Source organism: Miscanthus floridulus, chromosome 8 (genome assembly GCF_019320115.1).
Source record: "Miscanthus floridulus cultivar M001 chromosome 8, ASM1932011v1, whole genome shotgun sequence".
Classification (NCBI taxonomy): Eukaryota; Viridiplantae; Streptophyta; class Magnoliopsida; order Poales; family Poaceae; genus Miscanthus; species Miscanthus floridulus.
Window position 1 is genome coordinate 17,983,628 of NC_089587.1, and position 70,567 is coordinate 18,054,194.

Genomic DNA, 70,567 nt, shown 5'->3' on the forward strand with positions numbered 1-70,567 from the left:
AAGTACCAAGCAAGTACTTGCGGATCCGTTTATCAAAGGCTAACCACCCAGTGCGTTCAGAGAATACACAGTCGACTATGGGTTTACGGGAAAGCCTATAATTTATAGATACTAATGGCTTAGTTGAGAATCTGTTTCAAAACAGAGAGGTGCATTATAGCTATTTAATATAATGGCAACTGACCGTGACGATGAGGCACGCTCTATACACTGATTTACTGATGGAATAGAAAAAAGATAAAGTAAGTTAAGTTTAAGTCATAAGGTGAGATAAATGGGGAGAATGTTAGATTGATCTCCACCAATTGGCCCAACGCCCAATTGAGCCCTTGATCTGCGCCCTGATCGGGGGCGCCCAGTCGTTCTCCTGTCTGATTGCCCCTCGTCGCGTAGCGCTATAAAGAGAAAGGTGGGGGCTGGGGCGCAAGGTACGAGGTTCACTGTAGCCGCTAGCGCCCCACCGAGGTTCCTAGCCCTAGTTCGATCTAGAAGGACGCGCTGTAAGCGACGGGAAGTCCACACCGCCTTCACCTTCGCCACTGGTCCGCGCCTATGCTGCTGCTACCGTCGACGACCTAGCGGGCACCTGCATGGCTTCCCCTACACCGACACGTCGCTGCGGCGCCATAACCACGACTGCACTTTAGAAGATACATCAACAAATTCTTTATCTAACTTAAGTTTCACCCGCTAAATCTACACCTACATGTCCTATCAAGTCTATCAGCTCGAAGTACAATAATCATCTCAAACAACTGCACTGTTGAGCAAAGGCCTACCTACCTCTGACGAAACAAGGGCAGTACTTGGGAGACCAGCCGGTGGTGAGATCCACGACGACGACGATAGATGTGTGAGAAACAATCACACATCATCATCCCATGCATGATGCATCCAACTGGAATCAGGCAGCTTTAGCTCGTGGTTATGAAGGTGATCGAGTAGCCTTTCTGCAGGTTTTAGTGTGCTAGCTGCTGCTCTGATGCATGCCCGATCGAGACATGCGTGCGTGTCGCGCTCTGGTTCGCTTGTTCTACTGTATCTTGCTAGCTGCTTGGCCGTGGGCGCCACGACTATTGTCAGTTTGTCAATGGCTCTGTATCACGCACGCACTGTGTTACTCACTCTGTCCATAAAAACATATAACTATGGATTATATGGCAGAAAAAGTAGTTCACGTTTCACTAAGTTTCTAGTGAATAGTATTCATATTTATGATTTTAAATTAATTTATTATGAAAATACATTTCATAATTAATCTAATGATATTTATTTGATATCATAAATATTGATATTTTTTATTTATAATTAGTTAAACTTAAGATGCTAAGATGTGACACTGTGCTAGAATCGTAGGTTTTCGTGGACGGAGGGAGTAAGCAACCCAACGTGCTCAGTATTAGAGTTCAGGTCGAGCGGGCCAAACCGAGCCTGATCACGAGCTCGATTAGACGACTACGGCATCGTGCAGGTTTACCACGCGGTCGACTGCCCACCGGTCATATCCATTCTCTGTTCTAACTGTAAATCGCTTTAACTTTATTGATTTAATACTTAGCAATAACATTCTATTAGTATTACTACATCGTGCAGGTTTAATTACCATACCCACATAGTGGTGCCGCCCAACCCTAATCTTCCACGTATCATGGTCCGACTCAAATTGTTGTTGCCCCCAATCCCGACGAAATAAGTTCCTAAAGGTAAACCATCACGCATATCAAATTTCCCTAGTATTTGAGTCCTGCAGGTTATTGTTTTTTTTTAATTATTGAACGAAGGGAGGGGGGACGAAAAGTCCCCATCTGATGTATTAACCACATATGCTAGATAAACTAGTGGTGGTGGGCATAAGCTCTACATACAGGGCTTAGCCTGAGAGTCATTACATCATCCTGAGAGGGATAAGGAGCGATTACAAATTAAACATTTAGCACCATGTGTCAACAACATTTTTAAATTTTGGCGGCAACTGGCATCTCTAGTCCGCAGCCGACTCTGCATCTCAGGGCGCGAAAGGCTTGGTTGTTCATGGCGGAACACGACCTCATTCCTGTGGCTCCGTTCGGCTTACCTTAAAAGTCAGCTTGTTCGGCTTCTTTTTTCAGCCGAAACAATGTTTTTCTCTCCCAACAATTTAACTTTGACTTGTTTTTTCAGTCAATTTCAGTCAAGTGAACAGGGCCATGGCGCTGGCGTTTCAACAGCATAGGAGGAGGAAAATAGATGTCATGGCGCTGGCGTCGAATTCGGCAGCTCAGGGTTCCAAAGTTCAGCATCTAGCGCGGTATGGATTGCTCCTCCACCAATGTTTCTCCAGAATTTGATTGCGAGGGGGCAGCGGCTAATAATATGGTCAGCTGTTTTCTCTTCTCCAGTGCAGATCTCACATTGGGAGCTTTCAACAATGTTTTTCAGCAGCAGATTATCCCTGATCTGAATCCTTCCTTGTATTAGCAGCCATCCAAAGAATCTGACTCTTGGAGGGGCATAGTTCTTCCATACAAAACTTGTGCATATCACTTTGTTGGTCGTTCTGGATCGTCATCTTGAATGAATTTCGTGGTAGTGTTTGGGCCTTTCCTGACGTATTTTGCCTCCTCACGAAATCTCCGTTACCGGTGTGTACCTAGGCATACAAAGGCTCAATTTGGCTTACCTTATAATCCGGATTATTTAGCTTGTTTCAATCATAACAGTGTTTTCAGCCAATTCAGTTAAGTTTCAGCAAGTGGAACGAGACAAGTACTTAGGCCCTCCACAGCGTACTAGTAGTGCCTGAAATTTTTTTTTTTTGATACACTTAGGCTCATCGGAACTGGCATCATCAAGCCACAGTGTGCTAGCATCGCTCTTGGTCCCGCAAACGAAAAAAGCATCTATATAAAATACTACATCAATCCATCTGATGTACGGAGTACTAGACAAAAGCATCCGGCTTTGATTATTTAATTCACGACAGAAGTAGGCAGCGGAGCAACTACTTGATCCGCTCCAAAAATTTCAAGCACTGGCATCGACTGCTCAAATTTTCTCTCTCTTCTTTTGGCACTACTTAAGCTATACACTTCAGAGGGCCTTAGCTTGGGTGTCCTGCGTGGCGGGGCCTCGCAATGAATAGTGTGGACTGTGGAGTACGAGAGGCAGCGTGCACATTCTCCATCCCTCTTTGTGCACACATTTCCCTGTGAGACATCAAGTGCTCTGGTCAACAACAGCAGAACAGCTTAGCTAGTCCAATGAGCCATGCATCTACCTGCTGGGGGCGTGACTATCCGAGAGTCCCTATTCATGTCCTGATTTCACAAGGGCATGGATACATGCATCCACCCCTTGCGATTATTGCTTCTTGCATCGCAAGGTTTATCAATTCGTGAATTATCTTTTGTTGGTAACTTTTCACTGAAGATACGTTAAAGCTCAGAAATAAGAGCTCGGTTTTTTACTAGTCATTTCCATTGAAGTAAGGAATCAAATATCCTTGTCAGCCAAGCAAAGACAGTCACTGAAGTTACCGTTTTGCAGTGCTTCTTATGACCTTTTTTTTAATATATAAACGGATTCTAACGGAAAAGCCCCATTGGTGGGGTGGTGCAGCCGTGGGACTCCACCCATCAGTATATAGGCAAAACCACATTTAAACATCAGCCGAGCGGCTAAAGTTGTCCGGTTTAGATAGTTCCATTGCTAATAATATTCAGTTTGATGGCCAAAATCAGATTCGACCGGTGGTTTAAAGGCCAAAAATATACTTATCATCCTATGTTTAATGGCTGTATCTATAACCGCATTCATTCCCATCCCCACCACAGGGGCGCAAGGATAGCTTTAGATAGTAAAGAGGAAGGTTAGATGCTAGTTTTTTTTTAACAAAGTACATAGATCTGTGGATAAACTACTATGGATTTACATGTCTCAAATTATTTCAGAACCCCAAATAAAGCACATTTCTTATGAATACAATTTTCATTGTTTTCAACTTCTGTGGTGTTTCCAGCATATATCCCCCATAAGCATGCATAGGTAATTCTGAGCTCTAGCGTGTTTACGTAAGGGCGGGCTTCCCTTGTGCGTGAGATTTGTCGAGACAATGTGAATAATTCAACAAAGCCATGATCATGCTATGCCCATGCATGATGATGTACTTATTAATCACCGCGCACCCATACGATGGGTAAAATTTTCATAGCAGGGAGGGAAGCAACCAGCAGAGAGGCAGACAGCTCCATCTTTAACCGACACAAGCATCTGAATTTAGGCATGCGTGCGGTAATAGGCAAATTCCAAAGACAAGCAGCAAGACATCCACCGATCACTTGTACGGCTACGTACGCACACTATCTAGGTAGCTTGCTTAATCCTTCAATAGTTCAATAGCCCGTGTCTGTCTACTTAGCCATCTCCATCACACGTAGTAGATCATCATGTTGACATGGATGGATTAAAGGGGCACATGCGGTTACGATGGCCATCCTCTGTGCCAGCGCTGAAACTCAAAAATGACAGTACTCCCTCTGTGCCAAATTATCGCTTTTGATTTTCATGTCACGAGTTTGACTCGATTGATATAAAATGCGTGTAACATTTGTATCTCTAAATAAATTTATTAAAAAACTAGATTCAAAGATCTTTCCAATGATACCAATTATGTACTCTAAATATTAATATTTTTAATATATATTTTGTTAAAGTTGTTTCTCGAGCAGCGAAAACGACAGATATTTTGGAACGGATGGAGTAGGATAATGGATAAGCGAATCCATACTGCACAGTTGTTACAGGATAATCTGGAATCGCATCGGTCTAAGGGCCAGTTGATATCTCCGGCTAAGTATTAGCTACTAAAGTTTCGCTAGTGAGGTATCCAAACGGATGAACTAAAAGTAGGTGGCTAAACTTTAGTCAGGCAAGAGCTAACTTTTAGGTCCCATTTGGTTACTAGGAGATTTTTGGAATGCAGATAAAAGTAATAGATCGTAAGAGTCATAAATAGTAGATCATATATCAGAGTTTATAAAGTAATAGATCATAAGAGACATAAATAATTCATAAGACCATCATTCGATATTATTGTCGAATAATAACAACTCATCTATAAATTTAACTCAAATAGCGACCATTAAGTTTTAACTTGCTACATCTAGTCCACTACGCCAAAATAGTAACGGCAGGAGACCAGCTATTATACAGCCTGCTATAACTACCCCTACAATTGCTATCTAGTACCTTGGTCGTCACAAGGATATTCGCATATAGAGACTTAAGAAGCAAATTGACCCCAGTGGGAGGGTTGGAAACAGTGATTAATTAGCACATTAATTACATACATCACTCTATTTAGACCATGTGCTAGTTGTAAGTAGGCACATTTTTATTAGGATTAGTGGTAACAAATCACTTCCCATTTGATCTTTGCACAAATCACTCTCGTCTTACATCGAAGATTTGCCCTGCCTCGCATCGCAGTCGCAGCTGAATATGTAGCGTTTTGCGAATGCTGACATTGGCACGGCGCGGGGCCGGCAACCCAGGCATGCACGGTCAACCCAACGAATGATGGCACGGCGCGCGCCTTGGAGTACGTACTACGTCGCGAATTGTAGAGGGAAACAAAACAACGAGCGCCCCCTGTCTACGAGTGGCTCGAGCCTCCTTCCGTTTCCAAAATATCTATCATTTTTATTTTTTAAAAAACAACTTTAATAAAAATATATATTAAAAAATATTAATATTTATAATACATAATTGATATCGTTGGAAAGATCTTTGAAACTAGTTTTTTTAATAAATTTATTTATATATATAAATATTACACATATTTTCTATCAATCGAGTTAAACTTATGGAAAACTAAAAGCGATAGATAATTTATGACGGAGTGAGTACTTATATACTCCTCTCTGCCTGCCACGACGGGTCGACCGATCGAGTACAAATCATTAGGATGGTCCCGATTCGATCATCGAATCGAATGGATGGATCAGTGGCCATGATGCAGGCCGTGGTGCTTCACGGACTCGCTCACCTGTTGGCCTTTGCTATTGTGCACGCTTTTGTTCTTTTGCCTCTTTCTGGCACCCCGGTCCTGCCCCGCGCCGGCCGCGGAACGACCCAGTAGCAATAGCCGATGCCCAAACGCCCCAACCCCGACCAGCGGGGCCGGCCGGGTCGGAGACCAGGGGTGGATGCGTTGCGTCTACAGTCAAGATGGCAAACAACAGGGGCCTGCAACTTTTGTTTAAGGCGGCCTCGTGCATGCAGTGCCAAAGAGGAATGTTGAGTTAGCTGTGTTTAGTTGGGTGAAATTTAAAAATTTGGCTATGGTAGTATTTTTATTTTTATTTGGCAATTAGTATTCAATCATGGACTAATTAGGCTCAAAACGTTCGTCTCGCGATTTCTAACAAAACTGTGCAATTAGTTTTTTTTTCGTCTACATTTAATGCTCTATGCACGTATCGCAAGATTCGATGTGATGGCTACTATAGCACCTTTTGGGAAAACTTTTTGGAACTAAACAAAGCCTTAATAGAGAATACATAGATTGAGGCCATGTTTGGTTCTCTGGTTCATAGACTAAAAGTTTTAATTCATTTTAGTCCATGGACTAAAAGTGGATTAAAGTGGTGTTTGGTTCCTTAAACTAAAATGGACTAAAGTGGAGAGATGTGGCAATAAATAAGAGGCATGGGTGTCCCCAACACTTTTTAGTCCATTTTAGTCCAGTTTTGCGGACTAAAGAATTTTAATCTACTTTTAGTCCAAGTGTTTGGCTGTTTAGTCCAACTAAAGTGCAAATTTTAGTCCAAAATGTTTTAGTCCATGGAACCAAACACCCCCTGAATTTTGATTTTTGAGACCATCTTTCTCTTATATACTAGGGCCATGTTTAGGCCCTGTTTGGAATGCGGGATTTTTTCCCGTTCCTGTACTTTTTCCTGTGAAAATGAACTGATTCCTGTGAAATTCCTGCGCAATTCCTGTGAAATTCCTGCGTTCCAAACAGGCCCTTAGTTCCTCCCAATTCCAGAATTTGACACTATGCAAAAAGAAGATTCCCCGTCACATTAAACTTGTGGTACATACATGGAGTACTAAATGTTGACGAAATTAAAAACTAATTGCACAGTTTGGTTGTACTTTGCGAGACGAACGTTTTGAGCCTAATTAGTCAACGATTGGATAATTATTATCAAATAAAAACAAAACGGTACTGTGCGTGAACTAAACACGGCCTAGATGGTGCGAGGTTCTAGAAGCGCAAGACCGGTGCCGTAGCCTCGGCAGCATTGACTCTGGCTCCGTCCAGCCAGCCGTGCATGTATCAATTACGATCGAGATAAGATCATTTTTATCTCTAAAATTAGGATGGAAGAACCGTTATGGAAGATCATTTTAGGGCTCTCTCTCTCTCATAAATACGAGTAGTCTCCAACCCAATGGATGTAGCGAAAAGTCGTTGGCATCCCCCCTCTCTCCTGGTTCTCGTCTCGTTTCTCTCTCCCTCCGCGGGCGCGAAGTTAGCGCAGCTACGAGACAAGGCACACGTACTAGTACTACTGCGCCGTTGCCTGCCTGCCTGCCTTGCACCACCACCACCGCAGGTCCGGTCCGCTACTAAACAAACCAGCCCAGCGCCCCAGCGAGAGGGAGGGAGGAGGGGAGAGGGGGGGCCGGGGTCGGCACGGCGGGCAGAATTGCCTCCTGCTGCGTGCTGCCAGAGGGGTCGCACGGACATCGGAGGGAGTGATCAATCAAGCCCAGGTGGGAGGAGGGAGGAGGAGAGATCCGTCCCGTCCCGGAGGCGGCCTCCGGGAGATCGATCGATCTCGGTCTCGGTGGATGGGGATGGCGCCCGCCGGGTGGGTGTCCGGGCTGGTGGCGGAGAGCTTCTTCGTGGCGTGCCCCGCGCACGAGTCCCGCAAGAAGAACGAGCGCAACATCTTCTGCCTCGCCTGCTGCGCCAGCATCTGCCCGCACTGCGCCCCCGCGCACCGCCACCACCCGCTCCTCCAGGTCAGTCTCCTCTCGTCTCGTCTCGTCTCCCCTTCGTCTCCTCTTCCTCCTTCCCCTCTCCTGCCATGGCATGGCATGCACCTGCCTGGTGCCTGCTACCAGATACTTCTATCTGTCTTGCCACTGTACAGAGAGACGATCGTACTATACGAACTCCACTCCACTCGCTCCTTCGGATGATCGGTCGATCTGACATCCAAAAATTTCTACTCCTTCTCACTGCTGCGTGCTCTCCTCTGCTTGTTGTTGGATTAACACCGCCGGGGGCAGGCAGGAGGCAGCAGCTTTTGGGTTATTGCTGGAGGCCTCGGTTCTTGTGCATGGATGGGAACGGGAGTACCAATCAATCAATTTCTTTATTTATTCTCCTCCTCATGGATACTACTACAAGTAGAGGAGGTGCATGGCATGGATGTGTATCTCGCTTTTGTTTTGTCGTGTGCTGTCTTTTCACGCGCTGCTCCTTCCTTAGATTTGGTCCCGGTTTAGGGTGTGTTTAGATCCAAAAATTTTTGGGTTTTGAGTACTGTAGCACTTTCGTTTTTATTTGGTAATTAGTGTCTAATTATGGACTAATTAGGTTCAAAAGTTTGGTCTCGCGATTTCTCATCTAACTGTGCAATTAGTTTTTTTTTTTTTTTGTCTACATTTAGTACTCCATGCATGTGCCGCAAGATTTGATGTGACGGGTACTTTGCAAAATTTTTTGGGAACTAAACGGTGCCTTAGCCTAATTCCCCTACCATTTTCGTATGATTTGATTTGATGCGTGCTCTCGTCTCGTCTGTGTGGGGGAAAGGGAAACGAAAGGAAAGGAAATCCCAGCAGAGCAGAGGATACGCTGCTAATTGCTCATCTCCCTCGTACGAGTTGTTGCTAAACTGTACTTGCTCCCGGTCCTCTCCGTTGTCGCCTTGCGAGGTTTGGTTTGGTTGGGTTGGGTCATGCTCATCTCATCCATCACCATGCATGCATGCCGCTCCCTTGATTAATCTGGGTTTAGAGCGAGCGGCCGCTGATTGGGTCCTGCCATAACCGTCGCCTAATTTGCGCACCAACACCAATTCCATGCATGCTTCGCTTCGCAGCAGTACTACTTCTTCATCGTGGTAATTTCCTTCTCCTACCTACCTACCCGTGTAATAGATTTTGTGTGTATGTAAGGTAGTACTTAGTACAAATTCCACCCCGTTCGCTTGGACTTTTTCGACTAACAAGTACTTCCTCCATCCCAAATTGTAAGGCATTCCAAGAATCTTGGAGTCAAAGCATCTTAAGTTTGACTAAGTTTATATAATAAGATAATAACATTTATGATATCAACTAAGTACTAATAGATTTTTTGTTAATTATATTTTTATAGTATACCTATTTGATGTCATAAATCTTTGTAATTTTTTTTATAATTTTGGTTAAACTGAGAAGTTTTGACTCTCCAAAATTTTTAGAATGACTTACCATTTGGGACGGAGAGAGTAGTACTTTTTCAGAGCGAACGAACCCATTATTAGCCAAACGACCCCGAGCGAACATGGCACCTCGCCGGGCGTTAGTTATGCGTGGTAAAACTTTTTTTTTCGGGTGGGTGGAGCGTACAAATTCGAATTATTTCCCGTGCATGTAGTGAATCATTTCATCCGGTTCCCTCTCTCGGTCTCTCACGAGCTTGTCTTGTCGCTCCCATTTCTTCCCCCTTTCTCCTTTCTTGCAACTAATCCGGTCAGGAGTTGTTGGTGACTTGGTGCTGCTGCGAGTCGAACCCAAAAGACAAAAAGCTGTGGGGAGTTACCGCTGCCTCTTTCCTTGGCCTTTCGACGGAAATAGCCATGTGCCTGTGGCTGCCTGCGCGGTGAAAATTTCCACACCAGAGCATTCATGCTGTGTGTGCTTGTTTGATCTTATCCTCTTGGGTCGGGTCTTGTTTAGATCGAGCTCCTAAAGTTTTAGGAAGGTACGTCGGATGTTATACCAGAAACTCGCATGCTGTGTTTGAATACTAATAAATAAATAAATTACAGAAAGTCGTCAATAAACCCCGAGACGAATCTACTCAGCCTAATTAATCCATCATTAACATAATTTACGGTAGCACTTTATTGTTAAATTATGAATTAATTAGGTTTAAAATATTCATCAAGCAAATTAGTCGTAAACGGTGTAATTAGTTATTTTTTAAGTCTACGAGAGGTAGTCGCAGCAAGGTTCTGTCTCTGTGGCTTCTTTTTCACCCTCTGCAATGCATGGTGATCTCGTCTCGTCTCCTCGGATGCTACGCTAGTCGCAGCAAGAATTCGAATCCCCCCTCGGATCGGATTGGATTCTCTGCGTAATCGCCCTCCTGTTGTGTGCGAGCTTCCATTAATAGGCCTGGTTATCCAAACTGTTTTGCCATGTATAGCAACATTTCCTGCTCGTCCTGGCGCGGCCGCCTGCAGCGCCCCCGGTAAAAATCGAATCCCGCTTTCTACTTTTCATCTTCTTGGAAGGAGTTGTTACCGCCGGGGGGGCAGCAGGGCAAAGCAGATTTACCGTATGCGCCCGCGCGGTAACTACGCGCCTCCTCTTTTTTACCAAACAGAGGCATCAACACTATTCTTCCCTTGGGGGGCTCTCATCCTCTCTCTCTCTCTCCATGGTGGATATATACGCCCAATCCTGTGCGTTGGATTTTCCTGTTAGAGGACAGATCCTCTAAGGGCAGTTTCGTCACTGCGGGTGGGTTTTGGGGGTCTCCCATGATAAGATCACGACTGGAGGTGGTACTGCTGCCCGGCCGGTCAAAGCATGGGCCATTGTGGCCCAACCCAAGTTTGTACTGCTGCTGTACTACCTGCATTATCTTAAAATCCAGGATTATTGCCTGTCTAAACATGTCTAGCACGAACCTCGAGGCAGACTGGCTTCGTTTTAAGTATGTATCTTGTTTATTTTAGTTTTTTTTTTGCTGGTATGGAATTAGGTGCGGCGCTACGTGTACCATGACGTCGTCCGCCTCGACGACCTCGAGAAGCTCATCGACTGCTCCTGTGTTCAGGTGATTCCTTTCAAAAACCACTATTGTATTGTATCATCAGCCACCTTGCTTAAGGATTCTTGGTTCCATTTCTGAAATGATTTTAAGCATTGCAGACTTGCAGTATCACTGCTACTGTGGTGTGATAGTGCTTGCAGATTTGAATTTTTATTGTAGCTGATGATTTACTGTTAATGATTCCCTCTGTGACGTGACTGTGCAGACTTACACGATCAACAGTGCCAAGGTGATCTTCCTGAAGCCGAGGCCTCAGTCCAGGCCTTTCAAGGGCTCCGGCAACATCTGCCTCACATGTGACAGGATCCTACAGGAGCCCTTCCACTTCTGCTCCCTCTCTTGCAAGGTAACAAACCACCACAAAGGACTTGTTGTTTTCACAAGTGTTACATCATCGCCCATGGCCATGGTGCATCATCATATCATTCAGTGAGGATGCATGGCATGCTGAATTCCACGATGACGACTTATGGCAACACATGTCACATGATTTGCATATACGCAGGTGGATCATGTGATGATGCAGGGAGGGGACCTGTCCAACATCCTGCAGTACTACGGCTCCGGCGCCGCGGCGGCGGACCCGGATCGCCTCGCCTTCCCGAGGTTCGAGAACCTCCGCGTCGACAGCTCGGACCTCGACGACGACACCGACGGCGGGCAGGTCACCCCGAACTCGACCCTCGAGGACCCGACGCAGCACTATGGCAATGGCGGCGGCGGGGGATCAAGCGACAATGGCGGTGAGGCTAGGGTCTATGGCGGTGCGCGGCGCGGGGGCGAGGCGGCCAAGAGGAAGAAAGGGGGAGGGTTCTTCCCCCAGATCGTGCTGTCGCTCGGCGGTAGCGGCAACAGGAGGAAGGGTGCCCCCCACAGGTCCCCTCTGGCCTAAGCGCTTCGTAACTTCGTTCATGTCCCCCCCTTGCTGCTCGTTATCACTGGCTATATCTAGCTAGTAGTAGCGGTTGCAGTGATGGTTTCGGTGGCTATTAATTAGTACTAGCGTGTTATAATAGTCTTAATGATGATTAGCCTTGTAGAGATCAGACGAGAGCTGGTTGGTCGGTTGCTTGGGGAAGGGCCTGGCCTTTTGATCCGTCTAGCAGCTTTGCTAGGGCCATGGCCATCTCAAGGCAGTTGTGTGTGTTGATGTCTTGATGATGATGGAGGGAGACGGAGAGACGGTTGTAAAGCAGTTCCCTTGTTGCCGGCCTAGGTAGGCACTGGTAAGTGGGGCCCACACTTTGCAGCGGGGCCCATACGAGGTGGCTACCAATTTTGTATTTTGCTGTAACAAGGGTTACTTGCATACACTTCCACACCGATATATAAGTAATATATATAAATAGCCCCAGACTGAATATGTTATTAGCAATGCATATTGATTTTCAGCTGCCTGTTTGGTGTTTAGCAGCTGTTGAGACTTGAGAGTTTCCATGCATGGTTTGTTACATGCATGTAGCTGTAAACTGTGTGTGTGTCCCTGTCTTGCTTTTGAGTTTTGACCTGACCGGCATGTGATGCACACTCCCAGCTCCGGTCCAAACTCTCCAGTCGTGTTGCTGTGACCTGGTTGTTTGATGCAGTTGTGATTCACTTTGCAATGGACCACTGTCTTTGTCCCCTGCCTAGGGATTAAATATTTTCCGACCGTATTCGCTTAGAGGGGTTCAAATATGTCAGTATTCGAGTCCGGATATTTAACATTCGATATCGTATCCGTATTCGAATACTCAAATCGCATAGTTACGATGTCGATATCCAATCGTATCCTATCCGCGTGATTGACATTATCCGCATTCAAATCTGAATCCGGATAGAAATATAAAAATAAATGTAATATCAATGATATCTGTATCCGATTGGTTTTCATCCGTACCCCTGCTGGTGCGTGGAGACAGAGACTGAAAAAGACTAGAGAGAGAGAGACAGAGAGAGGTGGCAGGTGCAATGCAAATATGGAAAATACAATGCTTGTCCAACGTAGTGTCAATGGGCTTGATGCCTGTTTTTCCATGAGAATCTCCCTATTAGAGGACAGATGGGTCATTTTAGCCTCTAGAAAAGTCCTTCATGTGAGGTTACATTATCGTGTGAGACACTGAGACCGCAGAGGTTTGAATTTTTCTATTTTCTAAAAAAAATGTGAGGTTACATGGGGAGGACCGAGGACGATGGTTGTTCATCTCTGTCCAAAGGTGTAGAGCCAGGAATCTAGAATAGAGTTATTATCAACAACAAAAATTAGAGAATTATATATACATATATAAGATTAGCAAAGATAACAATACTTGTAGCATTCCATTACTCAAACATTATTCCAGGAATTTTGGTCCTTTTTTCTACTCCCTTCATTTCAAATTAAGACAATTCCAAAAAAAAATGATTTAGGGCGGCTCCAACAATGTTAAAACAACTAGCGCATAGTATACTAGCTATTTTATTCAATTAAAATGAGAGAGAATGGTAAGTTAGCTAGCTAATTAAGCTCACACCCTTTCTTATGATTCATGTGTCTATGTTCAAATATTTTTTCTATATTAATAACATGTTAGGTTACTGTATTTTTATTTTCTCAAGTTCACATAAGCTAGCAAGTTAAATTTATTACTCCCTTCATATTGGTAATTCAAGTCGTTTTGGACAGCGACACGGTCTCCAAAGCATAACTTTGACTTCTTATTTTAATAAAAATATTTTATTGGAAGTGATATATGTATATTTTTATAAAAATACTTTTCAAGACAAATCTATTCATATAGTTTTCACATTTCTAAACTCAACAACTTAAAAGTTATTCATGATTTAAATTCCTAATGTTTGATCCAAGCCTTGTAAAAAATGACTTGAATTACCAGTATGGAGGGAGTACTAAAAGTGCGAAGAGAATAGGGGTACTTCTGCCATGGGGCGCCTTTTTCGGAAGCATGGCTTTTTGAGTGACCAACAGCAGTGATATAGGGAGTCGGGACCAGGGAATTGTTTTGTTGTATCGAATGACACTACTATATAGGAATCTTTTGTGAGGCAGTCAGAAACGGTTTTCCGAGGTGGGCAAAACAAACGCCTCGGAGGAAAGGTCACGGTAAATGGTGGGTTTTCACAGGCGGGCAAACTGCCCGCCTCGGTAAATGAATTTCGCAAAAAAAACAAATCCAGCCCACAAGCCCAGTGGCCCACCAATCCCGCCCGTCGGGATCTACCGCCGCCGCCGGGAGCACCGCCATCGGATCTAGCCGGCCTCCCACAGCCGGATCCGGGCACACGCCACCTCATCGGGTCACCTCGCCGTCGGGATCTGGCCCGGAATCCACCACCGCTCGCTGGAGCCGCACCGCTGCCCCTACATGCCCGATCTGCCGCCGCCGCCGTCGAGGTGGCGGCTGAAAGCTCTAGTTTGGTTTTGGTTAATTGATGAAACCCTAAATGCCAACCTAGTATATCAAAGTGATTATGAGATAGATAGCACTACTCCAAGTAATGAAGCAATGATGAAGATCATGATGATGGTGATGGCATGGTGATGATCAAATGCTTGAACTTGGAAAAGAATAAAGAGAAAAACAAAAGGCTCAAGGTAAAGGTATAAATAGTAGGAGCCACTTTGTTTTAAGTGATCGAGACACTTAGCGAGTGTGATCACATTTAGGATCGATAGTCGTACTATTAAGAGGGGTGAAACTCGTATCGAAATGCGGTTATCAAAGTGCCACTAGATGCTCTAACTCATTGCATATGCATATAGGATCTAGTGGAGTGCTAACACCCTTAAAAATGTTTGTGAAAATATGCTAACACATGTGCACAAGGTGATACACTTGGTGGTTGGCACATTGGAGCAAGGGTTAGGAACTTCACTAGCAGAGAGAGTGCGGACAGTCCGACGGTGCCACCGGCGCCCTAGACAGAAAAGACGGAGGTTACTGTAAGTGATCGGACGCTGGTCTCGGTAGGACCGGCGTGTCCGGTCAGGTGAAGCATGAAGACGCTGGCGTCAGTCTCTGACCGGACGCTGGGTCACTTAGTGACCAGACGCTGGAAGGTTGCGTCCGGTCTTGCTGACGTGGCAGCGCACAGGGGAGTTGTCGTGTGACCGGACGCTGGGTGTGTCCGGTCGAGCATCGTCTCTGGATGCTTACTGGAAACGATCGGACGCTGGGGTTCAGTGTCCGGTCACTTTAAGCTGCTGCGTCCGGTCATCACTTGACCGTTGAGATCAGGCGATCAACATTTGAAGAGAGGGGACATGTGGCACGCATCGCGTGACCGGACGCTGAGGTCCAGCGTCCGGTCGATTTGACTGAAGCGTCCGGTCACCCCTGTTGTGCCCAGTGAAGAGGTACAACGGCTCTATTTCGTGGGGGCTTCTATTTAAGCCCCATAGCCGGCTCAAGCTCACTCTCTTGGCCATTTGCATTGACATAGCAACCTTGTGAGCTTAGCCAAAGCCCTCCCACTCATCTCCATCATTGATTCATCATCATTGTGAGATTGAGAGAGAATCCAAGTGCATTGCTTGAGTGATTGCATCTAGAGGCACTTGGTATTTGTGTTTCGCTGCGGGATTCACTTGTTTCTCTTGGTGGTTACCACCACCTAGATAGCTTGGAGCAACGGAGGAGGATTGACACGAGTTGGTGATTGTTCGTGGCCATCTTCGGCGATTGTGAGGGGATTTGTACCTTCCTCGGCGGAGTGCTGAAAGGTAACTCTAGTGGATTGCTTGTGTCATTGAGTTACCTCACTTGTGGGTAGGTTCTTGCGGTGTCCAATTATGTGGACGAGGTTCGTGCAACACCTCTTAGCCGCCGAACCACCAAGTGTTAGTCGACACAACGGGGACATAGCGTGTTGGCAAGCACGTGAACCTCGGGAGAAAATTGGTTGTCTCTTGCCCTTTGGTATTCTCCCGGTGATTGATAAAGTATTCATCTTGTGATTGGTTCACTCCTCTACGCGACGGTATAATCACCTCACTTACTCATTTATATTTCCGCAAACTAGATATAACAAGCTCTTTAGTGTAGCTAGAATTGAGAGCTTGCTTTGTGGATTAAGTTCATCTAGTGGAGCTCTTTAGTGTAGCAATTGTGAGAGCTCTTAGTGAGTAGTGACCTTGTAAATTATGTGCCTAGTGATCATAACAACTAGAATTGTTGGATAGGTGGCTTGCAACCCTTGTAGAGCTAGAGCAAGTTTGTATTTTGCTATTTGTTATACTAATCAAATTGCTCTAGTCGGTTTGTAGATTTTTAAATAGGCTATTCACCCTCCTCTAGCCTTATAGGACATTTCAGCGGCCGGATCCGCCGCCGGGGATGAGGTGGCGGCCGGATCCGCCGCCGGAGACGAGGTGGGGGCTGGATCCACCACCGGAGACAATGTGGCAGTCGGGTCCGCCACCAGAGATGAGGTGGGGGCCGGATCTGCCGCCGGGTAAGAGGTTGGAGCCGCGTGCGCCATGGTGAGAAGGAGAGGGAGGTGGTACGCCGGCGTGGTGGGAGGGAGGAAGGGCGTCGCTATGGTGGGAGGGAGGAGAGGGGGCGCCAGCGTGGTTGAGGGAGAGGGAGGAGGGGCCGGCGCCGGCGTGGTTGAGAGAGAGGGAGGAGGGGCCGGTGAGAGAGAGAGGCCGCGGTGCACATCGGGTGAGGGAGGAGGCTAAGTGGCTGAGAGAGAGTTTGGAATGAAACCCTAAGTGGCTAAGTGTGGTATATATACACTGAGCACGCTATCGGGCCGAGATGGCTTGTTTGGGCTCCGAGATGGGCCAGTATTATCCGAGGTGGGCCTTATAGTATGCCTACCTCGGTACGTTAATGTATTAACCAACCGCCTCGGTTAATTGATATTAATCGAGGCGGGCATTTTAAGCTGTCCGTCTCGGTTAATTAATTTTGTGAGGGATTGTTATAACCGCCTCGTTTTATAAAAAAATGACAGCCTCGGTTAATGCTAGGCCGAGGATGTTGAAAATCCTGCCCGCCTCACAGGCCTATTTCAAAACGCCTCACAAAAGATTTTTTTTTGTAGTAGTGTGACTTGTCATAGCCGATCAGACCCATAATGACAGATCAAAAGGCAATTTAAAAAGTCAAAGTTTTTAGCTAACTAACAATTAGCTGTTGTATCAAACAGTCTCTTATATATTGAATTTGACCTGAAATTCTAAATTAGACCAGATGAGAATTCCATGCATGCTGCCATGGATATCACCGTTGTGTGCTGTTAGACTGTCTCCAACAATACCACCTAAACCCAAAATAGGTGCTGCACAGTGTTTTTTGTAGAAAAAAACGACCTCCGACGGGGCACCCAAACAAAGAACGCATTTTGCGTACCAGCCACATCGAAAGGCAAAAAAGCGTCTCGCGAGGGAGACGACGCAAATGTCCGGCGCCGTTGTGGTGGGCCCGCGGCGAGGCGGTGTGGTGGCCGCGGAGGCACAGAGCACCACGGCGTTCCAGCTATAGGGGTAGGGCGACCAGGGGAGGCGGGGCAGGTCCGTGCGGCGGCCCGTGGCGGGGTCCCAGACAACGAGCTCGCAGTCCGCTGGTGCGTCGCGGCCGGAGTCTCGGCGCAGGAGTGCGCGACCGTGGTGGGCGTCGAGCGCAGAGCAGAGAGAAAGAGGCGCGCCGGCAGAGCAGCAACGCTCGGCGTCAGCCTGCTGAATAGCGGAGGGCGCAGAGGGAGAAGAGCAGAGGGGAAGAGACAGAGAAGAGGGGCGATGGCGATGGCCTTGGCCTAGGCGAGGGGCGGGGCTCCTGGTGACGCTCGGCTCCGGCGCGGCGAGCGGCGGGCCTCCATCTCTGAGCGGCGCGGCGGCCTTGGGACGGTGGCGCAAGGTGCCGGCGGTCAGCTCGCAGGCGGTTGGAGGGCTCCTGGGCGGCAACCATCAGACAGAGGAGGAAGGAAGCGCGGGAGCGCGCGGCGGCGCGGGCAACGCGCCGCGCGTGGGCGGGTGGGGCCAGTGCGGGCCCGGCGCCGAGCGAGGCCGTGGACGACGCCATTCCTCGCTCCATGGTCGTCGATGGGCGCGACGTAGAGGCCTTCTTGGCTGTTGGAGAAGGCAAGTTTTGCGTCCGTGACTTTTTCCTGTGCCGTGACCCAAACAATAGAATAGGTGCCGCGTTTAGGTTATGTCGTTGGAGACAGTTGAGTGACCGGGCAAGTCCACTATCCATGCATGCACAGATGCACTGCACCTGCACGAGCACGCACGAGTGACACAATCGATGCAACATGACAGCAGCCATGCAATTCTTGTTTTAGCTGGGTGGGCATTCCGAGGGGTGCTAATGATCCATGCAAGAGCATCCCGACAGTCACTTTGGAACTGCGGGTCATGTCGGTGGGAGGAAGGATGTTCGAGCAAGGCGCCAAAACAAGCTCGATCGAGCAGCATCACTATCAGGCAAAACGCTAGCTAGCTAGCAAATCTCTCGTTCCGCATTATAGGGACACATAGCCACTAACTTAATCATGTGTCCTCTATATAAATAATTAACTGGAGGCCGGAGTATATGTTGACCGCATGCCCTCCGTGCTAGTTATTCTTGTTCATCAATGATGAGGCATCTAAACTTGCCGGCCGGTTTCCAGCACTCTTGTTCGTTTCGCCATAAACGATCGTCGATTGTTTACTGCTGACTGATTTGGTTGGTTTGGTGTGAGAGAAAAATATTGTTCCAGCTTATAATCCACGATCGTATAAGCCTAGCCAAACAGGCTACTAATATACGTACGTAGTATATCTTTTTAACGACAGTGAAAAAGCCCTAGGAAGTGAACTCTGTTAGAAATTACTGTTGACTCCAAAACCTAGGCAGAAGGAGAGGCCCGGGAGTTCCATGGCGACGGAAGAGGGTTGTCACCGCCACCGGGGCCTAGCGGCGCCATGGGCGAGCACCCACCGGGAATGGGTAGGGGTAGTAGGCGGCGAGAGCGAGCGCAATATACAAAATGGTGACTTATAATTTAGAATAGAGGGAGTAGAAGACACAATATAAGAGATGGGGTGAAGTTGCTCTAAGTAGCCCAAGAGTCTGGGGGAATCGTGAGCTTGTGTTGGGGGTCAGATTGGAGCTAGTTTGTATGGGCCTGCTTGGCTGCATGCGCACGAGACCGACCAACTGACCGATCACTGTCGCCCTTGTTAGTAAATGCCCCGCCAAGATCTCCTCTGAGCAGTGGTGGATGAAGCCTGGGATGTCTTGCTTCTTTCTCGTTTCTTCTCCTCCCTTTTTGTTCCTTCCCTTCTTCTTCCTTCTTCCACACAAATTATAAAAGGGGGAGCTCAATGAGAGCTTGTTACGCGGGAGGCGGTAGGAGGGTTCAAGCCCCTGTCCGTCCCACCATTGGATCCGCACCTGCCTACGACTATGATGGGCCACCCCTCGCGTCCTCTCACTTCTCAATATGTCACCCACCAGATCGCCACCCCCAATGCATGACACATCAAATGCATGCTAAGCTTTTGTACTATGGTGGAAGCAACACGATGCATGCTAAAACATTATATATGCTTCATCCGTTTTAAATTGTAGGTTGTCTTAATCTTTTTAGATATATTGTTTTTAATTTGCATGTAAACATAATAATATATGAGATGCGTAACAAAAAGATAGTAAAAAAAAAACTCGGCCTACGGTGGGCAGACAGCCCTCGCAACTTTATACTTAAGGAAGAAGACCTTCTCACGCAGGCCGAGAAAACCCCCGAACACCGTGTCCCGCCCTTACACAGGGGCCCGTTACCCTGTGAGTGGACCGGTCCGTTGCCTGTGCTTTAGGAAAGTCGAGACAGACGAGAGAATTTTTTTTAGTGGGTACCGAGAATTTTGCCCACAGCGGGGCTCGAACTCCGGTCGGCAGGCGGAGGCCTTAAGCCTCACCTACTGGCCAGTCGAGCCGAAGCTCGTCTCCCAACAAAAAGATAGTACATTGGAGCCAATTTCGTATGTGGGGTCTCGTCACTCCTACATTGGCTGGCTGCTGATGTATACAGTGTACACTCTCGTGGTGGCCCAGCCTAGCCCAGCCCAACCCCTGACCCGTGGAATGGTCAAGTCACTCATGCATGCAATGCAATGCAAGGTGACCACACCTCACCTGTGCGGCTGTGCCCAAACAATCAAACATGCACGGCGCCCTGTTGGCATTGGCACCGGCAACTTTGAGAAGTGGCCCTCCTATGGCCGGCTTTATTACTTTTTTTTAGCCTAGGGCTTTATTTATTTTTATTATTTATTAATTCAGCGGACGATCGAATATACGAGTACAACAACAACACTTCTGTACGGAGTAGATCGTGTCTTGTGCGCTTTGCCATAACACGTGCTGCTAGCTACAGCGCTAGTGCAACCACAATCTAGTCTAGATCCGAGCAGAGCAGGGACCGCCACCACCACATTCTGCTTCTGCCGATCGGGGAACATGCATGGAGAGGCTCCCGTTGCCCGGCCGACACGTCCAACGTGCGGTGTGGACATGCTACTTGGGTTTGCTAGCTTAGCTCGCTCCCCTTTGTTGCACAGAAGATCGATCACCTGTTCGTCCGATGCGAGGTGGTGGTAGTAGTGGTATTTTTACCGTGAGGTACTGATGCGGTTCTTTTTGCCAATATCGGAGAAGCAGCGATAACCAAAAAATATACCCGCACTCTCCTGTGGTGTCAAAGCAACCTCGGGCCCCCCTCTTCCGCAACGATTGACGTGCATGTTGCTACACCTCACTCCTGCAGACCTGCAGTCCTGCTTGTAGCCTTGTTCACGTGTCCTTAAACCCAATTTAATCCGTTTTTTTTATTCGAAACAGTATTTTTCTCTCATAAATTCCTGTAGATTTCTCTAAACGAACCGGGCCAAAGGCAACCCACACCCACAGACAGACCCCTCCTCCAGTCCTCCTACCGTCCAGCGTCCTGTCCATTGTGTGTGTGTGGTGGTGGGGGAGGGGGAGGAGAGAGATGCGAGGCAAATTTCTAGGGATTTGCTTAAACTTGTTGGACCCTTCTGTGATGGAGCTGGCAAAGCGGCAATAATGGTGGATGGAGCGAAAGAGGCTGGGGCCTGGGGAGCAGGAGGGGCGGGGGTGGTCCAATCGCTGGCGCTGCGGCAGCTCTTGAAGCTGCAGGGGAAAGGGAGGCAGCGCCCGCCCCCATCTCACCTGTGCGCGCTTCAGGTTTCGCCATCCCCACGCCTCCATTATTGTACGGCCCTTTTGACCGTTGGTCTCCTCCTCCTGCCTCCAGCTCCCCCCACGGCCACCTCAGCAACACCACGGCCACGTGTGGCACCTACGTGGCGTCCACTTCGGTGTACTCGCGTGCTGCTTTGGTATTCATGTAAACATTCCTGTTAAAAACCTAACCTTCTCCAGACTCCAGCAAATTGGTTTCCAGGTTATATTATTATATTATGACAGATGAAATGCGTCTGCTTCACACTGAGGTCCAGGCAACGCTATTTCACCCAACTGAGTTGCAACATGCTCACTCCCAAGTCCCAACCAGTAACTTGGCCAACCAAAATCAGAAACTCTGGCCACCCTAGAATTCCTCTACAATTACAATTTGCCTGATGACAAACCTGAGATGAACACCACGGCACACAATCAATGGTATATCCAACAGTTTCCCCATGCAAACTGAAGGTCAAGGATCCTTTCAGCATCAGCACTCGCCAGCTTCCTCAGCCCGTCTGTCAGCTTCATGACGCCGCATAAGGGGAAGCACCAAGGAACGGCTCCAGCTCGGCCAGATGGTGTCTCAAGAAGCTGTACGCGAGCTCCGTGCTCACCGCGGCTACCCGAGCAACCATGCCTGTTCCCTGCGGCAAAAAACGATGACAGATGCAGTGTTCCGTTTTCATAAGCCCAAGGGGCCCAAAGCGCACACATAAGAATCAAATCTAGCACAACGATGAGATGGAACAGCGACAAACCGTGCGGCCGAACGGGCTGCAAGAGGCGACGAGCGGAGGCCTTTGTGGACGCTGGGGAGGTTTTGATCTCATAGTGTAGAGGCTACCGCCGGATGTGGGAGGGCGCAGTTGTCCGGACATCAGCTTCTTCATTTCGTCTTGCATCTTGTCTTGTATGTGCCTCAGCTTTGGCCTTCAGAGGAAAGTATGCCATGAATCATGAGCAATATAGTTTGGATTCTGTCAGCCAGGCTTTTCCGTCAGGCAAATGGTAGCTTACAACAACAACAAAGCCTTTAAGTCCCAAACAAGTTGGGGTAGGCAAATGGTAGCTTCAATTCCAAAAATGTATGTCCTAAACTCCTGATTTCTAACAATTTCATTTGTCGATTTGTTCCTAGTAGAAAAGACCAAATCCTAGATAGGCCCTTGCATATAACACTAGCTCTTCCTATGAATACAGCAGTGAACTGTTAGCTATATTGAGTTATTGACAGAAACAGAAATAGACAATCATAGCATATGGTACTGTTAACTTTGTGCCCTACAACAATAATTGCAAAACAAAAAAACATAAGCTTCTAGGCTGAAGCGAGTAATGCAAATTCATCGGTGTAGTGCTATTTGATACTTCATGTAATAACTTTCAAATGTTCAAACAGAGATGACCAGAGCATAAGGCAACATGTGTTTGAGATGATGATGTATTGACCTTACCCCAGTAACACGACCATCGCAATCACATTGTACTCCTGCATCCGTTCAGCAATGCTATAATTCGAGCTTTGTTCCAATAAAGTCTGCTCAAATATATATGGCGTGCTAAGAATGGTGAACAACATAAACAAAAATGGAAATGGATTAACAATTTAACATAACGAAAACATGCTAGGAGGAGAGGTCAATAGTGTTTACCGAGTCAATAAAGAGAGGCTGATCTCCCAAGAAAATATGGTTGACACTTTTGTAGAAGCTAAAATCCCATTTTTCTCCACTCTCATAACGGCCACTTGTAAACCAATCTACAACTACCAGGTTTGAATTGGCAGAGACTTGAAAAACTTGCTTTTGGTGGTACCGAGCGGTTGAGAAGCAGGTTACAGGGTCTGGAATAACAGCAAGCAGGGCATCTTCCCCAACTCTGGCCTACTGCATGTAATAAATGTTTAATCATGGACCTTTCTAGTTAGGAATGCAACTAAGAGCCTAGAGCCCTTTAATATAACAAATGCCTTGGAAGAAGAATTACCTCTAGCAACTGTTCAGAACATTTTGAACCCACAGCCTTGTACACCTACAATAGTACTTGCCGATCAGAAGTGTATAAATAAAGTCAGCAGATTTGAAGCAAACTAGTTTTGAAGTTGATAATTTCATCAACGGACTAGTTAAGCTTACACGAGTACTTGCCGACCATGAAAAATACAACAGATCTGATTGAAACAAATTTTCAGTTGACATGTAGACAAAAAACTTGAATGAAGGAAATCAGCAACTTTCAGTTGACATTTTTTATGAAGTTGTCAGTTCATGAAAGCTTAGGCATGGCAATAACTGAGCTGAATGATTTCCTGAAGCAGGAAACACTGGAGTAGTATTCCAAAGCTAGAAAGATCAGGGCTAAACAATCTTAGTAAGAGAACGTCATCAGCTAGCTAATTTCTTTGTTGAACTTTAAAAGGTTCACAGTAGAAAGACCCACCCACCCCACCCTACACACACACAGTTTGAATTTTGTTCAGCCAGTGGCAGAGCTCCCAGATTTGGAGAATTTAACGTGCTAGTCCTTGTGTTCAGCATTGTGATGAACTCATGAACAATCACTAGTTTCTACCATGAGCAGAGGAAGAAATTACCCAAGTAGGGATGCCTCCCACATTGTACTAATGCAGCCTAAACAGTGCAGCTGGAAGGCTCATAGACTCTTGTTTATCATACATTCCTACAGAGCCAGTATTTTGGAATCCAGACATCTTCTGGTCAAGGTTCTATACAGTACCATACGGCATTACACGGGTAAGCATCACAAGACCACACAAAACAGCCATAGTATAAGTATAGGCACGAAGCGCAGAGTCAAGCTTCGTTAAGCAACCAGCATACCTTGGTCGAGGCCTGCGTGGTGAACGCCGCCGTGCACCCGTCGCCGACGCTGACCGTGCACGATATGGTGTCCCCCTGCAAGGGCGCGCGCGGGCGCGGCAACCAGGAGCCCGTTACGCTACAGCAACCACCTCCGAACCGCGAGTACCCAGCAACGGCGCAGCGGGCAAGAACGGAGAGAACAGAGAGTGGAGGGAGGTCCTCGGGACTCACGGAGACGATGCCGCCGCCGTAGGTGAGGGCGTAGAGCCACACCGCGTCGCAGGAGTAGGGGCCCACCTTGGACGGGGCGATGAGCTTGAGCGGGTACCTGGCGAAGCAGCGGGTCAGCGCCGACCTCCCCCGCACCTTCTCCACCCGCACCGCCCCCGTCGCCGCCTCCGCCATCGCCGGCGCTGACCACCAGACCACCACCGAGCGCGTGGTGATTGGACGGTCGATCTGTCCGTCCGTTCCTAACCCCGATTGGGCGGCGGTCAACCAGATGTTCAGATCATCCGCATTTGCCTCGTTCGTAGATTGAAGCAGGCCCAGTCCGAGCATTACCTCTTGCTCGGCCCACCGCGTCACCGTGCCGTGCGAGGTCCTAATGGGCTCGCTTATCTGCGGACTGCGGATTACTTTGGGCCGCGAGCGGACACGTGCTGTGTTTCCCTCTGGATTTGAGACTGACAGTAAAACAGATTGCTCGTCTAAAGCTGTGTAGTTTGTCGCTTTCTGGTTCCTCCACGCTGCTGTGTGTTGAGCTTTCACTCGCAAAAAAAAAGTGTGTTGAGCTTTCTGGATGAACTGATGTCTTGTCGCTCTCTCTTTCTGTACAAAGCATGCACTTAACTGTTTGCTATTATTCCTAATAAAGTTTAAGTTTTCAATGCAACTATCACCGGAGGATTGGAGAGGAAGGGCAGGTGATTTGCCCACGAACGAGGCCGGTGATTTTCAAACAATTTCGATGAAAGGAAAGTAGAAAAACATAGTGATACTAGCACTAGCAGTGGAGTCGGAGTGGGCACTGGAGCACCGCTTCGACTCGGGCGCTCCACGTTTCGGGCCGGTGGCCGGACCAGACCAGCGCACCGCGCCGTCCAGGCCACGTTCCGTGGTCGGCGCGCAACCGGCCAGCCCACCGCACCACTCTCTCTCCGCCTCCACGACCCGATATTCCGATCGCGTCACCATTCAATTTCAGCGCGGCCACCTTATCTCTGTCCGTCCAGGTCCAGTGACCAGTCACCACGCTCCACCTCACTGCTCTGTGCTGCTGCCGGGCTCCAGCGCCATGGCCGCGGCCACGCTGCTCCCGGGGCCAGCCACCGCCGCCTCGCCGCGTCTCGGCACCGCGGCTTCCGCCCCATCCGCGTCCCACGGGAGGCGTCGTCTCACCTTCATCTTCAGGTACGCGCGCGTACGGGCCCTCACCCACCTCCTCGTTCGCTCCCGCCGCCGGTGGCCACGGTCAACGCGTGGCCGCCCGCCAGGTGCTCGACCTGTTTCCCGCACTGTTCCACCACGGGAACAATGGGCTGTTATCGGCTCCAGCCTGCAGTTGGGGGGTGCCGCCTGCTGAATTCGCACGAATTACTGTTGGTACCTGACAGAACAATCACTACTAGTCTGAGTGGCTGATCGATCGGCCCGTGGCAATTGGGCGTTGGTGCAGGTGCCAGTCGACCAGCGTCGACAAGCAGCAGCAGCCTCCGCCGCCTAAGCCGAAGCAGCGGAACCTGCTCGACAACGCCAGCAACCTGCTCACCAACTTCCTCAGCGGCGGCAACCTCGGGGCCATGCCCGTCGCCGAGGGCGCCGTCACTGACCTCTTCGGCAAGCCCCTCTTCTTCTCGCTCTATGATTGGTTCCTTGAGGTGAATGCGCAGCCCCTTCCTGTACCCCCGCGTCTCGTGCATTATCATCGTTTCGTTTCTTTAATATAACTCTGTTCTCCACTTAGTTTACCAGTTACCACATAGGAAAATTCGACTTAGAAACTATGAGGACATATCCTGCAACACTGACATGTTATGATGTCTTAAATTCGCAGCATGGCTCTGTCTACAAGCTTGCTTTTGGACCCAAATCGTTCGTTGTGGTTTCTGACCCTATTGTTGCTAGACACATCCTCCGGGAGAACGCTTTCTGTTATGATAAGGTTTGCTGTCTAGCATGTACCATACTAGTGTCAGATATTGATTGTTGAAAACTCGTTAAAAAAAGGATTGTTGAAAACTATGGAATATACAAGGATTTGGACCATGATCACCTTACACCCATGATGGCTGGAAGCTTATTTATAGCATGATTGCTTCACTACAGCTGCATTCTGCATATATTATTACTTGTCGTGGAGAGCTGACTTTGCTAATGAATAATAATTGGTGTAGTTTGGCGGGTTTCTTTCTTACATGGTATTTCTTACTTGAAATCAGGGAGTTCTCGCTGAAATTTTAAAACCCATAATGGGGAAGGGTCTTATACCTGCTGACCTTGATACCTGGAAGCAAAGGAGAAAAGGTTAGAAAGGTTGGATATTCAATCATATTTTCTGTGTTTTCTAGTTTGGACTGACTACAATACTGCAGATTGCTCTGCATTAATCTATGGGCATAGCCCATACTGTTAGTCAAAAGTAGCAGGTTGATCATTGGCCTGAGCTTCAAATCCAGTCCTTTCTAGTTTTGTGTTTCCTATCTTGAAAGTTTTTCTAGCTCAATTGTGTATTTGTGTATTCTGAAAACGACATCTCTAGGCATGCAAAATGATCCTAGTGCTTCTTTCAATTCTGAATTTATTAGCTTGCTTTTTGCCTCGAGGGATGAAACATAGGCCATTTTTCTGTCTTTAAGTGCGATATTTAACAGTTACTGCTGTTTGACGAGGCAATCAATCAACATAATCGAATTGTTTTAGAGATCATTTGAACTTCATGTATGCATTTCACACAATATTTTACTAATGGCACACCTTATCCTATCCTTGTGTTCTGCAGTTATAACACCTGGGTTCCATGCCTTATTTATAGAAGCTATGGTGAGAACATTTACGAAATGTTCAGAGAGAACAATATCAAAGCTTGAAGAGCTTACTGAAAGCAAAGGTCGTGAACAAAAATCGACTATAGTGGACCTTGAAGCTGAGTTCTCCAATTTGGCACTCGATATCATTGGCTTGGGTGTGTTCAATTTTGATTTTGACTCGGTTACTAAGGAATCTCCTGTAATCAAGGTTGGTATTAAAAAAAAAACTGAGGTTCCCCATTATGGTTTTTTTTTTTTGTAATCAAGGTTGGTATATCTGTAGTTCTATCTTACAGTATGTTTATTTGTGTATAGGATGTATTACACATGCTCATATAGAGAATTTGACTAAAAGTAGAATATTCATAATTTGTGACTATCTTGGGTAGATGTGGATTGTGTTTTTCTGCTACTTTTCTCTTCCCTGGTTTGAGGAGCTTCTGTCCCCATTGTGCAGGCAGTGTATGGAACACTTTTCGAAGCTGAGCACCGTTCCACCTTCTACATCCCCTACTGGAATCTTCCTTTGACAAAATGGATTGTTCCAAGGCAGCGCAAGTTCCATAGTGACCTCAAAGTGATCAACAATTGCCTTGATAACCTTATAAAAAATGCAAGGGAGACAAGACAGGTTTGTGCAACTGAAGCTCAGTTCTAAGTTGGTGGCATTTTAAGGAGCTTGCTGTAGTTCTGATGTTGTAAACTTGCTATATAGGAAGCTGATGTGGAAAAGCTCCAGCAAAGGGACTACTCTTCTCTGAAGGTTGACTGCTGTTCCTCCTTCCTTTGTTGACTCAATTCATCAGTGTCTATGCTCACCAGTTTACCTTTCTTAATGTCTAGGGATTTTTGGTGAATAGTATCTCATATCTGTGTCATCATGCTTTTAGGATGCCAGCTTGCTGAGGTTCCTTGTTGACATGCGGGGAGCTGATGTTGATGATCGCCAGGTAAATTGCAGAAACCGGGCATATTAGAATTTTATGTTATGCTTTCTGTTTCTTCCTATTTGCAGCAAATTAAGTTGATGAATTTCATGGTTTGTGTTGTGACAGCTTCGAGATGATCTTATGACGATGCTTATTGCTGGACATGAAACAACTGCTGCTGTTCTGACATGGTCTGTTTTTTTGCTAGCCCAGGTATGCAGATGTTATCACAGAATTCTTCAAGTAATTAAATTTTTGCTTGAATATGTATGGTCATACTGTGGTGTCATGCAGAGCCCTACCAAGATGAGAAAAGCCCAGGCAGAGGTTGATTCTGTTCTCAGCAATGGGGCAATTACTGTTGAATCCCTCAAGAAGCTGGAGTATGTCACCTGTACCATTATTTTGAATTCAACTAGCATTGATTCTTATTTTCCATTTCTTGAGGGATAAGTGTATGATGCTTAACAATATCATCGGCTTATTGTTTCATAAAAAATACGATCAGATTATTAACAATAGCATATCCATGGCATACGACTTGTCTGAAATTACTAACTATATTTATACATCTGAAATGAATTTGCCTTCCTCATGAAACCCTTTTGCATTGCCGTGTAGGTACATAAAACTGATTATTCTTGAAGCCCTTCGCTTGTATCCTCAGCCACCATTGTTAATCAGGCGTTCTCTCCGGCCAGACAAGTTGCCAGGTATCATCTTCTCTGTAATGTCATAAGTTCTTTCCAGAACAATACAAAGGGTGTTTTGTGGTCATTTGAGTGACCATTTAGATTAGTTTGGTTGAAGTCCCTGTTCTTGTTACTGGTATTTCTGTTAATTAGTAGGCTGTGAGTGGGTGGGTGTTTGAGTGTGCAGGTGTGGTGTAACTTCTTTAGGGTCCATTTGGTTGGGCTTTTGGCTTTGGCTTTTGACCCCAAAAGCCAAAAGCCCAACCAAAGGGGCTGCTTTTCCAGGCGGCTTTTTCAGAAGCAGCTGCTTTTCCGTAGTACATTTTTGAAAGCTGGTTTGACCCTGCTTTTGACTTTTGGCTTTCTGCTTTTCGAAATTGGTGGAATAAAAAGCTCTTCCATAGTTGTTTCAAGAGAGATAAAGATAGAAGATATATTTTATACTTGTTTAACCAAACAGCTTTCAGCTTTTCTACAGCTCACAACCCACAGCAGCTTTTCCACAGCTCACAGCCCACAGCAGCTTTTTCCCACAGCCACTGCTCAACCAAACACACCCTTATTCTTCTTCTTAATGCAATGATACACAGCTCTCCTGTGTATTCAAGAAAAAAAAGGATGTTAAGTGGTTGTTGGATAATTGGGCAGATGCATGGCTTATTTGTGAAGGCCGAAGGGCATGTCATCAGCACAGAAATTCGGATTAATAATACCTGTATTCTCATTTGATAAAGAAAGTTGCCATTAATTTCAACTTATGAAACTGTGGACAGGAAACCTTCCACTATTGTAAAACTTTTTTGTTGTATCTCGTATTTCAAAAATGTATGCACATCAGGAGCAGATGTAGTATAGGTGCATGGGGGTATAGCTGTACCCCCGAATTTTTTGTAGAAATACTAATTATGTATAGATATAATACATTATATATCTAGAACACCTTATCAAATAGCAATCCGTTAAGCTCAAGTGCTCATCTGAGCAGAAAAATAGCCTACAGTTCTTCTAAAGCTCAGGAGGCAGGAGCCCAAAATGAGCCAATGCACATAGCACAAGTATAAGATAAAAAAGAAAGAACAAGTTAAGAAAGGTAAATGTGACTCTTTTTTCTCTTCCAAACAATCAAAATTTGTGAAGTTTCAGTCTTGATCTTGTTTAATAATCAGTCATTTTTTTAGTGAAAAAATCATCCATAAATTAGTCGATAAATAATTAATTTTTACTTTTGTAGAACATCATGGCATTAAGAGGACCAATGATCTAGCTTTTTTATGGATTGCTCAAGGAAGCATAAAATATTTCTTCATCCATTCTGAATTAATTCATTAAGGATAACGATGAAGCAAGTAACTAATATGCTTATCAGGACCCTGGTGATGACTACCTCTGTATACTTGCGGATGAATGTTGGCAAATTGTATCCTTAGATCAGCACAACTAACTATTTTATCGTAATTCAGTTGTTGGTCCATATTACATTGTTAGCGAATTGCATCGCTTAGGCCCATACCCCCATGATTTAAATCTTGGATTCGCCGCCGATGCACATGACTTTATGGAATGAGGTTCTGATCTAAATTCTGTATGTGGACGTAGTATTAGTTCACTGCGCGTTTGGATTGCACCTAGGTATGAGGAACCACCTTCTTTTAAGTTTTAACCATGTATAGCATGCTTTCTAGTCAGTTCTCGATGTCTGTTCAGCCCATTTATGCCTCCCATTTGATCTCACTAGATTCATCCTACTACTGTGATGTTTGTTGAAACTTTGTGTTTGTTTTCAATGAATTAGTTTAGTGACAAGCAGGGTATGTTGCCTTCGCTGGTATGCTTCTAACTCTGCACTGATTGTCTATTTACCCAGGTGGGTACAATGGAGCAAAAGAAGGATATGAAATACCAGCTGGGACTGATATATTTGTTTCGGTGAGTTTAGGCAACTGCAGTTTTGAAATGGCTTGGATAGGATTGTGCAACACAAATGGCTATAAATTTGACTTCACCATGTAAGGTTCAGTCCAGTCCAAGCTATAAGAGAATATAATTGGAGGAATATTAATATCTTGCATTGGGCCTCATGGGCTGATTATATAGAGTACATGGGACTAACATCTCACATGATTAGGCAATGTGGTACTATTCCTAATACTCTAACAGCCCCTAGGCTACCAGCCGAACAGGCTTGGTGCCGGCCCATAGCAGCCCATAGCAGGCCCCTTAGGCGCCTATTCTAACACACCCCCTCAGTCGAAACGTCAGCCACTCTGCACGTTTAGACTGGACCTGAACTCCGTGAACACTGAAGTAGGCAGCCCCTTGGTGAAGATGTCTGCATATTGCGAAGCAGTAGGAACATGCAGAACACGAAGATCACCAATAGCAACTCGCTCCCGGACGAAGTGAAGATCGATCTCAATGTGCTTGGTGCGCTGATGTTGCACCGGATTGGAGGACATGTAGACGGCACTGATGTTGTCGCAGTACACCAGTGTGGCGCGCCGAAGAGGGGCACGTAGCTCCAAGAGAAGCTGTCGCAGTCAAGTCGCCTCTGCAACTCCGTTAGCCACTACGCGATACTCGGCTTCAGCACTTGATCTTGACACTGTATTCTGGCGCTTGGATGACCAGGAAACAAGATTGTCGCCGAGGAACACTGCATAGCCCGAGGTGGACCTGCGAGTGTCCGGACAACCAGCCCAGTCAGCGTCGGTGTAGACAACAAGATCAGTCGGAGTAGACGGTCGCAGCAGAAGACCGAGGTGGAGTGTGCCCCGAACATAGCGAAGAATCCGCTTCAGGGCAGCAAGGTGAGGCTCTCGAGGGTCATGCATGTGAAGGCAAACCTGCTGAACAGCATATGCAATATCTGGGCGAGTGAATGTCAAGTACTGAAGAGCTCCTGCAAGACTGCGAAAGTTTGTAGCATCAGACACTGGGCCCCCCTCAGCTGCAGCAACCTTGGAGTTGGTGTCAACTGGAGTAGAGCACGGCTTGCACTCAGCCATCCCGGCGCGATCTAAGATATCCAGCATGTACTGTCGCTGTGAGAGCAGAAGTCCATCGCCGCATCGTTGAACATGCATCCCGAGGAAGTGGTGTAGTTCACCAAGATCTTTCATGGCGAACTCCCGCTGAAGAGCTGAGATGATCCGCCGAAGAGAATCTGAAGACGAAGCTGTGAGGACAATATCATCAACGTAAAGCAACAGGTAGGCTGTGTCTGATCCGCGCTGATAGATGAAGAGAGAAGTGTCTGACTTGGCTTCAACAAACCCAATGGACAGCAAGTAAGAAGCCATCCGACTGTACCAAGCACGAGGAGCCTGCTTCAAGCCATAGAGCGACTTCTTCAGTAGACAGACAAAGTCGGGATGAGCTGCATCTTCAAATCCGGACGGCTGCTGACAATACACTGTCTCAGTCAAGTCGCCATGAAGGAAGGCGTTCTTCACATCCAGCTGGTGAATGGGCCAGCGGCGACAGAGCGCCAAGGAGAGCACCGTGCGAACAGTGGCAGGCTTCACGACAGGGCTGAAGGTTTCATCAAAATCCACACCAGGCCGTTGGGTAAAACCACGAAGAACCCAACGCGCCTTATACCGCTCGAGGGAGCCATCAGACTGAAACTTGTGCTTGAAGATCCACTTCCCAGTGACAACATTGGCCCGAGGCGGACGAGGCACAAGGTCCCAAGTGCAGTTCTGTAGGAGAGCACGGTGTTCTTCTTCCATAGCTGCTTGCCAATTGGGGTCGGCAAGAGCACTACGGAAGGTCTTCGGCAGCGGTGAGAGAGGCACGGCGTGGTAGATAGAAGGCATCCGGAAGCCGCTCTTCGATCGTGTGCCCATGGAGTGCTGGTTGGCTGCTGGAGGAGCAGGAACCGCCCCTTTGGGCAGCGGGGCAGCAGCAGCAGCAGTGGGGGCGGCTGGTGCAGCAGCCGGGCCGGCTGGGGCCGCAGTCGGGGCAGCCGGCAGCTCCCGTTGTCGACGACTGTAGACGTATGTGAAGTCGCTGGGCGGCCGGGGTGGCCGAAGGGGTGGGAACCTGGTGGTGGCCCACAGGGTGCCTGAAGAGACACCGGAGAACCCGAGGAAGACGAGCCTGCACGCAGCGTGTCGGGCAGCTCCAGGGCCGCGCGTGGCGCGGAAGAGAGACTCCTGGTGGCCCCGCGTGGCGCGGTGGACGTCCCTGACACCCGCAGGGCGGGGGGAACGTAGAGTGCGGGCGTCCGAGGATCCTCAGCATCCTCGGGAGGCTCCAGGGGCGCCCCAGGCACGGCCGCACGGGGACCGGCAGGGGCGCGGGTGGCGTCGAAGGTGCTGGAGGGAGTCCCTGCAGGTAAACACTTGTGCGACGGTCCAATAGGAGCGGGCACAATATCAGTACTGTCATCGGCAAGAAACTCGAGGTCTGCTGGAGTACTGGGACCATGACACTCAGCGAAAGGGAAGGCCGTTTCATCGAAGATGACGTGCCGGGAGATGATGACTCTATTGGATGATTGGTCAAGGCAGCGGTACCCTTTATGATGAGCTGAATAGCCGACGAAGACACACAGGACAGACCTAGGAGCAAGCTTGTGAATAGCAGTGGCGGACATGTTGGGGTAGCATTTGCAACCGAAAACTCGCAGATGATCATATGTGGGTGGCTTGCCGAACAAGGCAAGATGAGGTGTGGAGAACTCTAGAGTCTTGGTGGGCAATATGTTGAGGAGAACAGTCGCCGTGGAGAGAGCCTCCGCCCAGTAGGAGGGAGGCATGGACGCCTGAAAGAGTAGGGAGCGAACAACATTATTTGTAGAGCGAATAATGCGCTCAGCTTTACCATTCTGAGGCGAGGTGTAAGGGCAGGACATGCGAAGGTGGATGCCCTGGGTGAGGAAGAAGTGGTGGGTGCTGGAGTTGTCAAACTCTTTCCCGTTGTCACACTGGACGGCTTTGACGCGGGCGCCAAACTGAGTGGAGGCGTGGGCGATGAAGTGAGCAAGCGTGCTGAAAGTGTCAGATTTAAGTCGTAAAGAAATGTCCACAGATAATGAGTGCAATCATCAAGTATGACCAAATAGTATTTATAACCAGAGATGCTGACAACTGGAGAGGTCCATAAATCACAGTGAATAAGATCAAACTTGCTAGACGCACGAGAGGTGGACACATGAAAAGGTAGACGAACATGACGTCCTAGCTGACAAGCATGACATAAATCTGAACAATCCTGAATAGAAAAAGACACATTAGACGCTAGCTTTGACAAGGCCTCATGACCGGGATGCCCAAGACGCCGATGCCACAGTGGAGAGGAGCCCTGAGCAGCAAAGGAGAGTGCTAGTGGAAGGCGAAGTGGGTACAGTGGCCCGGAGCTATTACACCTGACGATCTCTTTCCGAGACGGAAGAACCTTCACAGAACAACCAGCGGGGTCAAACTCAACAGAACAATTATTGTCAATAGTGAATTGGCGAACAGAGATAAGATTCTTAATAATTTGTGGCGACACAAGAACATTATTAAGACGTAGAGAAGGTGATAACTCTGTGGAGCCAGTTGCAATGACAGGAATAAGGGAGCCATTACCGACAATAATAGATGAAGGGTTAGGGTACCGCGAAGGTTGAGTATGTGAAAGAGAAGAAGACTGAGCTGTCATGTGTGAAGAAGCACCTGAGTCGAAGTACCACTCATTGTTCGAAGGAGGGGTCAGCGACGTCGTGCTGCATGACGCCGCGAGGTCCGTCGGGTCCCAGGAGGGGAGACCGGTCATAGGGTTGTAATACCCCGGAGCGACCCACTGACCGGCAGCCTGCTGGTGGGCAGCAACAAGCGCCTGCTGCTGCTGCTGCTGGGCGAGCAGGGCCTGTTGCTGCTGCTGGTGTTGCGCCTGCTGCTGCGCCTGGAGGTGAGGAGGCACCGGGATGGGCGCCAGAGGTGGTCGAGGGCCCCCTGGCCACATCTGGATGGAGCCGGACCAGGGGTTGTAGAAGCTCGGCCAAGGGCGCCCCCCTCCGGCCTGCTGCTGCTGCTGTCCAGCAGCTTGCTGCTGCTGGTTGTTGCCGGTAGGAGCCTTGGAACCCTGTCCTGAAGAGCCGCTGCTGCCCTGACCTTTGCCGCCGCCGCCGCGCTTGTTGCGGCGGTTGTTGGAAGGCTTGGAGCCCCCGCCACCGCCTCCAGAACCGGTGCTGGACGAAAGAGGAGCTGCTGTAGGAGTCGTAGTGGCAGCAAGGGCAGCTGCTGGAGTCTCCTTGCGGTTTGCCATGGTGAGTTCCTCGAGGATGAGATCCTCACGGGCCTCCAGGAACGTGGGGAAGGGCTTGGCGCGGCGTAGCAGGGTGCCGACGTGGGCGAAGTGCTCATTGAGGCCGCGGATGACGTTGAGGACGAGGGTGCGGTCGGTGATGACCTCGCCGAGGGCCGTGAGATCATCGGCCATCTTCTTCAGCTTGCGGCAGAAATCGGTGACGGAGAGGTCGCCTTGGACGAAGTTGCGGAACTGCGTCTCCAGCTGAATGGAGCGGGCCTCCCGATTTCCGAGGAACTGCGACTCGACGGCGAGCCAGGCGTGACGAGCTGTGGAGCCCTGGGCACGGATGATCTCGCCAAGATCGTCCGTGAGCGTGGCGATGATCCAAGACTTGACGACGCAGTCCATCCGAGCCCAATCGGGGGAAATTGGGACTGGAGGCTCTTCGCGGACATGGCCCTGAAGCGAAAACTTGCCGAGGATGAGCAGGAATTGATCGCACCAACGGTTGAAGTTACCGGAGTCGACGTCGAGGACGGTGGTGACGTGGTTCTGGATGTTGCTGACGGCGACAGCCTGGGAGTGAAGCTGGAGCAGCGCCACGACCTCGTGGTGGAGCATGGCCGCTCGGAGATCGGCTGGCGTAGAGGCGCCTCCAGGCGGTGGAGAGGCACCGCCCGATGGCTCAGGTGCGAGTGCAGCAGCGGCGGCTGCGCGTTCCATGGCCGCGCGCGCAAGGGCTTCGCTGGCGCGCAGGGCGGCGTCGTCTCGCTCCTTGGCCGCGGCTGCGGCCTGCTGCTCGGCCTCGAGAGCGCGTGCCAGAGCAGCAACACGCGCCTCCTCCTTGGCCACGCGCTGACGCTCCAGGCGCTGCGCGGTGGCGGCGGCTTCGCTGGCCTGCTCATTGGCGAGGCGCCGAGCGACCTCGTCACCCTGGAGCGAGGTGGCGGAGCTATCTTCGTCGCCCTTGGGGGTTGTTGGAGAGGACGACCCCATGGGCGGGCTGCGCGGCTGTTTGCCGGCGAGCGAGGGCGCTGCGCGGCTGGTGCCGGCGTGCGTGGGGTGGGTTGGGCAGCGGAAGACCTAACCTAGTTTGATACCATATAAGAGAATATAATTGGAGGAATATTAATATATTGCATTGGGCCTCATGGGCTAATTATATAGAGTACATGGGACTAACATCTCACATGATTAGGCAATGTGGTACTATTCCTAATACTCTAACAGCCCCTAGGCTATCAGCCGAACAGGCTTGGTGCCGGCCCATAGCAGCCCATAGCAGGCCCCTTAGGCGCCTATTCTAACACAAGCCATTGCTTGACTTATGGTAAATTCCGGCACTGCAGATATACAACCTCCACAGATCCCCGTATTTTTGGGACCGGCCAAATGAATTTGAACCTGAGAGGTTTTCAGTTCCAAAGAAGGATGAGAGCATAGAAGGCTGGTCCGGTTTTGATCCTGACCGGAGTCCTGGTGCAATGTACCCCAATGAGGTCAGGTTCAACAATTTTAGCCTGTTCGTTTCGGCTGAAACAATCGTGGATTATAAGCCAGAAGTACTGCTGGCTGGTTTGGTGTGAGAAAAATACTGTTGTAGCTTATAATCCACGTATAAGCCGAAACGAACAGGCTTTTGTCTCTTTGACTGATGCATGAATTTATTCCCTGTATAAGAAACTAAGAACATATCAATTTGCTCTTTACCAGATCATAGCGGACTTTGCTTTCCTTCCCTTTGGCGGTGGGCCCCGCAAATGTGTGGGGGACCAATTCGCGCTCCTGGAGTCGACGGTAGCTCTGGCTGTGCTGCTGCGCAAGTTTGATGTGGAGCTGAGAGGGTCGCCCGACGAAGTAGAGATGGTGACAGGCGCCACGATCCACACAAAGAATGGGCTGTGGTGCAAACTGAGGAAAAGGACTTGATCAAACATAGCTTTACATTGAGAAGTAGCTCTCATTTCTTGACTTCTGATATGCTTTAGGCCAGTTAAACAGCCTCGTGAACAGTGATGAGAATCATGTAAATTGGAATTTGGAACATCTCTTGTAGCGCAATAGGGGCAACCATTTCTGCATATAATGTATCTAATCTATTTCAGCTTGACATTCTGGTGCAAGTACTGCTTGCATAGTTGCATGCATGCACCTAAAAACACCTGTACATGCCAACCAAACTGATGAGACAGCAGAGATAGCGTAAGCCACTGTCTGTCTCGGATGAGGTGTCCCGTTTCTTCTGATGTCTGAACTCAGGTAACCTGATCTTTTCCTGTTAACCAAGTTAGGTTTCAGTGATGTGTTTGCTTGGCATGGCAGTTGGCAGGTAGCATTATCATCGCCATCATCAGTTCATCACCATGTGCATCAAAGCTGGGGCGTGCAGCAGCTGATGCGTTGCTGTGCCGTGCCGCCGTGGGATGCATGCAGCGCAGGGAACAAGAAGCCCACAGGAATGAACAACACGGCCGGGTCGATCTGACGGTGCAGACAGCGACGGGTAAGCAGGCTGCTTACCATGAACTTTGTTTCTTCTCCACGGTTGTCGTATATTCGTACCTGCCATAATTATTGTGCTGGCATACTACTCGCTACTAAGGATGGCAACGGGTATATACCCGTCGGGTATCGCCGGAACGTTCTTTTCCCCGCTACGGAGAATTTATCCCGTCCCCATCCCCATTAACTGTCTCGGATATAGATTCTTGCACATCCCCGTACCCGTCGGGTATCGGTCGGGTAACAGATACCCGACGTGTACTGCATATCCGATAAACAAGGACACTTGGGGTCGCAGCTTTGCAATCGGAGACGTTTCTTCTTCACTCGGGTATAAATGTCGGAGTCTCGGAGATGCCGAGGAGAAGGGGCGAGGTTGCGAGGAGGACGAGCAAAGGTGGCAGAGAGACCGAACTGAGGAAGTGAGGGGCACGAGCGCTCGTAAGACATGCGTGCTTGTGCTGCTGACGGAGATGGTGAGGAAAAATTGAACGAGGGTTCCTATAATACACAAATTATATATATGACTGTTCAGATTTGGACCAAAATACCTATGTTGAGCTTCTTTGAGCCTAATACTCGCATGATAGCTCAAATAGTCGGGTTCCCCAACGGGTAACGGGGACGAGTAAACAGGAAACGTTCCCGTACCCGCTATACCCGTCGGGTATGGATTCTTGCCCATCTAGATGCCCGCGGATAAAGATATGATCCCATTCCTGTCCCCTAATGTATCAAATACCCGTCGGGTATCGGGTCCCCGTTGCCATCTTTACTCGCTACGTGTGCGTGCGTGCGCGCTTCTTTGACGGCGAAAATTCGCTGCGGTTGAACTGGAATTTTTTGCTCGGCTCGTAGCCCTTGGTTTCAAGCCAAAGCCCGCACGTTCCTGCGACCTTTTGCGGTCAGCAAATTCGCTGTCGTACGAGCTGTATGTATTTGGGAAGGATGGCCGAGCCCGTTTATTCAAATCTGGGATGACAGTGAAAGCCCTTCAGCCTTGTCGTTTTTACTGACTCGTGTAAAAACAGCGATACCGTCTTTGGTTGTGGTCTGCAGGCCAGGCCAAGCACAAATGTGAAGAGAGACGCCCCCAAGCAGGGCCATGACATTGTAATTAAGGTTGAGAAAGCCACTGAACTCAGTACTTAATCATGCGCCCATATGCTTATGTTAGATTGATCTCCACCCGGCTCGGTCCAACAACCGAGAAGGAGCCTGACTCGCGCCTTGATCATGGGCGCACAGCCGTTCTCCTGGCTGGTGGGCCCCTGTCGCTCAGTGCTATGAATAGGAGGTGGGGGCTGGGGCTCGAGACACGAGGTTCACCGTGGCCGTCATTTTCCACTGACATCCTAACCTTAGTCCGATCGAGACGGCGCGCTGTGAGCGACGAGAAGCTCCACTGCTTTTGCCACTGCCATTAGACCGTGCCTCCACTGCCCCTTCGACACCGTCGTTGGACTCCACTGCTATCCTATACCAACACCCGCGTCATCAACACCTACATCATGGCTTCCTCCTCCGATCAAGCCCACCGATGGTCTGCCTCTCTACATCCCTCTTTCTTCCTCTAGTTCTCTCTCTAGGACGAACTACTTGTTTATCCCGAATAGAAGAGAAAAAACCCACTGATTTATGCCTAGATGATCTTAGAAGTTCTATCAATGGTATTGGAGCCTCCTAGGTTGTAGATCTAGCCCAGGGTAGTATCGGTTTTCAGCATTTAGAAGGAGATGAACGAATCGAGTCGAATCGGGTTGAAACCCCAACCCTAACCCTAACCCCAGAAGAGGAAAGGACGGAGAGGGGGAGGAACCTACCTGGTTTTCCTCGCCACCATCGACATCACCGTCGCGTGGGAAGAAGCACTCGCCGCTGCCTCGCCGGCATGCGGGAAGAAAGCCGCCGCCGCTTGTCGCCGCGCGCTTGAGCTCCGACCGAGGGCACCACTACAAGTCCGCTCAACGGCGACGAACTCACCCTCAGGCGAACGCGCGCGTCGGCGAGGGGGCTTGCTGCAGCGCCGGCCCTCCTTACTTCCTCTGGCCACCTCAGGTGACCGCAGCTACGTCGTTGTGCGCTGAGAGAGATGGGAAGGGAGAGGAAGAATGAGCTAGGGTTTGGGTGAGAAAGACAGTCAGGGCGGTTTTTGTTCCGCCGAGGAGCGCGGACGACCGTCTGTTCGAGATCGACGACCAAGATTGCTTGGGCTGGATGCGGCCCAGGCGGGAGAGCACTTTCTCGGCCTAGGCCCAGGTTGCGGCCTGGGTGCGGGGGAGCGCGGCAGTGCGCTGGGCCACACGCGTGGGCGACATAGGCCGCGGACTGTGTTCCCTAGGCCGGGCCAAATAAACAGCAAACACTGATTTTAAGTTTTATCCTTTTCGGAAGCACATTTTTATGAAATTTGTTTTGATGTTTCATCTCTATACAAATTTGAACCAACGAAATAATTTGTTTAGAGAGTAGATAAATACACAGTGATGCTTCTGAATAAGCATTATTTCAAGATTTTTTTCACGTTTCCACTACAAAGAAGGTGATGATTATCTTCTAATTAAATTCGAACCAACGGGAGGATTTCATTTGAAGAGCAGTTATATTTATTCAGTAAATTATGATTATGTTTATCCTCTAATTAAATTAAAACCAACGAGAAAATTTAAATTGGAGGAGTAGTCCAATTTATTTTAAGTTAAATTATGATATTGTTATTTTCTGACCAACGTCGATGATAACAATATTGTAAGTTGATTAATGAGTTTTCCATGCATTAATTCTATTTCTGCCCAACGGTGATATAGCATTAATGTAGAATAATATTGTATTTATGATATTGTTATTTTTCTGACGAAAGTTGATGATAGCAATATTATTTTTCTGTATCGTCCGGTCACTCTCCAGCTTCTTCGCTCTGCCTGCGTCACCATACGTCACTCTGACCGGACGCAGGACCCCAGCGTCCGGTCACTACGTGACCAGCGTCCGGTCACTCTCCAGCTTCTTCGCTCTGCCTGCGTCACCATACGTCACTCTGACCGGACGCAGGACCCCAGCGTCCGGTCACTACGTGACCAGCGTCCGGTCCACTCTGTGAGACCCGTCTTTTCTGTCTAGGGCGCCGGTGGCACCGTCGGACTGTCAGCATTCTACGGGCGGACACTCCACCGGTGGAGTTCCTTCACCAAGTTGATCCACATCAACTCCAACTTCGTCTCCTTTGTAAATGTGCCAACACCACCAAGTGTACATCACCATGTGTATGCGTGTTAGCATTTTCACAATCATTTCTCAAAGGATGTTAGCCACTCAACTTGCCACGCCACTCGATCCTAGCGACGATGCAAAGTTAGATCACTCGAGTGGCACTAGATGACCGATATGCAAACAAGTTTGCTTCTCTTGATAGTACGGCCATCTATCCTAAACTCGGTCATATACTTCTTTACACACCTATGACCGGTGAAATGAAATGCCCTAGGTTATACCTTTGCCTTGCGCATTTCATTCCATCTCCTCCAATGTCGATGCAACACATGCACCAACACGATCAATAATGATATGATCCACTTCATATCATCACGTGATCATATTGGTTCATCGATCTTGACTTTACTTGCTCTTCACCGTTGCCATCGTCCATCGGCGCCAAGTCTTGCTCAAGCTTCACCGCCACGCGGTCCATCACTCCAAAGCCTTCGACTTGCCCTTCACGCTTGCAACCGGTCCATCAAGCCAAGTCTTATCTTGATCTTCTCCACCTTGATCACATGACTCAATGTCATGTCTCATGTGCATTTAAGCTCATTCATCATCACATGTGTGAGCTTTGCAACATCACCAAGCCATTTTCACCTTCATGGCATATGTTGCTCACACACATGTACCTGTGGACTAATCACCTATGTATCTCACATAAACACAATTAGTCCACCTAAGTTGTCACTCAATTACCAAAACCAAACAAGGACCTTTCAAGGGTGATCCCACCTTATTTGAAAAAGTCATGAGAAGCGTTTATTCATCTAATTGACAAGAAGCTATAGAAGCTGAAATGAATTCGATAAATACCAACGATGTTTGGGACTTAGAAGAAATTCCTAATTGAGCCAAAACAGTAGGCTGTGAATAGGTCTACAAGACAAAATGTGACTCCAAAGGGAATGTGGAAAAATATAAAGCATGACTTATAGCAAAAGGCTTTACGCAAAGAGAATGAATTGATTACAATGAGAGTTTTTTCTCTAGTTTCATGTAAGGATTCTTTTAGAATCATAATGGTGTTAGTGGCACATTACGATTTAGAGTTACATCGGATGGATGTAAAGACGGCATTCCTCAACGGGGATTTGTATGAAAAACGTTTACATGGCACAACCCAAAGGTTTTGTCGTGGAAGCAAAAGAACATATGTGATACCGCCTGCAGAAATCCATTTATGGGTTAAAAACAAGTCTCTAGACAGTAGTATTTGAAGTTGATGAAACAATAAGAAAGTTTGGGTTTAAAGAGAATGAGAAGGACAATAGCGCTTATGCAAAAGTTCAAGAATGGAAAAATCATTTTCCACATCCTATGTATAGATGACATCTTACTCACTAGTAGTGGTGTTAATCTGCCATCGGAGAAGAAGTTCTTGTCCTCAAGTTTCAATATGAATGATCTTGGTGAAGGGTCATTGGTTCTAGGAATTGAAATTCACCGAGATAGAAGAAAAGAGGTATTAGGCCTATAGCATAGGCATACCTAGGAAAGATTCTAAAGTAATAAAGTATGCATGCGAGTAAACCTACGCCTGCTCGATTTGGAAACTTTCAGTGTTCTAGGAACCGATATGAGATCGATCAAATGAACATGGTTCCATATGCTTCAGTTGTTGGAAGCTTAATAAGTGTACAAGTAAGAACTTACCCTGACGTAGCTCATGTATCCGGGATGTTTTTGCAGAAGTCCAGTCTAGATATAGATCATTGGAATGGAGTTAAGAATGTCTTGCAATTTTACGAAGTATTGTAGGCCTCATATTGAGTAAGATAGAACAGGTACTCTCAAATAGTTGTGGGTACAAATGTTAAACTTCGGCGAGATGTATAGTGAAATCCACAGTATTAGCTAACACTCGTAGTTGGAGTTTTATTATGGAAAAGCTCCAAAGAAACAGTTGTGGTATCATCAATGATGCATATCCATAGTATAGCTTGTCATGAGGCTTCAGGAACATGCAAAAGGTGGTTAAGGGAATTTGTACCCGGATTTAACAATGATAGACAACAGCAATAACCATTTAAAGTAGTTAACTCCTATGACAACAAGTCAAGTGTGCTGCCAAAAACATTGACATTAAGTTATATGTTGTAAAAGAGAAAATCCAGAATCATTTTGAAAGCATTGAGCATATAAGTATCGAGGAAGTACTTGCGGATCCGCTTACCAAAGGCTAACCACCCAGTGCGTTTAGAGAACACACAGTCGACATGGGTTTACGGAAAAGCCTATGATTTCTGGATACTAAGGGTCTAGTTGAGAATCTGTTTCAAAACAGAGAGGTGTATTGTAGTTGTTAATCTAACGGTTCTAAATGTTATGACGAGGCATGCTCTATGCACTAATCTGTGATGCAATGGGAAAGAAATAAAGTAAAATAAGTTTAAGTCATAAGGTGAGATCAAGGGGGAGAATGTTAGGTTGATCTCCACCCGGCTCGGTCCAACGACCTAGTCATGGCTTCCTCCTCCGATCAAGCCCATCGATGGTCTGCCTCTCTACATCCCTCTTTCTCCCTCTAGTTCTCTCTCTAGGACGAACTACTTGTTTATCCCGAATAGAAGAGAAAAACCCCACTGATCTATGCATAGATGATCCTAGAAGTTCTATCAGCTTAAACTCAGGAAAGTAAATCTCAAGTAAAAACTTACTTTCCTGCTTAACTGAATGGCGAAGCTCTTGTCCTGATTCCTGAATGAAAGAAGAAGAAGAAGAAGAAAATGGCAGGCTCCTTGCCTGTGACCTTGCCCAGAGGTTTGACCATGGCGGTCTACGCATGGTGTTTGCTAGTCGACTGCCTAAATTAGGGGAGCTTGGACCTTTGTGGGGAGAAACTTCTATAAAGAGGAACGAACCCTCTTGACCTATCATGTGATATATATTTGTACAGTATATATGATGGAATCGTTGAAGTTAGGGCTGCCGCCCGGGAACGACTTTGAACTTTCAACGGCATATGCTCCTTTGAATTTCCCCCTATTTTCTCGTTGAGCTCATGGGATATGGGACCTGGTGGACTGGCTCAAAACTTTAGGACCAAGCAAGCAAGATATGGTAAACCTTTGGTTTATCTGATTTGCCACTATATTATCCAATCCATATATTACTCACGTATCCCAAAATATCTACTCACTTCTAAATCCACAGATTTTTTTTCCTCGTAAAAATATATGGATTTAGAAGTGAGCCGATATTTTGGGTTATTTTTCTACAGTAGAATACGTGAGTAATATAATGCAAATTTATAGGGCTATTTTAGGTTAGTTTTAATAATGGCTGAGTTAGTTTGTACATGACTGGAGGATTCATATTTTCCAGATGTCTTGTAAGTTTGGGCACACTGAATTGAAAAGTGGTGTTAGCAATGGTAAAAGGACATGGTAAGTGGTTTAGGAGCAGGTGACGTAGGAACATCACATAGAGACAGGTGAAAAATGAAAGCTACCATTGACATGGGCGGGAAAGGCGAAAGCACTAGGAAAAATCCTAGTGAACCAATTGACTTCCCCTGTCAAGAAAAGGGGGGCCGGTAAACCAATTGACTTGTGTGGGGGAATCAAAATGACGCAAAAGTAAAATCTTTACCGATTTAATTGTACAGTTGAAGATGACTGCTAGAGTAGGTGTAACATGAAGACATTTGTAGAGTGACTTGGTGTTATCTCATCTATAAAGTTGAATTATTCCAAATTACTGTAACCTGTGAGTGAAGCAATGATTCTTTTTTTTATGACGAGTGAAGCAATGATTCAACTAGACATTCATGAGCACGTGTGGCAAACAATGTCCTGTAAGACGACACGGCAAAGATAGATCACATTCAAGAAACAAGGTAACATTTGCATTATCTACTACGTAGGCAAACAAACGACACCCAAATTTGAGCTGAAGAAGATAAGTTGGAGCTAGATGTGAGCATACACGGTTGTCGCCAATCAATTATTAATCTCTTCACCTCTCGAAGAAAAATAATCATGTAATGAAAACCCTTTGCAAGCACCCTATTTCCCGGCAAAATTTACCTTAGACGCTGTTACAGGCTGCACAGAAGTTGGGCAGGTAGGCATCAACAACAAGGATTCTAGATAGATGGAACCGGCCCATAGGCCAGCAGCTCCCCTGCTCCCTTCACCACACCAATCAACCGCCGAAAGGTCAACGTCCTGGTGGGGCCCGGTCCACACCAAATCCTAACCAAACCCTATCCTTTCTTCATCCTGTGCTTCTTTTGTATTATATCCTATAAGCTCACATGTGGCAAAATAGTGACCGTGACAGGTAATACTCTATTACCAAAGCGGACTTGCAGGTCATTTTCTTAGCCTGAGTGACGGTAGATGAAACCTGTTCTTCTTTATGCAGTATCTGAAAGCACCACCATCATCCTCTTTTTTTACAGACCACATGTGAAGAAGCCCTAGTGTATCTTTCAGGTCAAAAACTTGTCACCAAAGTTTCAAGTTATGCATGCATAATGGTTAACTTGTCACCAAAGCATTTCTCATACGTCAACAGCCAAACTGTATAATCTTTGACTAATTATTTTGCCAACAATTTTTAACTATTATAATACAAACTTGATCTTATTAGATTTGTAATCAAATGTACTATCCAATAATTATAAGTTTATAATTACAAACAATATAATATAAATAAATAAATGATCAATATAGCGTAATTCACGAAGACCATGCTATGTTAGATTGTGCCTTATAAAGTGGACCAGAGGGAGTAGAAGACACATTCAACTTTCACCTGATGGGGTTTATATGGTTTAATAAGTACATGAAATTCAGCTTTGCCGTTGTAAAAAAAAATTATCAAATATATAGGCCGGAGACTCGGCAAGAAGCACATTATCTTGGGTGTTGGGTTAACAAAGTATATAATAGGAAAAGGATGCTGAGATCGATGTTGAGGGCGAAGTGTGGAGGAAAAGAATATCCAATCCAGTCAACCCATTGACTCGTGCCATATCGTGAGCTCACACGTCAGGGTCCTGTCCGCATCTGCTGCTGGGTCCCACCGCAAACTGCCGAGCCGCGCCGCGCACGCTGGAGGCTGGGAGCCATTTGAAAACGCTGACCACCCTGCGAATTAAAGTTACACCTTGCTCAAAACTGAAATAAAAAGCAAAACGGAGTGTGAAATTGCAGTCGATTAATTCAGCTATCTTGTCTCGCTGAACTTTATATATACTTGTGTGATGTTATCATAAATTCAGAGGCAAAATCGAAGAAAAATAAAATCATGTGGTGGCCAGACTCACACATGTGCAGGACGACTATTGCTAAGAGAGATGGTTTTATGTTGGCAGGTCAAGCTAATATAAACACGTTTGATACGTACAGGAGGGTGGTGGTAGTGGTCATGGATCGTACTATCCTAGGTGTGGTCAGGATCGAACACGTTGAATGTTATCACAAATTCAGAGGCAAAATCGAAGAAAAAAATAAAATGAGTAAAATGTACCGGAGGTCCATTAACTTTCGTTGACGGGTCATCTAGGTCCATCAACTTTGAAACTGTATTTTTGGGTCTATGAACTTTTAAAATAGTTAACTTTAGGTCAATACTATTTATTTAACCTTAAATCCAACGTACATTTACATAAAACCCTCTACCTTTCTTTATCTTCTTCGAGCTCAGACCTTCCTGCTCAACGCATGCATGCATGTCGGCTATAGATGTCAACGGGGCCTGTTCCCCGATCCCCGCGGGGAATTCACCCATTAGGGGACGAGGATGGTATGAATTCTACCCCCACGGGGGATTAAACGGGGCTAAAGTTATCCTCGTTGGAGATCACGGGGGCGGGGATGGTATGCAGGCCCCCGTCCCCGCTCCCCGCGGGGACCCGATTTCAAAGGCCCATATACTGGCAATGCCCAATACCTATGATATATAAGCAATGTTGCAACCCTAGCTCGTGTCGAAACGATCAACGGAAACGCGAAACGAAAGTTACATTTCATAGTCCCGTTATATCACTTAGGGTTTTAAACCAATTTTTATTAAGCGAAAATGTTATAGAACATATATGTGCTACTTAAATAAAGTTTGAAGTGCAAACTTTGTAGATGACGATGAAATACATGCGGCCCATGGGGATCCCCACGGGGACTAATTCCCCGCGGGGATGGGGATGGGGAGAAAGTCTCCCCCGTGGCACTTGACGGGGATGGGGATGGGGAATTTTCTTCCCGATGGGGACGGGGATGGGGAGGCACTCCCCGACGGGGAATTCCCCGTTGACATCTGGAACGTCGGCTTCGTCTTTGCGCGCAAACAGCAGCCACTGCATGGACCTGCAGTGAACCCATGCAGCGCGCGCGTGTCAGCATGCATGAGCGGCGACTCTAGGTCGCCCCACCTGGCACCTCACATGTAGCACACCACGAGACAGCGTTGCCGCAGGCCTGCCCCGCAGAGGGAGACCAGCCAGGGCCAGCGTCCGTCGCAGTGGGGCAGTGGCTGGCTGTGGCTACCTTGTGCTGTGCCCGCCCGCCCACGTGAGCCCACGCCTCAAGTCTCAATGGCTCACCGGCACCGCGGCGGCGTGTGCGGGCTCCATCCGAGAGAGGCGTGTACGAGCACGACGGCATGAGCCAGGAACGCACTCGTCCAAGTGTCGCACGCGCGCGTTGCATGGGTTCTCAGCGCCGTGGCATGGGTGGTCACTGCATGGGTGCTCGCACCTCGCACGAGACACGAGACAGACAGAGGTGGCCGGTCGCGCAAGGAGGATGCCGGCCGGCCTCGCTCTCTCCCTACAGCGCAGCTGCACCAAGCTCCCGCGCGCTGGAACAGGAGCAGCATCGCGGCCAGCGCGCGTCCATGCAGTTCCACACGCTGTGCATGACCCACGACGGCGGCGGCGCGGCCAGAAACGCCTCCACGCCCTCCCACCCCGGTCCCGTCCGCGACGACGACCTCGACGGCAGGACGGTGTCGATGTTGGCGGGGAAGAACTCGACGTTGGCGAAGTGCCAGCGGTACAGCAGCTCGGCCTCCCACCGCTCGAGGCGCACGATGGCTGCGCGCCGCGAGGGCTTGAGGGCGTGGCGGAACACCGGGTGCACCAGCATGGACGGCGTGTGGAACTTGGCGTAGCCGCAGCGGCCGGTGAGAAGAGCCGCACCGACGGATCGTTTTCCTGCTCCGTCGCCATGTACGAGTACTCGACACCCCTTTGACGGAACCACTCCTCCATCCGATCCACCAGCTTCTTCCCCACCCCCTTCCTCCTGCACCCACGCACACGGCAACAGTGAGTACGTACGTCAAGGTTGGATTTGCATGTAGGACTACGTACGTACCGGTGGCTGGGCGAGACGCGGAGGCCGAGGATGTAGCCAACCTTGGTGTAGATGGGGTCGTCGTCCTTAGCCTGTTGGGTGGTGCCAGTGCCATAGACGACGGTCTTGACGCAGACGCGGACGAGTCCGGCGATCTCCGGGCTGTTGGGGCCGGTTGCTGTCTCCGCGACCTTTTCCATATCGGCGCAGTTCAAACACGACGAAACCGGAACCCGCGTACGTACGGGCTCCGGAACCGGAATGTGAGAAGAAACGAAACGAAACGAAACCCTGCAGCGGGAGGAGACGAGGGCGGGAGGCATGGGGGGACGGGCGGAGGACAGGTGGTAGGCTAGGTCGACTGGTCGAGCGAGCCCTGCAGCTCACCACCTCACCTTACTACATCTGGCCAGCCTGCCGCTGGGCCTGTGGTGCTTGCTTACTGTGCTTAGCCGCAGCCGGCCCGCAGCCCCCAGCCAGGCACGACCACAACGTGGGTGTATAGACAGAGCAGACAGAGAGAGCGAGCAGCACGTACGTGGTCGTGTATACGTACCAGCATGAGGGAGTCCGGCGAGTGGCGAATGCGGCAGAGCGGGTCGCCGAGGAGGTCCGTGAAGAGGCACATCTTGCCGCCACCGCTCATACACCCGACCTCGCACGCGCGCTCCACCTCCTCCACGCCGGCGCGGTCACGCGCGTCGTCGTCGTCGTATGCCCGCACCACCACGACGGCCGCCGCCTCGACCATCTCCCGGGAAGACGAGAGGCCGGCCGGAGCTGGGTGTGTTTGGTGTGCTTGCTGATATAGTAGCTACGAAGCCGCGATGCGAGAGGGGTGCGGGTGATGAAGAAGGGAGTGAGGAGGCCGCAAGTATGAATCACGTGAGGGCCAGCGCGGGCGGGAGGCGAGAGCGTCCTTTTGCGTGCCTGCCTCCTCCACAATTACTCCTCCCCACACACGCACGAAGGAGTAGCGGCGCAGCTATCCGCCGCCCACTACGCACTCCGCAGACATCCCCGGTCGGTGCAATAACTGGCGGCGTCCGTCTAGCTTGCTTAGGCAGGGCGCGACTGCGTGCACGGGACAGGCCCTAGCGCGCGGTGGGGCGACCTGGAGTCGCCGCTGATGCATGCTGACACGCGCGCGCTGCATGGGTTCACTGCAGGTCCATGCAGTGGCTGCTGTACACGCGCAAAGACGAAGCCGGCGTGCATGCATGCGTTGAGCAGGAAGGGTCTGAGCGTGTAGAAAATAAAGAAATGTATGGGTTTTTTTTTGTAAATGTATGTTGAATTTAAGGTTAAATAAATGACATGGACTTACAGTGAACTATTTTAAAAGTTCATGGACCAAAAAATACAGTTTCAAAGTTGATGGACGATACGTCAACTAAAATTAATAAACCCCCGGTGCATTTTACTCAAATAAAATCATGTGGTGGCCAGACTCACACATGTGCAGGACGACTATTGCTAAGAGAGATGGTTTTATGTTGGCAGGTCAAGCTAATATAAAAACGTTTGATACGTACAGGAGGGTGGTGTGGTGTTATAGTAGTGGTCATGGATCGTACTATCCTAGGTGTGGTCACGATCGAACACGTTGAAGCAATGAAGTTAGCCACCAACGTATGCACCAGACAGTCCAGTCCCATTTGACCTCCAAACTAGTCAGATCGATCGAGAGCCGTGCAAACTCGAGCAAATAAATGAATTAAAAGTTGGCTGATGGATAGATAGATGGCGACCGTCGCTTGTAGCTTACTAGTAGCTTAATTTAGAGGCTCGGCTGTCATTTTGGAGGACGACCAGGCAAATCCTCTGACCGGCCGGAACAACCAGCCGCAGCGAAATTCAACTGATGGCTACCTAGTACCTAGTATATGCATGTGTTCGTTTCTCACACAACCGTTTGTAACTGGGTTTTTGCGTTGCTTTTTGTGTGTTAACAATCTCTATGGCACTACGTGTTTCTCTGATGGCCTAGCTTTATGTATATGCTATAGCTTCTCTTTTGAAAAGTATACTAGCTAGCATGGTCGTTTACATAGGGGTTCTCTCTCTGTATATATATGCACACGTGGTACAACCTCATAGATAGTTGTATATATATATATATATATATATATATATATATATATATATATATATATATGCTGTGATAATAATAACACTACCAAAATGGTGAAATTCTCCTAGTATTTTTAAGTAGTAATAAAATAGTACCACTAATCATAGCACATGTGAATCTCACTATGAGGCATTTGATAGGAAAAGTGTCGGGTTCATAAACCCGGGGTCCCTCGAGGACCGGCTTCCACGCCCGGGCTCGGCCCAGAAAAACAACATACACTTCATAGGCCGGCCCAAGAGTCTAAAAACACAACGGGCTGGAAGGGCAGTCCGGTCACCGACCGGAAGGTCTATCCAAAAGAACAAGTGCCCGTTCGTCAGCTTCTTCGGCCCACCTCTCCGACAGGAGCACTCGCTTCGGGCACCAGCCGTCTCCAAGCGGTCCCTCCAATCGGAAGGCCTGGCCCAAAACGCTGCTTCCTACTCCGACCCCGCGACTCCGACCCCGCGATCGGGGCTCGTGCGAACCCTGCTCACCGCTCTTCTCCGACCGGCGCACTGAGAGCCGACTGGAGCCATCCGACCGAGGGCACCCCGTTCGGAAGGAACCAGAAAACGTTCGGAGAAAGGCAAGGCATAGCTCACAAGTTAAAACCACTGTACCAGGGACCATACCCTGCACGAAACAGTGCTCTGAAGCCACCCTGACACAAAGTATTGTAGGGGCCGCTAAAAACTCCCATACGGTAAGCCCCCCGCGTGTCTCTGGACATCGATCGCAGTATGGGCTCCAGGATATGCCATACCGGGTGAACATAGCGCGGCTCCTCACATGCCGCTAGGCATTAAGAAGTATTTGCAGGTACCGGCGTCCATCCTTCCTGAAGAAGATAGCTCGACCTCCCGTGCGCATCTGACATTCTACAGCGACATCAACAGTGTTGGGGCCGCCTACCATTATCCAGTCTTCATCAGCGTGAGTAACAAGGCTTAGAAACATTCGTACTCTCTCTCTCTCTCACCTGTAAAGCCATCCCCTTCATCTATAAAAGGGGATGCGCTCCCTCCTACAAAGAGGTCAACTTCTTCAAGCTCAGACTCACTAGATCGATATCAACACCTCACAACCACAGGACCACCAAGTTCCAACTGCAACTCTTTCGATCGGAGCCAACCGAACCTCTTGTACACCCCCTCCTTTCTCCTTCTCGTTTGTAACCCCACTACAGACTTCGAGCACCTAGGCTCAGGAATAAAGTCACCGACTGACCCCAACTGGACGTAAGGCACGTTGCCTAAACCAGTATAAATCCTATGTCATTGTGTGCTAGGCCACCTCCGATCACAACGTACAGCAAAACTACAAATATTTACTAGTTGGTCACTTTCTGCACCGACAGTTGGCGCCGTCTGTGGGGAAGACGCTATATGTTCAACACGCTTTTGTCATCGGATGGCCCATTTTTCCGCCACCCCCGCCGTGGTGGGCTCGGGCGATACGATTCGTTTTGGCTCACTGGAGTTCTCCGCACTCTCGCCCACCGGGATGCGGGTTCCACCTGGCTTTGAGCCATCCCAGGCCTTCCGCTTCGGGAGCCTGGACTTCGTCGCCGACCGGCTCGGCGTACTCCACCTCCGTGAGGAGGCTCGCAACCCGACACCCATCGGAGGGACGTCCTCCATCAACTCCGGGACGCGCAACTTCGACGGCGCGGCATCTGCGCTTCATTCCGAGCAAACTCTTTGTTCAAACCCCGTTGTGAGTAATATACATGCTGTTATTTACTTACTACGCTCTATCTTCCGCCAAATACCCGGTGGGTTACCGTTGTCCCTGTCCCAGCCGCCATACGGCCGGTTCCCCTATGGCCTCACATCTTCCACGGACGCATATGCCCGGGGACTCGAAAAGGTGCTAGCGCCGCACCCTCTCATGTCTGAGTTCATGGGGATGGCGAGCTATGCTCCCACCTATTTCCTCGACATAATGGATGACAACATCGGGAGTGATGGCTCCAGCATCGGTGACATGGCGCCTAGCCACCGTTGGTCCCGGGAGTACGCTATGGTGGACTCCCCAGAACAGCCGCTAGGGGTAACAGAGTCCTTCCGGACCCACGCCCCACCGGGCCCTCATGCGGAGACCCCCGAGCTCACACGTGAGCACGGGGAGGATCTACGATGACAGTGGCCGCATCAGCCACCAACTGCACCAACGCGCTCGGCGCACCACACTACGCCCAGTGTGCATAGACCGGTGAGCGGCGCTCAGGGTCACGCCTGTCAGCCCCAGCGCAACGCCCCGGTTCGGGGGACCGACCCCACAGTTTGCTCGGGCCAGTCAGAACATTGCCGCCGTGACAATGCTCCTACGTAGCCTATCCGAGCCGAACAACCCTCGTGAACAGGTGATCCCCCAAAACCTCCGGGCACTGGTGGAGACCGCTGCCGTTCAACAAGTGGAGTGCACCGTATCACGACGCTGACTCGCGACCTCGCTCCCCGTCCAGGGAACAGGGACGCAGCAGATGGGGCACTACACCCTGACACCGCCACAACCACCGATTATGGCACAAGAAGCCGCAACCGCACCTCGTCTTGACTTGACAACCGCCCCGTGCTGACTGCTTATCTATGCGCGGCTCGGGCCGAACCGAGACGCGTGCAGCGTCGACCGGAGTCTCAGCCCTGACAGCCTAGAACCACGGACCTTTGTCCAACACCCTCAGCAAGCGCCTTTTCTGCCGCGCTTCAACAGGGGCCACGACAAAGGTAAGGCCAAGTGTTAGGATCAAGACGAGGGCCCCTCCACACAGAGGGGAAAAAAGAACAGAAAGGATCGCCGCCAACTGGCTAACTTCACGTCGGTCGCCATGGCTAATCACGCGGGCACGTAGCCCCATCAAGACCCTCCGGGCCACTTCCACGATCTCATAGAGAGCCCATGCACCAACCACGACTACCCCGTCAAGCATCTCTACAAGGACTATCAGCTTCTCAAGCACCTGCTGAGGTAGGCTGGCAGGCTAAGGGAAGAAGAGGGCGAGGAAGCAGCAACTAAGGGCAGGGGCGCAGCGGGCAAGGATCCAGACGACTGAAGTGATCCGACTAGAAGCCTACCGACTGAAAGACAACGACGACGACGCTCTCTCCAAGGAACTTGGAACAACTATGTCTTTTCTTCTTTTCCTAAGTTTTAGTCTTACCTTTACTTAGCGAACGCTCCTATAAGAGCACCCCGACCCGAACACTTTTTGGATTGGGGCGCTAGGGGGCTCCACTAGGGGGCTCTACTACCCCTCTATTTTTTTACCTTAAGTACTTTTTTACTTTTGTATGGAGAAACTCCTTCCTACCTGAACGAAAGGGCAGTTCGTTCCTTTGATTTACCTTACATAACTTTGCTTTAGAACATTCCGACTGATCGCACCCTGCCTTTTCCTACGGCTACGACCGGCCGAGCCTCGCGGGCCACGCCCCGGGCTCACAAAGTTGTGGCCTATGGAACAAACAGGTAGGTACAAGAAAGAAAGAAATTTAAAACAAAATTATGCTAAGGGAGGACTAAGGAACGAAAGGGAACAAGCTTCCCCGAACAGAGCAACTCCATCACAAAAACAAAAACTGATTACAGTCATTAAAACTCACACGAACATTTTACACAGGGGTTCCCCCCCCCCCACGAACTTAAACTTCTTACATTTACTAACTGCTTATATTTAAAAAGGTATTAAACCGACCCAACGGCATCTGCTGACAGCACGACCGACGAAGGCGCAGGCTGCTCGCTCCTCGGCAGCACGATGTTTGGCTTGATCAGGGCTGAGGTGACGTTCCCCCCCGAACCAGGCTCCACGCTATCTGTAGGCTTGGAGGCATCCTCTCCATGCATGCTTCGGGCCATGTCTTGGTGGCGAACATCCATCACCTACTCGGCGGAGACTTGCTCTGACACCGACCACGCGTGCAGTAGCAGGCTCACCCCGATTGACTGGATGTCCTCCATGCTCAGGCCTTCAGCGTACCCGCTGTAGATAGTGGCAAAGTCCATATTCGGGTGGTACGTCGCCACCGAGGTCAGTACCCCGACGTTCCATAAAATAGCCCGCTCCTAACGAGGTCCTTAACCGCGTCCGGGACCTCCGCTAGCTGAACTGCAGGCATGCTGGTACTTGGCGCTGACCCGAAGACTTCCGAGATGATGAGCTGGGCAGCGTTGTAGATCTGACCGAGCTCCTCTTTGAGAGCATGTCGCTCTTCACAGGACTTGGCCAGCTCCTCGACATTTTGGCTAAAGTTCGTCCTGGTCATCTCTAGGTCTCGCTCTAGCGCCTTCACCTTTTCACCCAGCTCTGCAAGAAGGGCGACAAGCTCATAAATAGGCTGGGGGGAAAATCAACACCACAAGAAAATAGAAAGGTACGCACCGATGTGAGAGGCCTGAAGGGTGGAGAAATCCTCTACCTGTCGAGCCACCTGCTCACGTAGCCGGGCACTCACGTCCTCCATCCCCATCACCTGGTCCCGGAGCATGAGCACTTCTCGATCCGCTTTCGATCGGGCCCTCTGCTCCGCCTCCAGGGCCTTCTGTGCTAACTCCAGGGCAGCTCGCTCTGGCTCAAGGGCTGCCAAGGCCTCTTGGAGCACCGCCTCGGTGTTCGCCAGGGACGTCCGTAGCCCTGCCTCAGTCTTCGCCTGGCGGACCTTTGCCACCTCGAGCCCTCGCTCGGCAGCAGTCGCCCGCTCTACCGCACGCTGCTCCTTCGCCCGCGCCGCAGCCGCCTCGGTCGCTCGGGCCTAGGACTTGTGGCAAGCAGACTCCACCCGGCGCTCAAGCTCGGCCATCCAGGCGTGTTCTGTCTGGAGGAAGTGAGACTTGTGGGACGACACCTTCCTTATTTCCTGTGGAAAACAGGCATTATAAAAACAACAAAAAAAGATTCAAAGGGCAAGGAGAAGTACCAGAAACTCACCTCCACGGTGAGCTACAGGTCGACCTCAACCAGCTGCCGAGCAAACTGAGCCTGCTTTCGGGTGCTCTCTAGCTTTGCGGACAACTCGGTGAGCTCGGACACCGCGGCATGCCCTTGCCCCCCAAAAATGTCCCAAAGCTGGTGCTCTCAGGAATCCTAGAGGACGAACCTCGCCTTCGACGAGTCCTCGAGGAAGGGCCACTCCAGGTCACCCTCCGATGAACCACCGGAGGGCCCAACCTCCAACCGGACCACCGCTAGCTCCCACGGCAACATCGCCAGCTCCCGTGGTGACACCGGCGGATCCGCCATGGTATTCACCTCGTCGTTAGATGAGATCTCCACCACCATGTTCACATGGGACACCGCCTGTCGTCCCAACTCTGTTCCGGCCACGCTTCCCTCCCGCGACTTCGGCTCCGACGGCAAGGATGGGTTATGTAGCCCTCCACCCAATGAGGTGGGGAGCTCGCCCCCCCCCCCTTGTCTCCTCCACCGCGACCGGTGGAGGAGGGGCCGCAAGAGTTACCTCCAATGTCACCTCCACCGTCGGCATCGGGATCGCCGCCAACAATGTCGCCACCGCTGTCATGTTACCAGCAGCTGCCACGGGGGACACCACCCTCGGGAGGGAAGGCTTCACCGCCACCACCCTGCTACCCCCCTCGCTCACCACAAGGCGCTGTAGAGTGGGCCTCCAAACCTTTTGCACGGAGGCTGGGGTGATGCTCAACCCCGATGTCCCCCGGCCGCTGACAAAAATCGTGGGTAAGCCGCACTCTAAAAAGACTCGACCACTAAAAGTCGAAGAAGCAACAAAAGGAAACATACCGGGTGGCGAGCGGCACTACTCTAAAGACAGGCTCCGATGACAACAGGCCCACAGGATGAGGACCGCTCTCAGACTACGACCCGCGCCCCCTCACTTTAGACGGGGTCGGAGTCATCCCAACCTGCTCCTGCCTAGTCTGTGGGTCGCTACAACATCCGGCTCGGGGCTCCCCGACCAGAGCAGCGGGCGAGGCATCCCCCAACTATGAATCATGCATCGACTAGGCACCAGTTCACCCCTCAGACTGCTCAGACTGTTCAGCCGCACCCATGGCAGGTGGGGCCTCCTTCGGCCACAAGTTTGGCGTTGGCACTGGCCCCATCGCCGCACAGTCACCGGGCCACTCCTCGGACCGCCCGGCTCATCTAGCCACGTCAGCCACAGGCGGCGACAGAGCTGGCAATGCCGCCGAGGGGCGTGATGACCGTGTCCGCTTCGCCGCTCGCTCGCCAACGGCGTCCGTGCTAGCCGCTCACTTCCTCGATGTAGGAACCTCCACACACCGCGTGGCCTCCTGCTCCTCACCAGTAGACATCGCCGTAGGGTCGCGATGCACCGCCGAGGTTGTGACGACCTCCCGACTCTCCTCCTCATCGGAGAAGACCATGTCATCTAGATCCGTAGGATCATCCGACGCGAGTTCTGACTCGACGTCACTCGCACATTCCTCGGCTCTCACGCGCCGGGCAACCTCCTTCTTCTTCTCTTCTTTTCGATAAACCTCCTTGGTTTTCTTCTTCTTTCGGGCGTCTGCCGCCTCCTTCTAGGCGGCCTACCAGGCCTGGCCCGCTGGCCCCTTGGGAAGGTGCGGTCGGGACTTGTACCACCCAAGCCCCTATGGAACGAATGAACCGAAATAAAAAAAGAAGAGGGGCAGAGGAAAGCACGAGCAAAGTAAGGGAGCATACCAGCGTGGACACGATCGAGGCATTAAACGGTATGGGTTTTCCCACCACCATCTCTTTGGGCCTTAGCTACAACACTCAGCAGACGCGACTCCAGATCTTGTCGTCTGGCAGCTCCTCCGGTGACGCGCGGTCTGGGTCCGACTGACCATCATACTTCCACATCGGGTGCGTCCTCTCCGCCAGCGGCGTGACCCGACGGCGGTAAAGGGTGTGGAACACCCGCACCCCATCGAGGCCACCCCTTATGAGCTTCTGGAGCTCCTCCTTGATGGCCTCCACCTTGTGCTTCTCCGTGTGGGCGCAGGGCGCCACCGCTGGTATCCTGGGCCCCACGACCAACTCTTCTGCTTCACCGGCCTCCCACCGGTAAACGCCAGAAACGGTGCCCCCGCCGGATTCCTAATGTAGAACCACTCCCCATGCCATCCCCGATTGGAGTCACATGGGGAGTATGTGGGATATGAGCCTCCCACGCGCGGCTTCCTCTGTAGGGCGAAGCCTCCGACTGGAGCAATCTCGGCCGAACTCCAGTCCGCCATGGCTCTCCCAGAGAAGAAGAGCCAGAAGAGGTCCACGTGCGGCTCCATCCCGAGGAAAGCCTCGCAGATGGTGATGAAGCCAGCGATGTGTAGCACCCCCGTCTGATTGAGGTGTTGTAGTTCCAGACCCCACTCATTGAGGAGCCCGTGTAGGAACCAGTGCGTGGGGTATCCTAGCCCACACTCGTAGAAGGTAAGGAAAGAAACCACCTCATTGGGATGAGGTTGCGGGAACTCCTCCTCCTCCTGGGGACCCTCCAGTGCGCCACCTCCTCTGGTGGCAGGAACCCCTTCATGACAAACGCCTCCAGCACCGACGCCCTCATGGTGGATGACCTCCAGTCTGACATGCCGGTGAGTTCCTCTCTTCTCCCTCACTCTCTCCCCTTCTTTCCTAGAAATCTCTGCGGCTCTCGGGAACGCTCATGGCAAAGAGGAGGAGAGATGGTGGTGGCAGACGAAGACAAGCAAAAGAGTGGAACGAAAACCCTCTCCTCTCTCCTACTTAAGGAAAAGGGAGCAGCGATTATGGAGGGACACGTCGATCGGGGAAGCCAGATAAGACACGCCCTGCTTGATGGAACGGCTCCTGATCGGATGGGACGTGGCCTGGCCATGGCCCACAACTACCGCACGATCAACCACTACCGCACGACAGGCACAGGAGCCGAAGCGCCATCGCACGCGGGCGGCTCCCCACTTTCCCAGGCCAGACCTAAAGGAACCTGAATGACAAGTGAGGATAGACACCAACTGGTAGGTAAGGAAGCTGAAAGGATCAAGATGCCCAAGAGAGAGGGTGAATTGGGCTAATTCTAAATTTTCTTGCAATAAGTAAATCCTACGGTTAGCCCAAATAACCCCCTGTGCCTAGAAAAGTGTTTCTATCAATCTAACGCACAAAGGACTTGCAACCTATGTTCCAAACCTACTCTAGCATGGCAATTCAATGAATGTAAAAACAAGTATTGGATTGCTCAAAGTAAATACTCTAAGTAAAATAGAGAGAGAGAGGAACACAGCGATGTTTTGTCGAGGTATTAGAGAGTCACCACTCCCCACTAGTCCTTATTGGAGCACCCGCGCAAGGGTGTAGCTCCCCCTTGATCCACGCAAGGATCAAGTGCTCTCTACGGGTTGATTCTTCGACACTCCGTCGCGGTGAATCACCCAAAACCGCTCACAACATGAGTTGGGTCACCCACAAGCTCCGCCGGGTGATCACTAAGCTCCCAATCACCACCAAGCCATCTAGGTGATGGTTATCACCAAGAGTAACAAGAATGAACTCTCACTTGACCACTCGAAGCCTAATGAGAACGGTGGATGCACACTTTGCTACTCTTGATTCACTAATGAGGCTACTCTCTTGGATTCATGAATCTCAATCACCTCACTAGGACCTTGCTCTTCTTGGCACTCACAAACGTGTTTCTCAGCTGTTGGAATGAGCAAAAGTAACTCCACACATGAGTGGAGCTTCTATTTATAAGGCATCCTAAAAAACGAACCGTTATGTGCCTCTGCGGGGTGACCGTACGCTTCGATCATGTTGACCGGATGCTCTAGTCAGTTCAACCAGCACACCAGTGTTTAAGTATTGACCGGACACTAGCAGGGTCCGATCACCACTGACCGGACGCGTCCGGTCGCATTAAACCCTCACTGGATGCTTACTGTACTCGATTGGAGCTGGATCCTCAGGGTTCGGTCAGTATTGACCAGACACGTCCGGTCACAGATTCACTCTTCTGGAACCTCACTGGAGTCGACCGGACACTGGTCCTCAGCGTCCGGTCGCACCGAACGCAATCACCTTAGTCAAATGAACTGACCGGACCCTGCGGCCAGCGTCCGGTCGCACCGGAGCCAGCGTCCGGTCAGCATTTGACCCTCCATTCACTTCCAACTTTCAAACATATGTGAATGAAGTTTGCTCCATAGGATCATAGGGCTGTTGTGGAGCTACCTAGTGCTAGTTTTAACAAGTGTGCACCACACCTAACTCACTAGACTCATCTAGGTTAAGCTACCCGTCCATACCCCCCTTAATAGTACGACCAAAGGAAAAACAAGGTCCTAAACTACTCTAAGTGTCACTCCAACTCCAATCGACACTTAGAACTAGTCATCCTTAACCTTTTCGGCCATTCTTTGAAAACCAAAATGATTTCCATCGTAGGGGCATGACCACTTTGATTGCCCAATTGATCTCCATTACCATGACCTAACTTAATTGCCTCTACAAAACACACGTTGGTCATAGTAATCTTGTATTGTCATTAATCACCAAAACCCAACAAGGGGCCTAGATGCTTTCAATCTCGCTATTTTTGGTGATTGATGACAATACCACGTCGAGTATGTGAAAGAGTGAGGTTTTGACATGCTTGGTTCATATAAGCTTTTGTCAATAAGAACCAAAGAGTTAAGCAAGCTTATATGACCCAAGCCAACATAATGTACTCAAAGGATATGAAAAAAGGATGAGTACAAGTAATAAAGCTCATTTGCATCGGAGTATAAATGCGAAAGCAAAAGCAAATGAGCATAACACAAGTGATATGACATATCAATGAATTCAAAGTAGAGAGCACACATGTCATATATCACAATCACATAGATATCACTATCACATAGATATAAAAGTATGCATGAAAGTAAACACACGAATGCATAATAGTAATAGTGTATCACACAAATAAAACTCCAAATGTATATAATAGACTAATAGCTAACTAGACTCCCCCTAAAAGTCGCTCTCCCTGAGTCTACATACTCGTACCCTCTCCCCCTTTGGCATCAAACACCAAAACCTAAGGGTCGGTCGGCGGGGCTGCAGCGGACGAGCCGGGCGCTAAGGTACGAGGAGCAAGCTGGAACTGGGCACCATCATCATCTGACCCTAAGCTCTGTACTGACTGCCCCTCTATGGCTGGAAGTGTCTCTAAAGTGGTCTAGGTCTAAGCTGGGGCAGGTGCTGCCTGTGATGCTACTGGTATATCTGTCGTAGGATCTGAAGATACGACAGAAGAAGGGAGCCTCTGAGTAGTCACGGTGACAGGATCTGCTGTAGAAGGACCTGGGGCATACATATGTGGTGGTGTAGGCATCCCTGTCAACTTGCTGAAAGATGCTCCAAGACTCCTGGAGACTGACGTGTCAGGTACAAATAGCGAGGGTGACTGATCCGATGTGAAGCCCGTCTGATATGGTGTGAACTGCGGAGCTACCACTAGCGAGGATAACCACTAGGACACCTATACTGTGGGAGAAGCAAATGGAGCTGGAGGCTATCCCTAACTCTAAAGCCCACTAGGCTATACTGCTGAAGTCGTCGTAGTGGTGGCAGGCTGAGCAAGCTGGGGTAAAGGCTGTGACTATGGAGCCCCAAGTGCTGTTACTACATGATGCATAAATCTCATAAACTGCTGCTGCATGAGTAACTGCTGCTGATGCATCTACTGCTGCTGCTGCTGGAGGACCTGCTGCTACCACTGGAACTTGTCCTGACGAGCCTAAAACTGTGCAAAGTTGGCAGCGGTCTCCTGAGCCTGTCATGCCTGATCTTGTTGCATCCACTCAAGAATAGCAATCAAAGCGGGGTTTGTCTGCGGTGCAAGTGGAGTGGAGCTAGAACTACCGGCCTTTGCATCGTGTCTGTGTGGAGGCATCTAAGGAATAGGCAGGTAGTCGTCATCCGAACTGTCACTAGACTCGCTCCTCTCCTCCTGAGCCTCAAGCTGCATCTCCTCAGTAGCGGCTATGCCTATGATAATCTCGTCCTGCTAAGATGCAGACTCTGGTACATCTGGACGATGGCAAGGCTGAGTGGGTGCCTATGGTGTGCTATGCCTGATCCTCTATGCCATGTTATAAGCTAGAAACTCTGTGGTGGCACCTCTGTACTCTACAACCATCTCAGGAGTCCTAACATGCATAGCCTTGAGCATAAGAAATGTGATCCAATGTGCATATGGAAGCTGCCTGCGACCCTTGAAGCCCTTAGCTATCGTATCCTCCATCTCTGATTGAAGGAGGTCCCAAATATCAAATACAATCTGCTACATCAGGGCGTTGAGGAGCCAAAGTTGGAGGCGAGTCAAGCCCTCTTGGTATCCCATCCTGGGAAGTAGTGTCCTCCTAATGATAGCCTCTAGCACTCTAGCTATAGGAGTAAGGTCACTGGGGTTCCTCCTCTACCCCTCACCAAAGGGCTCCTTGAAGCAATGGCGCACAAGATCTATAGGGGGCACCAAACCACCATGAGGACGCCTGGGAGGCTCTTGCTGTCCATAACATACCTCATGTAACCTGACATGCTACTCCTGTAGCCTCAGTATCTCCCTAGCCCTCTGACTCATCATCCTATAGTCTCTACCTCTGAATGCAAAGTGAATATATCTATGGTGTGGGTCAATATAGAGAGAATCATAAAACTGACGAACCCAGGATGGAACATATACTCTAGTCCGTCTAATCAAATCTGTTAGCCCTAGTAGATATGCAAGGTAGGGGTGAATATGCTAGGTAGGGGTGAATATGCTCTCCAGCTGCTGCGACTATAGCCTCAATGCTGCAAACCCACTGAGATCTAAAAACTGCTCCACTGTTCAGATATGCATTGTAGAAGTCTTCCTGGAGCGGTGTATAGAATCCCTCTGAAGCTCTCTCATCCCTCCTAGGTGGAAACCACACATCAAACTCCAAAAAGCGAAGCTGCTAAACGTACTTAGCCGTAGTGGCCCTCAAGTCAAGGTGGGTTACTAGAGGCGGACCCTGTGGATGAGGTGGTGGACGTGATCCCCTCCGCTGTGTCGGCGGCCTCGGTGACACTAGAACCTGGGTACGACCAGAGCGGTGTAGCAGTGGCTAGGGTGCCTGCTTGGTCTCCTCGGCCTGTTGGCCCTCCTCACCCTCCTAAGGCTGCTGTGACTGCTGTCCCTCCTGTGTCTCCTAAGCTGGCTAAGGCTCTACTGGTGGCGGCTGCTGCTGTGACTCCTACTATGACTCCCCCTGAGGCTAAGGATCCACAACGGGAAGACGTCGTCCTGCCATCATGACAGTCCCAGGTGGACTACCATGAAGATGCTCAATGCGCTCAAGTCTGCCTTACATGTCTGGTGTTAGATGATCTGCAATGACAACTCCACTGTGGGCACCTCCTCTCTCGACACGCTCTGTGGCCTTAGCAACTGCTGCTGCTCTCGCTGTCTCTGCATAGGGTACTTGTGCTTCTTTGATGCAGTCTTCTTTGTCGCCTTGCCTATAGTTCCTACGGGCAAGCGAGGTGGAGGCCTCCGATCCTCATCTCCTAGACCACCACCAACATTCTTGGTGCGAGCCATCTAATCAGACTGGAACCACTGCCGCTGACAAGATCAACTGTCTACTGACACTTTCGAGGCTTGGCCTCGATCCATACTCGTGAGCTTGGCTCCGAGTTGACTGACAATTGCACCTGACACCTCAACAGCACCAACTCGCTGCACGATGGAATAGATAGATATACAAGTAAATATGATATATCTAATAGATGCGAAACCCTATGAGAGCAAGCAATTTAGATGCGAAATAGAAGCGAGTGGCTTGCTACCTGATGAACCGGCGATCCAAGAAGAAGGAAAGCGACCCGCGGGGAACCACCGACTCGGCTAGGGTTAGGGTTCCGACTCGACACAAATTGGCGACGCAAGCGGTGAATCGATGGCTGAGAGGATGAAGGACATGAGCTTGGCGATTAGGGTTGTGGTGGAGCTTGGCTGCATGGCTAGAGCTAGGGCGTTGGCATGGCTTGGTTGGCACGAGGCACGGGGAGGAGCTGCTTGGCCGGGAGGTGGTGATGGCGTGCACGCGAGCTAGAGGCGGCGTGCGAACATGGCTATGGAGGCGCAAGGGGCAGTGGCTGTGGTGGTGCTAGGAGACACGGCGGTGGCACGCGAGCTCGGCTGCGATCATCGGCGATGGATTAGGTCAAAGGAAATCGCCAGTGCTTTGATAAAATAGGGTGGCCCTCACGAGTCAGAAACAGAAAACAGGGAAGAGACCTGATGCCGCACGATATCTACTGACCGGACGCTCTGGTGGTAGCGACCGAACGCTACCACCCAGCGTTTGGTCGATTCCAGAGAGGTCCAATTCCTCTGGAATCACGACCGGACACGTCCGGTGGTCCATGACCAGATGCAGCCAGAGTCGGGTTATGTGGGGGTATTAACCCCTATACCCTTACGGCTAAGCTTGGGCTGGCCCGGATCGATGGGTTCAGTCCACCCGAAAGATGACGTGCGGCCCAGTTAACCTGATCGGAGTCCCGCACAAGGAATCAAGACGGATTTGGCAATCAAGCAGGATCCTGGTCGGTTAGAATAGGAATCCTTATCCGGCCAGATATGGCAGTTGTAACTGACTAGGATTAGTTTCCAGATCTGTAACCCTGCCCCCCGGACTATATAAGGCGGGCAGGGGACCCCTCTAAGAAATATCTCTCATTGACATACAGCAATACAAATCAGACGCAGGACGTAGGTATTACGCCTTCTTGGCGGCCGAACCTGGATAAAACCTCGTGTCTGTCTTGCGTCACCGTCTTGTTTGGGGCTTGCGCATCTGTCTGCCGATAATCTACTACCTTGGGCATACCCCTAGGTAGACTGCCGACCATATTTCGTCGACAGTGGCGCGCCAGGCAGGGGGTGTGCGTACTGCTCGTCAAGCAAACAAGATGGTCATCGTCTCCGGCTCCATGGCTACGCCCAACGGCCTCACGTTCACCGTTGGCCAGATCACCTGGACCACCGGCCCCGACGTCTCCATCACCATGACCACGGAGGAGGCGTGGATTCAACCCGCGCCGACGACTACTTCACCTGCATCGGCTACGGCTCCGACCACGGTGAACACGATTCCGACCACGGTGAACACGGCTCCGACCACGACGAACGTGGCTCCGACCACGATGGATATGGCTCCGACCACGCTTACAGCCACGCCGACAACCCGTCGTCTGCTTCCCCGCTACAGAGGAAAGCAGATCGACGACACCGACTTGCTCGACTCCATCGATCGGGTCGGCACCAAACTCGCTGAAACCCTAGCTCTGGTAAGTACGATTCAAAGCCAACCTAATGAGCAGGTAACATCTCCCCACAACAGATCTATCCGACCAGCTCGGACCAGTCGTCCTGCACGACTCGGAACAGATCTTGTGGTCGTATCTACTCCTGAGGGGCGCTCCGCTCGTCGCCAGCCAGCCTTTGCGACGGGTCTCCGACTCTGCGAGTACGAAGCCTCAACGGAGAACCACCAGGTCCAGCCCTACGGCCTGCAAAACGCTGCCTCCAGCTACACGTACAACCTGCGACACCGCTCGGATCTGTGTCCTGTACACCGATCTCGGCCGAAGCCATGCAACATCGTCAACATGGTCCGGATCGAAGATTATCGGGAAGGATCCGTCCACACAGTCCGAGAAGGTGACTCCAGCTCCTCATCCGGCATCGCGTCCAACGCATCTGTCCACACCGAGCTTCAGCGTCACGAAGATGAAGGCGCCCAATACGATCTGGATCTACCAGACCACGCCCCGGGTTTCCCCCAATTTCCGTCTTTCCCGCCAAGACGAGGGGATTTGATCCATGTTGTCAGCAACGACGAGCCGCCAGCAGTTGGCGAAACAGAACAAGAAAAGACTGCACGCGAAGCGCGCAATATTGACCGGTTTAATCGCCGGCAAATCGAAGCTGAAGCAGACCAGGAGGCACGACGCATAAGGGTCCAACCGCGCGACCTCAACAATGCTTTCGACAGGGTGGGGGATAAACAAGTCTTCAAGACCCCAAGCGCCAACGTAGCCGTCGCCATGGCGACGATGCAGCGGCTGCCCAACACTCCCGAGACTCAAGGAATCCGTGATGACATACAAGCTTATCTGACGGCTGCTATGGCTCAGACCGCAGAGATGAACCAAGCCCGGGCTCCATCCGTTTCTGTCGAATCAAGCCACAGCCGCCAATACTCAAGTCGCTCACAGCCACTCAACCTACGTGGCTCGCGCAATAACGACCCATCGGACAACCGTCAAGGCGGGAACGGTGGTCGTGATGGTGGTCGGGACGACAACCGCCGCCGGGAGGATAACCGCCACGACGTTCGAGGCGACAACCGCCGAGATAACCGCGACAATCGCCGTGATAACCACGGTCGCAACGCTAATCCAGGTGGCAATCGAGATCGCCGCGATGGCAATAACGATCTCCGCCATTACCTCGGTGGACGCGATTTGCGTGCTCGCATCAACCAGAGAGCTGACGATCGTGCATCCCATGAAAGCTATCGCCGTATGGAGTACGACACCGTCCACGGTCCGCCGGGCCTGAAGCAGTTCACTCCACACCTGCGCCAAGTCATATGGCCAAAGAACTTCAAGCTCGAGAAGCTTCAGAAGTACGACGGCAAAGAAAACCCCGAATTATGGGTCATGCTCTATGAAACCGCGTGCCGATCAGCCATGGCTGACGAGCACGTTATGTCTAACTACTTCCCAGTCGCCGTTGGTCATGCAGGTCACCAATGGCTAGTTAGCTTGCCGGCAAACTCTTTTGACTCTTGGCAGGAACTCAAGCAGGCCTTCATCGACAATTTCATCGCTACTTGTGAACAACCCGGCAACAAGTACGATCTGCAACGGATCCGAGATCGGAAAGACGAACCGCTGCGCGAGTACGTTCGGCGTTTCTCGGAGATGCGCATCAAGGTCCCGTCAATATCCGACAACGAAGCAATCGAAGCTTTCGTCACCGGCCTCCGCTTCCACGACGCCCTAAGAGACAAGCTCCTCCGGAAAAGACCTGAGTCAGTCACAGCGCTCTTGGCCACCGCTAAGAAATACGCGGACGCTGACGACGCTAAAAAGATAATCGTCGAAGAAGAAGCAAGGGTCCCACGCTCCGACCACCCCCCACGCCGTGATGATTACCGCGGCAACCGTGGTCGGAACGACAATTTTGACCGCCGCAACCAGCGCAACGACTCCCGCGACCACCGTGATCAACGTAATCAGCGGCGCAACCGCCGTGACGATTACAGAAGCAAGCGTGCTCGGGAAGACGATGGCGAGGTCAATACTGTGAAAAAGGGCGGAGGACGTCGTAACTACGAGGACGATTACGCCAAGGCATTGAAGGGCCCCTGCCAGCTCCATCCCAAGTCGAACCATACCATGGAGAATTGTCGCGTCCTCAAGACTATCTACACACGCCAACAGGCTCCGGATATGTCCGACAAGCCTACTGACGTGAGGGAACAGCGCAACGAGGACAACGACGACGACGATGCAGATCCTCGTCATAAATACGTCAAGCCGACGGATCGCGTGCACACCATCATCGGCGGCAAGGTGTCCATTGAGACCAAACGAGAACGCAAGCTGCTCGCCCGCGCCTGCTTGAACGTGGCAAAGAACGACAACCTTCTTACCGATCCGCGGCTTCCTCCGTGGTCTCACCGTGAAATCTATTTCAGCAGGAAGGACCAATGGGCCGCCATACCCGAACCAGGGCGTTTTCCCCTGGTCCTCGATCCTTGTATCAACAAGGTTCAGTTCGACAGGGTACTGATCGACGGTGGCAGCTCCATTGATATACTGTTCAAGAACAGCCTGCCCGCTCTGAAAATAGCCCAGGCGGACCTGAAGCCATACGAGGCACAGTTCTGGGGCGTTCTCCCCGGACAGAGCTCCACACCCCTCGGGCAGATCACGCTACCTGTGCAGTTTGGGACTCCGGACCACTTCCGCACCGACTACGTTAACTTCGTGGTCGCTGATTTCGACGGCACCTACCATGCCATTCTTGGTCGACCGTCGCTCACCAAGTTCATGGCCATACCTCATTACAGGTATCTGGTGCTCAAGATGCCTACTGAGAAAGGAGTTTTGACCCTCAGGGGCAACGTATACGCAGCTTATACCTGCGAGGACGACAGCTTCAAAATAGCAGAGGCCCACGACCTCTCTATTCGCATGGCCGAGACCATGCTCAACGCTAAGAAGACCACGGCCGACCACTTGGAGATCCCAGAGCTCGAGGCTCCGCGCAAGAACATCAGGTGCAAGGAGCACAAGACGATCCAGCTGGTCGAGGGCGATCCCAGCAAAACGGCCCTCATCGGGGCCGACCTGGATCCCAAATAGGAAGACGCGCTCGTCAGGTTCTTGAGGGGCAACGTGGATGTGTTTGCATGGAAACCTTCCGACATGCCCGGTGTACCTCGGGACTTGATTGAGCACTCCTTGAATGTCAACAGCAAAGCCAAACCAATCAAGCAGAAGCTACGACGGTTCGCTCGCGACAAAAAGGAGGCGATTAGGGTAGAAGTTACACGGCTTTTGGCAGCCGGATTTATCAAAGAAGTGTATCATCCGGAATGGTTAGCCAACCCGGTTCTTGTACGCAAAAAGAATAATGAATGGAGAATGTGCGTTGATTACACTGATCTCAACAAACACTGCCCTAAGGACCCCTTTGGTTTGCCTCGCATAGACGAGGTCGTAGATTCAACCGCCGGTTGCGAGCTGCTTTCCTTTCTTGATTGCTACTCTGGTTATCACCAGATCGCTCTCAAAAAGGACGACCAGATCAAGACATCTTTCATCACGCCTTTCGGCGCCTACTGCTACACGACTATGTCGTTCGGGCTCAAAAACGCCGGTGCTACCTACCAACGCGCTATACAGGCCTGCCTCAACGATGAGATAAAAGACGGCCTCGTCGAGGCTTACGTCGACGATGTAGTTGTCAAAACCAAGGAAGCACATACCCTTGTTGACAATCTGGAACGCACCTTCGCAGCCCTTAATACGTTCCAATGGAAATTAAACCCAAAGAAGTGCATCTTTGGTGTCCCGTCTGGCATACTGCTCGGCAACGTCGTCAGTTACGACGGCATACGCCCTAACCCGGAGAAAGTCAAAGCTGTCTTAGACATGAAGCCCCCAAAAAAGGTGAAGGATGTCCAGAAGCTCACCGGCTGCATGGCTGCTCTAAGCCGTTTCATATCAAGATTAGGAGAAAAAGGACTACCGTTCTTCAAACTGCTCAAAGCGTCCGAGAAGTTCGAGTGGTCGGAGGAAGCAGACGCTGCCTTCATGCAGCTGAAGCAATACCTCACGTCACCTCCGGTACTTACTGCTCCCAGAGAAGACGAAACTCTCCTACTTTACATCGCGGCAACCGATCGGGTGGTTTCCACTACACTGGTGGTCGAGCGTGACGAGCCGGGCCACGCCTACAAGGTACAGCGGCCAATCTATTTCATTAGTGAGGTACTCAACGAATCCAAGACCAGGTACCCACAGATTCAGAAACTGCTCTACGCCATACTGATAACATCCCGAAAGTTGAGGCATTACTTCGACGGATATCGTGTGGTGGTCATGACCGAGTATCCTTTGGGGGACATCATTCGCAATAAGGATGCGAACGGGCGCATCGTCAAATGGGCAATGGAGCTATGCCCCTTTTCATTGGAATTTGCAAGCCGTACTACAATCAAGTCTCAGGCACTCGTCGATTTCATCGTCGAGTGGACAGACTTAAGCACGCCTGCTTCTCCGGGATCCGACGAATATTGGACGATGTATTTTGATGGTTCTCTCAACATTGACGGTGCGGGAGCAGGAATTCTTTTCATATCACCATCCAAGGAGCAGCTCCGGTACGTCCTCAGGATTTATTTCCCAGCATCTAATAATGCCGCCGAGTATGAAGCATGCTTGCATGGTCTACGCATTGCGGTTGAGCTTGGAGTTAAACGTCTCTATGTTTACGGAGATTCGGCTTTGGTCATCAACCAACTCAACAAGGACTGGGACACGACCAGTGAAAAGATGGACGCATATTGCAAATCGATAAGAAAGCTGGAAGGCAGGTTCTATGGCATCGAGTACATACACGTGGTCCGGGACAAGAACCAGGCAGCGGATGCGTTGTCAAAGTTAGGATCATCCCGAGCCAAAATCCCACATGGCGTATTCGTCCAAGACCTGCTCACGCCCTCCATTGAAGACGAAGATTCAACGACCGACAAAGTCTCAGTCCAGCAATTAGTGGCTACGGTTCCGGCGCCGAGCACAACCGAGCCGCTCCCGACCACTCATGAGCCAGACTGGAGAACACCTTTCATCAAGTACTTAACAGACGGTAGCGGTTATATCGATCGAACAGAAAATGAACGCCTGATGCGTCGTAGTAAGCAGTATCTGCTCGTCGACGGCAAGTTATGGCGCAAAAACGCTAAGGAGGAAATCTTGATGAAGTGCATAACCCAGGAGGAAGGCAAGCATCTCCTAGACCAAATTCACTCTGGCTCCTGCGGCAACCACGCGGCCTCAAGAACACTGGTCGGTAAGGCTTTCCGAGCAGGGTTCTATTGGCCGTCAGCAGTGGCCGACGCAGAGAAGCTAGTCCGCTGCTGTGAAGGCTGTCAGTTCTTCTCCAAGAGAATACATGTACCGGCACATGAGATCCAGACGATTCCAGCCTCTTGGCCCTTCGCATGCTGGGGACTGGACATGATCGGGCCTTTCAAACCAGCTCCTGGGAAATTCACATGCGTCTTCGTGCTAATTGATAAGTTTTCTAAGTGGATAGAATACATGCCTCTGGTACAGGCATCCTCAGAGAAAGCCGTCACATTCCTCGATCAGGTCATCCACCGTTTCGGCATCCCCAACAGCATCATTACTGATCTAGGTACTCAGTTCACCGGGAACGCTTTTTGGGACTTCTGCGATGAAAGGAGCATAGTTGTAAAATACGTCTCGGTGGCGCATCCTAGAGCTAATGGACAAGTCGAGCGGGCGAATGGCATGATCTTGGACGCATTGAAAAAGAGGATGTACAGAGAAAATGATAAAGCTCCTGGAAGATGGCTCAAGGAGTTACCAGCCGTTGTCTGGGGCCTCCGAACTCAGCCCAGTCGTAACACTGGCGTCTCACCGTACTTTATGGTTTACGGCGCCGAAGCGGTCCTCCCACCAGATATAGCTTTCCGATCAGCACGGGTAGAGAACTTCGACGAAGGCAAGGTCGACGAAGTACGGGAGCTAGAAGTCAACAGCGCAGAAGAGAAAAGGCTTGATTCTTGCGTACGCACGGCCAAGTACCTTGCTGTTTTGCGCAGGTACTACAACAAGAACGTTAAAGAACGTTTCTTCGTGGTCGGGGACTTAG

The 70,567-nt window shown here is 49.9% G+C and overlaps 3 protein-coding genes and 1 pseudogene across 4 annotated transcripts; 2 read left to right on the top strand and 2 right to left on the bottom strand.

Annotated features, from left to right (window-relative positions):
* Window positions 1-7,497: 7,497 nt before the first annotated feature.
* Window positions 7,498-12,442, top strand: LOC136471257 (protein RGF1 INDUCIBLE TRANSCRIPTION FACTOR 1-like). The gene is made up of 4 exons (XM_066468987.1): window positions 7,498-8,016; window positions 10,976-11,050; window positions 11,253-11,393; window positions 11,553-12,442. Exons 1-4 carry the CDS (start codon window positions 7,843-7,845, stop codon window positions 11,937-11,939), a joined length of 777 nt encoding a protein of 258 aa, XP_066325084.1. The 5' UTR covers window positions 7,498-7,842; the 3' UTR covers window positions 11,940-12,442.
* Window positions 12,443-21,451: 9,009 nt separating this feature from the next.
* Window positions 21,452-24,520, bottom strand: LOC136475870 (urease accessory protein D-like). Its single transcript, XM_066473515.1, has 7 exons — window positions 24,282-24,520; window positions 24,069-24,143; window positions 23,215-23,259; window positions 22,881-23,111; window positions 22,683-22,765; window positions 21,987-22,158; window positions 21,452-21,872 (listed from the first exon to the last, which is right to left on the bottom strand). The coding sequence occupies exons 1-7, from the start codon at window positions 24,453-24,455 to the stop codon at window positions 21,753-21,755; spliced, it is 900 nt and encodes a 299-aa protein (XP_066329612.1). The 5' UTR covers window positions 24,456-24,520; the 3' UTR covers window positions 21,452-21,752.
* A 669-nt stretch (window positions 24,521-25,189) lies between these two features.
* Window positions 25,190-37,037, top strand: LOC136475869 (cytochrome P450 97B2, chloroplastic-like). 2 transcript variants are annotated; one of them, XM_066473513.1, is made up of 14 exons: window positions 25,190-25,463; window positions 25,729-25,930; window positions 26,107-26,214; window positions 26,492-26,576; window positions 27,052-27,287; window positions 27,537-27,710; window positions 27,795-27,842; window positions 27,970-28,029; window positions 28,135-28,221; window positions 28,303-28,391; window positions 28,630-28,721; window positions 30,565-30,626; window positions 36,290-36,439; window positions 36,654-37,037. In XM_066473513.1, the coding sequence occupies exons 1-14, from the start codon at window positions 25,348-25,350 to the stop codon at window positions 36,867-36,869; spliced, it is 1,725 nt and encodes a 574-aa protein (XP_066329610.1). In that variant the 5' UTR covers window positions 25,190-25,347; the 3' UTR covers window positions 36,870-37,037. The 2 variants fall into 2 exon arrangements, with proteins under 2 accessions (XP_066329610.1, XP_066329611.1); XM_066473514.1 differs by lacking the exon at window positions 26,107-26,214 and having other exon boundaries at window positions 25,191-25,463.
* Window positions 37,038-47,479: 10,442 nt separating this feature from the next.
* LOC136468643 (probable N-acetyltransferase HLS1) lies at window positions 47,480-49,090 on the bottom strand (annotated as a pseudogene).
* Between the last annotated feature and the right edge of the window lie 21,477 nt (window positions 49,091-70,567).

Bases quoted from the DNA above. Each gene is read 5' to 3' on its own strand.
- LOC136471257 (XM_066468987.1), top strand. From the start codon at position 7,843: ATGGGGATGGCGCCCGCCGGGTGGGTGTCCGGGCTGGTGGCGGAGAGC. The intron at 8,017-10,975 runs GTCAGTCTCCTC...GTATGGAATTAG, and splicing joins GCCACCACCCGCTCCTCCAG to GTGCGGCGCTACGTGTACCA. The intron at 11,394-11,552 runs GTAACAAACCAC...GCATATACGCAG, and splicing joins TCTGCTCCCTCTCTTGCAAG to GTGGATCATGTGATGATGCA.
- LOC136475870 (XM_066473515.1), bottom strand. From the start codon at position 24,455: ATGGCGGAGGCGGCGACGGGGGCGGTGCGGGTGGAGAAGGTGCGGGGG. The intron at 24,144-24,281 runs GTGAGTCCCGAG...GCGCCCTTGCAG, and splicing joins ACGGCGGCGGCATCGTCTCC to GGGGACACCATATCGTGCAC. The intron at 23,112-23,214 runs GTAATTCTTCTT...TACATGCAGTAG, and splicing joins GTTCTGAACAGTTGCTAGAG to GCCAGAGTTGGGGAAGATGC.
- LOC136475869 (XM_066473513.1), top strand. From the start codon at position 25,348: ATGGCCGCGGCCACGCTGCTCCCGGGGCCAGCCACCGCCGCCTCGCCG. The intron at 26,215-26,491 runs GTTTGCTGTCTA...ACTTGAAATCAG, and splicing joins ACGCTTTCTGTTATGATAAG to GGAGTTCTCGCTGAAATTTT. The intron at 26,577-27,051 runs GTTAGAAAGGTT...TGTGTTCTGCAG, and splicing joins CTGGAAGCAAAGGAGAAAAG to TTATAACACCTGGGTTCCAT.